We start from the raw sequence: 72089 nt of genomic DNA on the forward strand, positions 1-72089 counted from the left end.
CTAAAAAACAAAAGGTTGTGGCATTATCATCAACAGAAGCAGAGTACAATTCACTTGCTCAAGCTGCTACAAAGTAAGTTTGGATAAAAAAATTGTTTAAAGAACTTGGTATTTCAATAGTTAAGACACTTGTTTTATGGTGTGTAACATGAGTGCAAGGGCTTTAGCTTCTAACCCTGTATTTTTTGCATGAGCAAAACTATATTGAACTTGATGTTCTCTATGTTAGAGAGTAGATTACTGATAAGAGATCATGTGTGCAATATGTTTCCTCTGAATATCAGCTTGTTGATATTTTAACTAAACTATTACCAGGAGCTTGATTTCTAGAGCTTAGAGATAAGCTAAAAGTTACTTCCTTTTTGCTTGGCTTGAGAGAACTTGTTGTAGATAATAGTAAAGTGGATCAAGTTTTATAAGGACATGGAGTCAAGTCAGTTACTGGTAAGCAAATCACTGGAGTTGAAGAGAAAGAAATTGGGCTGAAGAAAATTAATGCTTAGTTTGGGGGGCGATGTTGTGCAAACCACTGTAGAGTTTCTAATCCTTGCTTGTAGGGGTGGAAAAAAAAATCCCGAAAATTCAGTTTTTTTTTTCGGATTTGGTTCAGTTTCGGTTCGGTTATTTGGAAAAAAACCGAATATCCAATTCGGTTTCAGTTTTTTCTCAAATTAATTCTGGTTACCCAAAACTGGTTTGGTAAATTGGATTTTTTTTTAAAAAAAAAAAATATGTTTTACATTTTTGGGTTTTTGACTTTTTTGGCATTTTTGCAATTGTAATCCTTAACTCTCACTCTCACTCTCTCAATTCTCACGCCTTAGCCAGCCTCAAGTACACAAATTTCTTAGACCTTTTGCTCCCAGCTGTCGATCTTTTGCTCACCATTCTTCACCTAGTTGTTGCAGTCGCAGTCGTTGCTCTAGTCTCCATGTCGTCGTCTATTTCCAATTTCCAGTCATCTCTTTGCTCTGTAAGTTTTTTGTGGATTGTGTTTTCTTTCTGAATTTAATCGGTTCTTTCTCCTTTGATCTGTATTGTTTTCTTTGGTTGTGTAATGTGGAGGCCTTCTGGGTGTTTGGTTGTTTGTGGTTCTTTCTCCTTTGATTTGTATTGTTTTCTTTGGTTGTGTAATATGGAGGCTGGAGCCTGGAGGGTGTTTGATTGTTTGTGGTTACTACCTACTGGTTAGTGTTGACAAAGTGGGAAACTTCAAGCCCCGTAATGCTGTAGTTGCCTCATAGTGCCTACTATTTTTTCCTTCTTTGGTTAGAGGAAAAAGTTTCTCTCAACTCTCACCTTCTATTTTACATTATCGTCAACTCACCACGCCAATTGGTTTAATAATAATAATAAATAATGCATGGATTAGGACACAACAACTGAAAACATAACTAATGCATGGATGGAAGTCATCATTTCAGTTGAATCCACTTTTGTTTCTCACCCTTTTTGTGGCAGTTAAACTGAAAATATATGCATTCCTAAATTTAGCCTGGAATGTTCAACTAGTTATGCTTTAATTTTGTTTTTGTTGTTTTTGTGTTTAAAAACAAAATTGAGTAGAACTGCAGAAAGTATCAGTTGGGTTTGAACTCTGAACTATTTTAATTACTGAATAATTTAGCTTTATATCACTCATTTGTTGATTATTTATGTGTTTAATTTTCATGAATTCTAGTTTTCAAAATGAAACGGTGCAATCCTATTGAAGGACTGAAAGAGGCATACGAGAAGTTGTACTTTACTAGGTAATTTAATTACTTATTTTTTTAGTGTAATTGTACTTTATTTTGTTCATTATTTTGATTGAATTTTGTGTATAATTGATTGTTTCAGGAATTCAAGTGAGGAAGTCCCAAGTACTGCTAATTTAAGGAAGGTTAGTGAGTTTTATTACATTGGTAATTTTCTGCACATGTTGAAATGTTAGTTAATGCATATTCCTTTTATATGCCATTGTAGATATCTTCGACTAGTGATGACAACACACCCATTTTTGACACTTCAAATGACACTCATACACCTACACCAAGACCACTAATACCTTTAGCTCCCAAACATACGAAATCTACTATTAGTAGGAAGAATACATCTGAAATGTGGATCACTTCACCAAAAATTAGTGTGAGAATAAGGATGATTTGACTGCAATATGTAAATATTGTGGGAATGTTCTTGCTTGTCCAAGTAAGAGTGGTACAAATTGTCTACCTAATCACTTAAGTAGGTGTAAAAAGTATCCTCTGAATGTGGTGGACAAGAGATAGAAGACATTATTCTTTCAACAAGCATCATGTGGCCTCTCAAGTGATGCTGCCACCTCTATACAATATTCATTTCAACAAGCATCATGTGGCCTCTCAAGTGATGCTGCCACCTCTATACAATATTCATTGTTGTCATGGAAATTTGCTCAAGATTTGATTAGAGAAATTATTGCCCAAATTATCATTATCGATGAGCTACCGTTTAATTTTGTGGAGTGTGAGGGGTTTCACCGTGTGATGACTGTGACACAACCTAGGTTTCAAATGCCCTCCCGTAAGACTATGGCTACAAATTGTTGCAAGATTTATATTGAAGAGAGTGAAAAGCTGAAGAAGTTTTTTAGTAAGTTCAATCACACAGTTTGTTTCACCACTGATACATGGACAAGTTGTCAGAACTTCAATTATATGTGTCTTACGGCTCACTTCATCGATGATGATTGGCAACTACACAAAAGGATTTTAAACTTTTGTCCTATAAATAGTCATAAAGGTTTAATCATTGGGAAGGCAGTGGAGAGGTGCTTGCTTGATTGGGGTATTTCTAAAATATTCATAGTAATGGTCGACAATGCAAGTTCTAATGATGTGGATATAAGATACCTTAGGACTTGGATAGCAAGTTGGCATGGAAATGTCTTGGGTGGTCAATTTCTTCACTTGAGATGTTGTGCAAATATATTAAGTTTGATTGTAAGAGAGGGGTTAAAAGATATGGATCACTCCATATTTATAATTCGTACTGCAGTGAGGTATTTGAGGTCTTCTCCAGCAAGGTTAATGAGATTTAAGGAGTGTGTGGAGAAAGGAAAATTGAAAGAGTCATTTGGTGCTTGATGTAGAAACAAGGTGGAACTCTACTTACTTGATGTTGGATGCCTTAATTAAACTCCAGAAAGTATTTGACTTATTGGAAATAGAAGATAGTAGCACAGAGATGAGCTTTCTAGTGGGGACAAGTCAAGCGGTTTGCCTATGTATAATGATTGGGAATATACCCGGTATTTGTTACCTTTTTTGAAAATTTTCTTGGAAATAGAAGATAGTAAGTACAAAGATGAGCTTTCTAGTGGGGACAAGTCAAGGGGTTTGCCTATGTATAAGGATTGGGAATATACCCGGTATTTGTTACCCTTTTTGAAAATTTTGTATGATGCTATTGTATGTGTGTTCAGCTCTTTTTATGTTACCGGTAATGAGTACATATGAGAGATATATGGCATTGTGATGAAGATTTCAGAATGATCTCATAGTCATGATCTTAGCTTAAGTTCTATGGCAGTAAGGATGAGGGGAAAATTTGAAAAATATTGGTCAAATGTTGATAATATCAACATAATGTTATTCATTGCGATTGTTTTGGATCCTAGGGACAAGTTAGAATATGTTGATTGGGTGATTGGTGAGTCCTATGATGCTTTTACTGCTGATAAGTTAAAGAAAAAAGTGATGGAAACTTTGTTGTCTTTATTTAACCATTACAATTTGTGTAAGGTGGTTGGGGGTCTTACTACGCAATCAAGTCAGCAATCTCTGGGTGTAAGTGCGCTTGATGATTGTGATGTTGATATTGATACTCAAGAATACATGAGGGTTAAGTTTAAAAAGCGAAAGGCTAGAAACCAAGCTAATCAGCCTAAATCAGGGTTGGATAAGTATTTAGCGGACGACCTTGAAGATGACAACGACAAGACATTTGATCTCTTGAAATGGTGGAGGATGAATTCAACAAAATATCAAGTTCTCTCTTTGATGGCACGAGATGTACTGGCTATGTCTATTTCAACTGTTGCATCTGAGTCGGCTTTTAGTATGGGAGGTCGTGTATTGGATCCATTTCGTAGCTCCCTTACTACGAAAATGGTGAAGGCTCTTCTCTGCACACAAGATTGGATTCAAACTATGCGTGCACCATTAGCCATTGAGGAGACCTTGGATGAGTTAACGAAAATTGAGTCAGGTAAAATTTTTGCTTTACTTTCAATTATTTAATTATGTCTTTGTTGGATTTGTTAATTATACTTTCAATTATTTAATTGTGTGTTTGTCCAACTTTTTGTAGAATTTCTATTTTTAAGAATAGAAAGTACTCGTCCTCAAATAAATGATTGAAGGGCAATCCAAATTTCTAATAACGAGGTACATACTATGACTTTATTCAGTTTCATTTGTTAATCTATTTACTAATTTGTAGATTTGATTGGACAAACTTATAAAAAAAAAAAAGAAATTTAAAATGGAAGCTAGCTAACAAGTTGCAGAACTTTTTTTGCTTTGACAGTTGACATTTGACAATGGATTGGAATGTGCTTGGAGTTGGAAGGTTATTGCTTGCTTGGAGGCCTCTTTTGAAATCTTTTTTGTGGATTTATTACATTTGTATTTGTCTTGTGAACTTTGTTTTTGTATCTTCTAAGTTTGCATTTCACTATTTGATTTGGTAATGTGCTTATTATGTACTTATGTTTGTTTTGTAGAAATGTGTTTGTTATGCTAGCTTTGTGGAAATGTGTTTGCTATTTTAATCATGTGTTTGATTTGGATTTTGTGGAAATGTGTTTGCTATTTTAATCATGTGTTTGATTTGCAATTTTATGGTGGAAACTAAATTGGCAGGGGACTATTTTTCAGTTTGCATATGTTTGATTTGTAAATGTCTTTGTGTACTTTATAATTTGAAATCAGAGTCTGCATCATGTCTTTGTTTTTGCAATCTTTGATTTGTAATTTTAAATTATTAATACTTGATGTACATTAAAAATATATGAATTCAAATTATTCAATTACAAAAATTATAACTTCAATTCAAGTTAAAAAATGGGCCAAGGTGGAGGAATGGATGTAATTGGGCTAAAATGGTCCAGGCCCATTTGAATAAACCTGTAAACAAAAAAAATTGGGCCAAAGTGAAGGGTTTGAAGGAATTGGGATGAACTAATCCAGCCCATCTTAGTTAACTGGTTTAAAACTGGTTTAAAATCAAAACCGGACTGATTTCAGTTCAATTTTTTTTTTTTTTTAAAAACCAAAAACCGGTTCAGTTCAAGACATGGGTAAACGATTCGGTTAACTAGTTTTTTTCACCCCTACTTGCTTAGCTTGAGGGGTGTTGTTGTGGAAAGCAGTATATCAGGTCAAGCCTCACAAGGATTTGTACTGGTTTATTTCTGTAAAGTTAGTTTAGTTTCCAAAAGAATGTATTAGTGAAAACGGTGATAGAAAGCTAATGTTGTGACTATTTGAGATGTCTTACTGCCATATCAAGTAAACATTACAGCCCCACCACATATTCATTTTCACATTGAAACAAAAAAATATAAAAAAGATTATATCATATGATATTAAAAAGGTTCAGTTTATGAGATTATCAGTATTCTTCATTATCAGCGGTGAGATGTTCTAAATTACTTATTTAATTGATGTACACGAGCTTACATTCTAATTTTTCATACAACATATATAAATAATGGATACCCTATGTAGAATGAACTCTCATAACATAAAGGTAGTCCCGACCATCTAGCCTTTCATTAAGATGAGTTCAAATAGTACACTTGTTTTATTTTATTCAGATTTTCCAAACACTTGTTTTATTGTAATTTGTGCTAAAAGCTTCACTTTCGAATATTTCACAATGTTAAAATTAATAACAATTATTCGAAACCTATGTGTGAGAGTATGAGTGTAGTGTTGAACAATTAAAAATTGATATAATGATTTTCTTTCACTATTCAATGACTTGTCGGCAACCAAAGTTAGAGTGAGAAATCAAAAGAGGTATTTGTTTTGCATGGATCGATCATGCTTAGTGATATTATATAAATGGAATGGTAATTGAATTTAAGAAAAAGAAAAAAAGGTTTCTGTTGATGCGTAATTTTGACACCAATGAAACGCACGTGTGAGATGCTGAGCTGGCCTAGAAGACACATGTGAAAGCAAAAGAATCGAGAGCAAATGCAGTGAGAAAGGAGTTTTAAAGTGGTTCGGATGCTAAGGAAGCAAATCCTACGTCCACTGATGTTTGTATTAATGATAAGGGTCAGGTCGCTTCAGTCGACTGACTTTACAATGATAATACAAGGTATCAAAGGCTGTATTTTCTAGAGAGAGGGTAGCTAATCTCTCAAATGAGAGGATAGCTCCCAATTTATAGTGGGATGGATTAAGGTTATCATTACTGAATCTGTGAGTTGGTGGGATTATCCGTGCAAATTCGTCTTTATGTCACATTGCCCACCTTCTAGAGTAATTCACGCAATTTGCTGCAAGGATTGGACACGTGGACATCCTCTAGCCTTTCTTCAGTTTGGCACGTACCCACTGTACTGACAGGAGTGTGCTGCTTGCATCATGACGCGACGCAGCTACGCCAGAATGTCAGTGGACTCTTCCTGAGGTTTGACCTTTTGCACATAACTGGGTGCCACGTCAGCCCTATTTTCCCAGGTATAATCCCCTAGTTTTTAAGGTTTGAGGATTGAACCTTGGAAACTATTAATACCTCGATTTGGTGTCCGAAGAGATGCTGGTTGCTACGACCTGTTTGTAAAGAAGATCGGGACACTCTTAAGTAGCTGAGGATCTGCGACCTCATGGCTAGCGACCTGGTCTTGGGTACTCGATGCTAGTGGTGACCCCGACCTGAGGAGATTCTCGACCTGTTCTCCCTTTGGTAACTTTTTAGGATGAATGGCCATGCTGCTTCGCAGCAGGTGTAACATCGCTTCGCGATTGTCGCGACCCTAACAATCAGGTCGCCTCGCGATCGATGAGGTTCGAAGAGTTGCGTCGCCTCACAACTAGTGACGAAAAATGTTGCTGGTAACAACGACTTCTTCAGATATCCGTTGCACTTTTAGCTGTGAGCGCATTAAATGAAATGCTCTTTGTTCTGACAGACGTGTCTTTTGCTCAATAAGTGCCAGCTATGCGCATTAAATGCGAAACATGTTGAAACGACATTCCTTATCAGGGCATTGAATGCAGTAGTGGGCGCATTAAATGCGGAAAAGGGAAATCGTGCCGTCGCTTAAGCGTTTCAACGGGAGGGGGTGACGATCTGGTTTCCTGAGGGATGACGGTCACTCTTCCTTGTTGATTCGTGACATGTGGTCGCGATCAACGGTCAGATGCACTTTTTGCTCAAACGTCATTTGATTTCAGGAAACCAAAACGTCACTTCCTCCATTATAAAAACCCCAAACCTTCTTCACATGAAGCCACAGCATTTTCATTTTCAGAGAACAAGAAACCTTTGCCGGTCTTGATTCCTTACTTTTCAGAGCGGTGTTCGTTTGATATCTGGAACAGAAGAGTCAATCCTTCTCATTTTCAGAGGTAAATATGACTTCCTTTTTATCTTTAATGTCTTTAACTTTTGACAGTCATTGTGCGATGGCTGTCCATCGGTAGCTCATCGGAGACGAAATGTTCTCCGTCGGGTTGGAGCCGTTGAAGGCTCTAAGTATACTTGTTAGGGTTTTTATGGGTTTAAGGAGGAAAACTTTTCACCCATGTCATCGTACAAAAATGTACGTAGACTGAATGGTACCCTTTTGTCACTTCTGCAGATTGCAAAATAGACCCCCCCAACGACCAGAGCCGAGGAAGGGGCTAACTTGCTCGTAGAGGGTGCTTTCGTGGACCCCCCTCGAGAAATTTACTCAGCGCTTACCTCTGACGAGCTGCGAAGGGTATTTAGCTAGTTCGTTGTCAGGGTAGATGTCTTCCACGAGGTGGCATATACTGCCCGGGATCCACCACGTGGGTTCGCTGCGATCTCCGAAGATATCTTTAAGGGTGGGGATTGATTCCTTTCCACCCTTTCACCAGGTCGGTCCTCGATCATTTCGGGATCGCACCGATGCAGCTTACCCTGAACGCGTATATGATCGCCATTGCCATGTACATTGCGTGTCGGGAGAATGGACTGGGCGAGCTAATCGCGGTTGAGCTCGGCTACTCGTATTTCTTGAAAAGGAGCAAAGACAAGGATTCCTGGTACTTGTCCAGACGAAACACAATACAGGCTGGGATACATAGTTATCCGAGAAATGCAGGAGCATATGACACAAAGTTTTTCTTTTTTCGTTATGACAGCATCAGCCGTTTCCAAGATCCGAGTAGGTTCTATTTCCTTCTGAGCTCAGTTCGTTTTTGCTTTTTGCTAACGAGCCGTTTGCTTTCCTTGACAGTTAACAGAACGACCAGCCTAAACCTGCTTGCGGACTCGAATAGGATTGTAGCATTTGGCTTTCTGCCTAAGGAGACATGCGACGCAAGGTTGCTCGTGACAACAGAGAACTTACGGAGGTACAGCTTTTTCAACGAGTCTGTAGCATTAGAGCCCCCACCGAGTAAGTTTTGATTGTCCTTTTGTTACATTTTTTTTTTTTTTTTTTTGTAGCAAACTGTTTTATTAATGTTCACATACAACGACCATGCTTCCCTGAGTGTCCAAGTCACCGCGAGTAGGACAGTTTTCTTTTCCCCAGAGGCGAACCACCGGACCCGCTGGAGCTGATCCTAGCGGTCCCTTAGTCAGAGCACAGGCGGGTGTTCCGGCCCAACCTGCTGAAGTTCCTCCATCCACTACTTGCCCGAAGCAGAAGACGACGGCTTCGAGGCCCAAGAAGAGGTGGAAAATCCGGACCAAGGAGACAGAGTCCGAGGGGGAAAGCATGGGCATTCAGCCCGAGAGGTCGCAGCCTTACCGAGCGTTCGGCTCAGGAGGATCGCCTAGGGGCACGACTGGTATTTCCATCGGTCAGTCGCCACGACCTGCGGCCGCAGTCCCCTGGAGGAGGCCGGGCAAAGAACCCATCGGTCAGGCTCCACTCGCTGAGGGCGTCGGCACTCACGTGCTAGAGTCAATGGCCCATCTCCCAAACCATCTGTAGCCAGTGGTCCTAACACTCTTGGAATGCGGGGTCGCGGACTGGTTCGAGCAGTTTTTGACATCTAGTTCTGTCGAACTCCTTTCTACATCATTCCAACTGTTTCGCCAGGTAAACGAGCTGTCCTGGTCGGGGACCTTTATTCCTTAAAGGGAAATATGCTAACTCTTTATCTTATCGTGTAGACTTTGCTTTCCCTGCACATGTCTCAGCAGAAGGCCTAGTGGGGTTTGTTGAGCAATTGGTAGAGCTGCGCGGGGGGGGGGGGGGGGGGGGGGGGGGGGGGGGGGGGGGGGGGGGAAGCGGCGAATGCTCTGCTCGTGCAAGACCTGGAGGCCGCACGAGTTGATAAAGATTCGTCCATTGCTCAAGCAGACCAATTCATGTTTGAAAGGGACGTTGCTCGCCGCACCATAGACTTCCAGAAGACCGAACTGGACAAGCGTGGCGAGGAGGTGAAAGAGCTCCAGCGAATTCTGGCTAGGCTTTCCAGGGAGGCTGGAGAGAAGGATCAAGCGCTGCAGAATTCCTCTGAACGAGCTATGCGAGCTGAACAGGAAAGGGCCAACCTATGGGAGGCTACTGAAAGGCAGCGAACAGAGCTCGAGGTTGTGCTTCACTTCGCTTAGGGCCATGTTGCCTTACTAACCGCGGAGATGGAAAGACAGCAGGCGGAAACAGAGAACAGGGCTGTGGACTGGATGATCAGGTCCATCTTTGCTCTTCAGACAAGGAACCCTGAGATGGATTTGTCTTATCTTCCCGGCGAGTACCGGGACGAACTGGCTGATTTAGCCCAGGTTGAGGAGACGGCTTAAGGGCCTGATCTGGAAGATCATTCGGAGTATGTCCCCAAGGTGATTTCGCCCGAACAGGAGGAACAGGAAGTCGGCGACCAACCTAGGATCATAGAGGTCGCTCCTCCAGGGCCTGGGAACGAGGATCAGTGATTCGTCCGTGTAGCCCTTATCCTACTTTATGTACCTCCCCCCCTTTTTGTTTATGATGAATAAAAGTCGCTTTGAGTAATTTTTCAGTGTGCATAGGAATTTTGAGTACCCTCTATTACATATGAGATCGCATAGTAGTTGCTTACAATTACATTGGAATAAATCTATGCGAACATAATTATACATTCTATGCGAGTAGAATTGGATATACAAAGCGATTACAAAAAGAATTGAATTACATTCGCTATTTACAAAAGATTGCGAAAAATCAAAGTTTACAAGGAAACTGAGTTCGGAATTACTGATAGTAAGGTTGTAGATGCTCAGCATTCCAAGCTCGCGGTACCACGGAACCATTTAGCCTTTTGAGGTGGTAAGTCCCCGGTCTTATCACTTTGGCAATGCGGTATAGGCCCTCCCAGTTTGATCCCAAAACTCTGGCACTTGGTTCTTTATTACCGAGAAGAACTTCCTTTAATACAAGGTCACTGACCTGGAAGTCCCTTTGTCTGACCTTAGAATCGAAAAACCTTTTCGCGGTTTGTTGATAGGTTGCTATTCTTAGTGAAGCCTTACTACGACGTTCTTCAACAAGGTCCAGACTTGCGCGCATAAGCGCTTCGTTGTCTGCTTCATTATAGAGGTCCCTCCAAAGTGAACCGATTCCTACCTCCACAGGGATCATTGCTTCGCAGCCATATGCTAGCGAAAAGGGAGTTTTCGAGTTAGAGGTTCTCGGGGTTGTTCCGTACGCCTACAAGACTTCGGGAAGGTCGTCGGCCTAGTTTCCCTTGGCTGCACCAAGTTTGGCCTTCAAAGTGTGCTTGATGGTTTTGTTGACGGCTTCAACTTGACCATTTGCTTGCGGTCTCGTTACAAAGGCAAATTTTTTATGGATACCCAACTCGTCGCAAAACTGCTTGAACTCCTCGTTGTCAAACTATTTACTATTATCTGAGATAAGGGTATGAGGAATCCCGTAGCGGCACATGACGCTCTTGAAGACGAAGTCCTTGAGCTTTCTGGTCGTGATCGCGGCTAATGGCTCTGCTTCGACCCATTTGGTGAAGTAATCTATCGCGACCACAACATATTTCACTCCCCCTTTACTAGCAGGCATGGGGCTGATGAGATCGATCCCCCACATAGAGAACGACCAGGGGCTGGTCATAGTCGTCAGTTGGTGAAAGGGAGCTTGCGGTATGTTTGCGAATCGCTGGCACTTATCACACCTTTTGACAAAGTTGTAGGTGTCTTCCTGGATCAGGGGCCAATAGCACCCTTGGCAAACAATTTGTTGGCAAGCGATTGTGCAGCGGTGTGATTACCGCAGATCCCTTCATGTATCTCCCTCATGATATAATCCGCCTCTTCGTTATTTACACATTGGAAGAGATGGGCGCTGAACCCTCGCCTGTACAACTGATCTCCGATGAGCGTGTAACGGGCAGATCTTGTTCGCAGAATCCTTGCCTTGACCTTATCGTCAGGCAAGGTCCCATCTTTGAGATACCAAATAATGGGGGTCATCCATGAATCTGAATCCGTTACATTCAGGCCTGTTTGTTTGGACTAATACTGGGGATCTCAATGAATCGAAAAGGAATGCTCTCCGATGCAGCCGAGTCCAATGATGAGGCTATTCTTGCCAAGGCGTCTGCCACAGAATTGCTATCTTTGGGAATCTGAGTGATCGTGAAGCGCTTGAACGACTCGAGTACGGCCTTAGCTTTCTTCAGATAATTGATCATGTTATCTTCCTTGGCTTAGTACTCTCCCAAAATCTGGTTAACGACCAGCATGGAGTCACTGTGGATGCTGATCGCGATTGCGCCCATTTCCCGGGCCAACTTTAGTCTAGCGAGCAGAGCTTCATACTCGGCCTCATTATTGGTTGCTTTGAAACCGAACGGGAGAATGCCATGAATGCGAGCCCCTTCGGGACTCAACAAGAGAAGACCCGCCTCGGCCCTCTTTCTGTTCGATGATCCATCAACGTAGAGGGTCCAGGTCGAGAGATTTTGAATAGCTTCCTGGATGACTTCGCTTGGCTGTTCCGACTCGTCCATTGGATGATGCGAGAACTCTGATACGAAGTCGGCAACAACTTGCCCTTTAGTAGTTGCTCTCGGTTTGTAATGGAGATCGAACTAACTGAGTTCCATGGCCCATTTGAGCAATTTACCCGATGCCTCTGGTTTTTGGAAGACCTGCCTGAGCGGGTAATTAGTTAATACGTGAACTGTATGGGCATGGAAGTAAGGTCGCAACTTTTGGGAAGTGATCAGCAGGGCATAGGCTAATCGCTCCATTTCTGGATACCGCATCTCGGCATCCAACAGAAGCTTGCTAGTGTAATATACTGGCCATTGCGTTATGTTCTCTTCTTGAACTAAAGCTGCACTGACCGCAAACTACAAAACGGACAATTACAAAAGGAGGATCTCTTGTGGGAGAGGTTTAGACAGAAGTGGTGGCTTCCCGAAGTGTTCCTTTATTCTCTAGAAGGCCTGTTCGCACTCGGGAGTCCATTCGAACTTCTTATTGGCCCTGAGTACATTGAAGAATGGCAAGCAGCGATTTGTTAGCCTCAATATGAAGCGACTTAGTGCTGTTATACGCCCGTTCAGGCTCATGAGCTGTTTTTTATTGGTCGGGCTCTTCATATCGAGGAGAGCTTGGATTTTTTTGGGGTTGATCTCAATTCCCCACTGGTTAACCATGTACCCTAGGAACTTTCCCGAGGATACTCCGAATGAACATTTGAGGGGGTTCAGCTTCATTCGGTACTGCTAGAGGATGTCGAACATCTTAGCGAGATGTGCTACGTGATTTGAAGCAACACACGACTTGACCAGCATGTCGTCTACGTAGATCTCCATCGATCTGCCTATCTGTTCGGAGAACATCTGGTTAACTAGTTACTGGTAAGTTGCACCAGCGTTCTTGAGGCCGAAAGGCATAACTTTATAGCAGTACAGTCCCCGGTCTATAACAGAAGATGTATGCTCTTCGTCCGATACGTACATCAGAATTTGATTGTATCCCGAGTACGCGTCCATGAAACTCAACAGCTCGTGCCCTGAAGTGGCATCCACGAGCTGGTCTGTCCTTGGCAAGGGAGAACTATCTTTCGAATATGCCTTGTTGAGGTTGGTGAAGTCGACGCAGGTCTGCCATTTGCCGTTAGACTTCTTTAATAGAACTAGGTTGGCAACCCAGGTCAGATAGAGTGCTTCTCGGATGGATCTATTTCGGAGGAGGTTATCCACCTCAAGCTTCAAGGCAGCATACCGCTCCGGATCTATCGCTCTCCTCTTTTGGCAAACTGGCTTGGCTTCACTATCGATGTTTAATGCATGGCAAATAACATTCGAGTTGACCCCGACCATATCTGTGTGCGACCATCCGAACACATCGATGCTTTCCCTGAGGAAGTTGGTCAGTTCGGTAGCGAGCTGGGGATTGAGATTTTTACCGATCCTTAACACCCTGCTTGGTTCGTTCTGGTCGACCAGTACTTCAGTCAGGTCCTCAACTGGCCCACTGGAAGGGCAGTCCTAAATGCGAGGATCTATATTATTCTCGGCTGGGCCAGGTTATGGCTAGATCCGGCTAATCGCCATTGCCTTGTTGTGATTGTTGTGCGAGGTGCCTTTGCCTTTGCACGCCATCTGTACTGCTTTCACATATCGCGAGATATGCGTCAAGACCCGTTGACTTCCCCAATCCCCGTCGGGGTGGGGAACTTCATCTTCAGATGGTATATTGAAGTGACTGCCTTGAAGTGTCTAAGCAGAGGTCGCCCTAGGGTTCCATTAAAGGCGGATGGGCAATCCACTACTAAGAACTCAATTTCCTTGGTCACCTCGTCTAAGTCACCCAGCATGAATGGGAGTGAGATCGTTCCCTTGGGGAGCAGGTGGTCCCTTGTGAAGCCATATAAAGGGAACGAAGCAGGCTTCAGATCGGCCTCGTCCAAATTCATTCTTTCGAAAGTTGAAGCGAATAGGATGTTCACAGCACTTCCGTTATCCACTAACATTCTTTGGACATTATGGCGCCCTATGAGGGGCATGATCACAAGGGCATCATCGTGAGGATGATGCAGCCGAGCTGCATCTTTTTTAGAGAAGGAAATTTCCTCCTCCCGGTGAACCTTTTGCAGTCGTTGTGCCATGCTCATCGTTCTGATGGGGTCGTGATGTGCCTCGCGAGCATACCTTTCTTGGGCACCTCGCGAGTTCCCCGCGAAGTGCGGTCCCCCGAAGATTAAATTGAGGGTGCACACTCCTTTCTGATCACGGCGCTTCTTACTTGGCTCCCCCTGATTTTTTTCTTGTGAGGGAGTAGAGTCATCAATATACTCCTTCAAATGTCACTGCTTGATGAGGTTTTCGATCGTCTGCTTTAGAGCTCAGCATTCATCGGTATGGTGCTCATTGTCCCGATGATAGCGATAATATTTTTTACTGTTCCTGGCCGATGGGGGATTATTCATGGGCTCAAGTTCTTCGAGTAGGCTGGCCTCTTCTAATTTGTCAAGAATAGCCAATACAGATGCATTCAAAGGGGTATATTGGTTCCTATCACGATCGCGACAAGAAACTGGGGCATAAGATTTTTTTGGCTCATAGCACGGCTTCTTCCCTTTTCGCTGATCGTCAGGAGCCCATCTGCGATCAACTCTCATTCTTTCTTCCCGACCAAGCGCACTGCCTGAGGTGCCGTGATCGCGACGGTAGAATGCCGCTATAGAACTTTCAATACGGAGATACTTCTTCGTGAGATTGTAAAAATGGGTGAGGGAAACATCATCCTCAGCCTGTAGCTCTTTCCACAGGTGGGTTTGCGGGCAAACTCCTGCAATGTTGAGAGTCTGAACAGACTCCTCGTGAGTGTGAGCCACTTTGTTGAGTTCTTTGTGGAATCTGTCTATATATGATTGGAGGGATTCATCCCTCTCTTGCCTTATGTTGCTGAGGTAGCTCAAAGGCATTGAGAACTTTCTGTTCGCTTGGAAGTGTCTTAGGAACGTCGTGCTCATTTGAGGCCATGAGCTGATCGATCTTGTTGGGAGCGACCTAAGCCACCGTTTGGCATGAGAGGTTAAGGTCACTGCCAAACACCAACATTTTGCCAAATTTGAGACCTGGTGAAGCTCCATCAGGTCGTTGAATTCATATAAGTGATCCTGCGGATCAGAATTTCCATCGAACGCCCACATGTCGGGCATTCTAAACCCCGATGGTAGTGGGGCGGCTAATACCACTGGGGAAAAGGGAGACGCCAATGCGACCTGCCCTTGCTCGTTTTGCTGAGCTTTCAGCTGATCAAGAGCTCGCTACAGCTCTTCGATTTGAGGTAGCGGTGCTACTTGGGGAATACTTTTCGCAACGTGGGTGCGACCCTCACTGTTACGGTTGAGGAATGACCATAGGTCGGATTCCCCCTCGCCTCCACCGGCAGTCCTGGCCAATCTTGACACACGCTGGCTAGAGCCGTGTGATGGCGTTGCATTATTCGGGGAACTTTCACGACCTCCGCGATGGTGCGAACCGACCCGTGGAGTGTGGTAGCTTCCCGCGTGACGATCAGGATCGTTTTGGCAGTAATGAGAATTGCCCTGCCTAGCACTTTTGTGGGGGTTTTCATGCGACGTGGCGTGGGATGGCTCGGGCTGCACCCTTTCACCGAGTCTCAACGCCATAGGTATTCTACTAGGGGCGTGGTCTGCGTTCGCTGGGCCTTTTGAGCTCTTAGGCCCATTCGCCACTTGCTTACCCTTTCTTCGGCGTGCTGCAGTGCTTGCGGCACGGGCTATCGCCCTTTTCCGCGCTCTCGCGTGACCTGCAGGCCTTTTTGGCAGTTGCACAACCTCATTCGACTTGGGCGGTACATCCTGGTCCAAACGGTCTAATCTCCGCTTGACCGTTTGGAGAGTATTATTGAACCTTTCTAGGTAGCTTAGAACGGTAGGGTCAAGTTGTGAACTTGACGGGATGTTCCCTGCAGTAGTCTCCGGGGCACGAGGGTACCTCGGGGGAGGTATCCTCCTGCATTTGAGGGATCCCCGCAGTATTCTGGTTGGTTTTCTCAGGTTCAAATCAGTGAGCCATTTGCTATTGTAGGGCCGACAGGTTAGAGATTCTTCTGATGAAGGACGAATACCAAATCCCCCCTCCTTCTAGCGCCAAACTGCTGATACGTGATTTTGACACCAACAAAACGCACGTGTGAGATGCTGAGCTAGCCCAGAAGACAAACGTGAAAGCAAAAGAATCGAGAGCAAATGCAGTGAGAAAGGAGTTTTAAAGTGGTTCGGATGCTAAGGAAGCAAGTCATACGTCCACTGATGTTTGTATTAATGATAAGGGTCAGGTCGCTTCAACCGACTGACTTTACAATGATAATACAAGGTATCAAATGCTGTATTTTCTAGAGAGAGGGTAGCTAATCCCTCAAATAAGAGGAGAGTTTCCAATTTATAGTGGAATGGATTAAGGTTATCATTACTAAATCTGTGAGTTGGTGGGATTATCCGTGCAAATCCTTCTTTATGTCACATTTCCCACCTTCTAGAGTAATTCACGCGATTTGCTGCAGAGATTGGACACGTGGACATCCTCTAGCCTTTCTTCAATCTGGTGCGCACCTACTGTACTGACAGGAGTGTGCTGCTTGCATCATGATGCGACGTGGCTGCGCTAGAATGTCAGCGGACTCTTCCCGAGGTCTGACCTTTCGCACTTAACTGGGCGCCACATCAGCCCTATTTTCCCAGGCATAACAATTTCTTTCTTAATTGGTTGAAGAATGTATGGTTGAATTTATGTTATTCATAGAAGTCTCTGACAGAGTGAAAGGTCTATTGTACATCTTTCAATTTCTCTTTCTAAATAATAGTCTTATATCATTCCCGTAATTGGTCCAATTTCAGAGACCAACCGAAATTTCCTTGACGACATAATGCACTATTTTGATACGAAAAGCATCATTTATTTGATTGTTGATATAAAAAGCCTTACCAATTCATATATGATCCAAAATCAAGTCCAAACATATTTCTTTCTTTTAGTTTTTTAGTTTTAATCTTTTTTTCTTCTGTATTAAAGAAGTTGAGAAAGTGAGAAATAAATGGATATTGTCAATGTTTATTGTTTCTTTCAAGTGGGAGGGCCACGGAACCACTTATTTATTTAGATTCTTAAAGTTGTAATTAAATTTAGATTTTCAGTCAAATTAAAAATCTAAAAACCTGGCTGCGTTTGTTTTACTATTTTTTCCCATCCTATCAAAAATACATATTTATTTCTTTATTCTGAAAATTCAATCATATTCTATTCAATTATTTTTAAATCTCTTAGATTTGTTAATTTAATTAAACACTCCCACAAAAAAAAATTTATAAATTAACAAAAACAACCCCACCCACCCACATTTATCAGATTCCAACCACCACCATTAGAGATGGTCATAATCTACCGTAATGGCACACTATTGGTTGGATTTAGCCGATAGTGCGTCGACCTAGCATTTTCCGGCCAGATCCATAGTGGATCTAGTTGAAAAATGCCATATGGCCAAAGATCAGTGTTTTAAAACCTAACTTGAGGTGAAACCCGACAAAGTGGCCAAGTCCTGAGTTGACCGGTTTGGTTGGTTTGACCGACGGGTCAAACCGATGTCCAAACGTTTAAAATCTAACAAACATATCCCTAAAAATTATGTAAGTACCTATAGGTTTAAAACCTTGCAAACACACCCCCAAACACCATCGTCGGCTTTGACAAATAGGGTTTGTTTCCAACAACAACACTCAACATCACCATAAAAACACTCCCCTAAGCCTCCTAATCAAAACTCATCTCACCCCTCCCCCATTCGCCTCCCTAATCACTGACAACAGTAAGCTTTTTCTGATGACGTAGTTTTACAATTTCCAGTTAATTCACTCACTAGAAATCATCGACATCGCCACCATTGTACTCACCAACCATTGATCTTTAAAAGCCCTAACATTACAGTTTTCAATTATTCACAGATTGATGTCCTAATTTCTAGGGTTTTTAATAAATAGAAAAATGTGTAATCCAGCCTGGTGAAGGCCCCGAGTCTTGATTCAACCGGCCGGGAAGGGCTAGGTTTTAAAACACTATTATAAATTTAACATAACTTAAGTAGACTACTGATATAAATAATTATAATTGAAGTTTGAGATGCTTTTAATGTTCATCCATCACTTCATACCTTTACCTAAAAATAGATTCATTTTTCTGAACTAGAAATTTGAAAAATGCTACTGAATTTGGCCATTCAAATTGTAACAAATCTGCGATTAAAGTAAATAAATATATTAAGTTCAGAACCATAACCGTAGATACAATAATCTTATTGGTCATACTTCTAATCTGAAACAAAAAGGAAGCAAATTTCATAACTCTGCAAAAGAAGTGCTTCTTACATATTGTACACAAAAGAATAAAAGAAATTAATGCATATAATAAAAAGAAAAACAATATGTATAATCACATTCTCAAAACAATAAAATTATAATGTACAAAACGGGTACTAAAAAGTACAAATGAACATGTAACATTAATTTACGCCGTAACTGAATTTTAAGAATTCATGAATTCTTTAGGCCGTAGACTTGGGTATCTTGTACTGTTTCTTCAGAAATTGAGAGGCCTCTGAATCACTCCTGTGACATAAAATTCTTATTAAAGTGTCGGTATCAGCTCCTAATCTGCCTCTGGCACTACTACCCTGCAAATCCGCACCACTTCCAGATCTACATTCCTCTATCAGCTCCCGTGTCTGTGAACGATTATCAATTAGTAAACATTAAACATAAAGAAAGAGCTACAAGTAGTTATAACAATCCGACCAAGCTGACTTTTGTGATGGTAATAATACTAGCACTAGAAAAAGGTATTATTTCATATACTACTGCAACTAATAACCTCATCGAAGATAGTAACTAAATTTTCCCAAATATAAAGCATCAATGATTAAAACATTTGAACTGAAAGCGCAATAACTGACCTCATAGCCATGCAACTTTACTACACTCCGAGCACGTGCTACTTGATTTTCTACCACTCCTCGAGGAAGCCCATCTCCCCCAGAAATAAAGAATTCCTACCGAAAAGTACCAAAATTTTATTAGCAGAAAATATCTAGTTTCAATCAAGTTAATATAATAAAGTGTTACATAGCATCAAATTGTTGAAATTTCAACAAGAAAGGCATAACTTTTGAACGCATTGAAAGCAACATCGAACAACCGTCTTTTTTGCCATACAAAAATGCTCCTACTGTCTTTATATTTGACAACGAGTTACTGGGCAATACCTTTAAAATTTCTAAATCTTCTTCCAACTGTTTTGCTTCACTAGGGAAGAAAACTCGTGATGGACCTCCATTTAGTAGGACACGTAATAAACCATCCTGGAAAAAGAAATATTATCAACAAAAAAAATATACTTCCAACGATATTTTGAAATTTGTAGACAAAACAACGCACAGACCAGTGATGCCTGAAGTAGACTAGTTACGATGCGATCCCGAAGTGCCTCCACAATAACATCACATAATTGATTTAGTTCCTGCAGCAGTTAAGTCAAACAGCCCCAATCTCAGTATCAATCTATATGCAAGTTTGAATAAATTAATCTTCTAATTAAACTTCTCAGGTGAGTATATGTTTGTTAAGTAGTCTTAAAACTGACAGGCAACCTACAGAATTCATTAAGTGGTTATAGCAGATCCCATTTGCTTAAACCTTTCGAGATTATGATGTTTCATTATGTTAAAAGATCTGATAAGGTCATATGATATGTATAGTATTTTTTATCATTGTCCGTATTTGCGTTTGACAGTACAACACCTGCTCCAGTAAATACGTTAAGAAGACATGCTTAACAAGGAATGAATATACTCCAACTGAGTTGCTACGGGGCTTAATATGTATGGATAATATTCGTGTTTCTTGATTACACTGCTAACTTGTTCAAATCCATAATCAGCTATCGTTGCCCAGGAGACACAAATTAAAATATACAAGCCAAGAATATAACCTAAAGACAATTTGCTAGGGGGCCTAAAATGTGAAGAACAAAAATTAGTTTTTCTTGACTTTTTTTTTTTTTTTTTTTGGCAAGAAAACTTATGCATCAATTTTACTTTTGCCCCTGGTCCCTTGGGGAACTAATCTGACGACATCAAGCAGTTTGATAACTGGAGTAGCTCTGCAGCTTACAAGGCATGGGTAATAATTTAAATTCCCATGCTTTCAGCTTCTTTTTTTCCCTTTCTTATGCTACAGAAAGAAAAATAGTCCAGTAACAAGGCACTAGTCAACACAGATTACGAATGGGACATAACTTACCATATCAAGTGGTTCAATTATTGCTTCCAACCTAGATCTGGAAACACTTGGTTTATACAAGTGGTCAATAAATGGCTCCCTCAAATCCCAAAAAATAATTTTAGTACCTGCAACATGCAAAAGGTATAATAATCAGCAATCATGTATTTTTCCTTAAAGAAATTAGACTTGGAAACAAGAAAAAGAAATACCAGTAAACTCGCAAATGCGGTCGATAGCAGCATTTATCTCTTTTCTACTCCCATCAAATGTATCTTTCTGTGTGACTTTGGATTTCTCATCCACAGATTTCGCTACCAACAAAAAGATTAGTGAAACAAGTCTTCATATGTTAACACTCAAGAGGAAACCACAGAAGCATGTCCTTTCAAAGATAGCATAATTAGGGGGAACCCATCAAGTAAACATATGTAAACTACAGTAAAATTCAAAGGTGGCATCTGAACAGCTGCATAAGGTAAGGGGTTAAACAAAAGCATTCCAATTGATGGTATTAAGTTTCAATCAAAATAATGTAAATGGGAAGATTAAAAGCATAGTTTAAATGTTTAGATACATACGGACAAATTGGTCTCGAGGTTTTTTCCTTGCCCAGTGCTCCAAAATGCTATCTTCCAACTTATTTAGTTGACTAATTGCATACTGTCATTGAAAAAAAAATAACTTGCATCAGCAAATGATTTTTTTATATAACTACATTTATCAAATAAGTATAGCCTAAATTCATAAAAACTGAAGGCCTTCATAAAAGTTCTTAATTGGGATGGGAGATATCTATGACCTGAATCTTATGGCAATCCAGATATCCAAATAAAAACTTAAGATGTTCGATGGAAACAGAATAAAAAGCAATATTGAAAACACGTTAACTACCTCCTTCATTCAGAAACCCAACAAATTCTTCTCTAAATAGGAGTAGCCAAAAAAATTTGAAACCGTACAAATCCAATTGATCTTTAATCAGTTCAGACTTCCACTCATAATACGTTTTACCAAAAACCGAAAAGGTGATCAAACATGACCATATTATCCTCCAAACTGTCCTATCTTCAGTTTCATTTTAACTTGACTGAGCTTGCAAGCTGCTCATGCTTTATTTTACGTGTTTCTCTTTACCTATAAAGGAAACAAGTTCTTCGGCTCTACCAAGTATTAGCAACTAGTGCAAACACTTGAAAGTTTAACTCAAAATTTGTCAACTTTCCAATGGCTGATGCCAACATAAACTTTATCAAATCAAACAATTATATGAACAATCAAAAACTACCTCATCCTCAGGGCAAAAGACAGAAATAGATCCGTTATCTTTACTAACATAGAGAAATTAAGGCTAGAACTCACATGTAGAGTATTTAACTGAACACAAAGAGTTGGCGTCGTCAAGACATTAATTTCACTCGACCTTCTTTCATCAGACATCCTAGGGTCAAATAGTTCCTTCTTCACAAAAGCTTTTATTCCGGCTTCCTTCTTGTATCGTGTGAGGACAGGCTCAGGTGGAACTAAATCCTCTTTGCTACCTAAATCCCAAAATCACAAATTCAAAGTCCACTTAGTAAGATGTTGAAATGTAGGAAACAGATGTTGTAAGTGTAGCAATAGCAAAAAATGACGAGAACAGACTAATGCATTCATGAAGAAAGACTTTTCAAGCACCTACTCCCAAACAAAAAAAAGGAGATTCAAAGCAAAGCAAACAACAAAGAAAATATGACAGAAGTACTGCATTAAAATGCACCAAGAAAATAAGAGAACAAAATTGATAGCATACAAAATAAATGAGCACTCCATTAGCGTAAAGAGAAGATTGGATATGATGATAAAACTCAATGCACCAAAAAAAAATCCTAAGTAGAAGTCCTAATACATTCTCCTATCCAAACTTTAAAACAAACAGGAAAGGTTACAATATAAGAAGAAAATAGCACACTTCAAGAAACTGAAAAGGCACTAAAACAAAATGCTAGTCATACAAAAATAGAACATACACTTGACACTAATTGCTGATTTTAATATAACAAAATATTCACTTCCATACACTTTGTATAGGAAAACAAAGAACAAGCCTTAAAAAGACTCTAAACATAACTCTCGTGTCTAATATGTCTTACATCAGCAACAGAAACCAAAAATCTACTCCTAACAAGAAACTCAAATCCTATTTCAATAAGAAAGTAAATTCAGGAAAACAAAAATACATCAAAAAATCTGAATTATATAAGTAAATTCCTAAATTATCTGTTAACACAAGCAATTTTCTCATATAGTGCAATTACTCTAGAAATGGGTAAACGACTATAATCCATCAACTGATAATGCATATGACAAACATACCCAACTTGTCAATAACATGATTTGAATAGACTTGAAATGTGTTGTCGATGCCACGAAACAGAGCATTCAATTCTGAAGACCTCATTGGAACTTGAAAAGCAAAAAATTGATCAACCGTCTGCAATCAAATCAAATTTTAATTATGATGAAAAGTACTAGTAATGTTCATTATTCCACATCGTGATACATGGTTATGTCGGAAAAGATATCTAAAAATCAAAGCCAATTCTAGTGGATGACATTAAAACTGTAATATTCTGAAACTCCACAAACAAATTTCTACAACTGGCATGAAAGTGTCTAATCAAACTTGGATCTAGACAATGATTAAATCCATTTCCATAAAGACCAAATCCCATGGCAAACATTTTAATGTCACTATTCATAACTTGATTGATAAAACCCCTCATAAAATGTGCATATTATCGATGTTACAAATCTTTCTCATACCATCTGTGTCTTTCAAAGTTGTTAGAATCTGAGTCTCATTTAAAACATTAGTTTTAAAAAATCCACGTTGGTAATTGTTTAAGGTCATTAATATTAAATCCATCATTTGATCAGTATGCATGAACATATGGAGTACGATAGGCAGCAAAAGATATTCGTATAAAGCTTATACACGGGAGAAAAAAAGAACAGTACTTCTGTTTCAACCTAAAACATTTTTTTTAATAAGAAACTGTAAAGATTTTTTAATAATAAGAGCTATACAAAAGTGAACAAGTAGTCAACTAAAGAAGGCAAGCTTCAGAAAACAAGAAAGAGCTGTACTTTGAGTATACCGAATAGCCAAAAATATTGATCATAAAAAATCAACACAAAAACAGCCATAAGCTCCCAATAATCAAAACTCCCTCCCAATTAAAATGAATGAAGAAATAATAATCCCAAAATTCTTTGTTACGCTCATAGTGAAGCTAAAAGTCAAACTCTAACCTACAATGAATGGATATCTTCTTCACCGCGAACATAAAAAATCCTTCTATTCCTCCTAATCTTAATACCCAAATAGTTGTCAAAACAGCACATTTCCACTTTTTAGTGTTGATAAAAATATATCACATGGGTAATGATTCTCTTCATCTTCTATAGTTAGCTTGTAAGGACAAATAGTAGCATCCCATCTTTTCCTCAGCATCATGCCTCACCACAATAAAACCCTGACCGCCACGCTAATGTATTAAGGAACAACAGAACAAAAAGATAATGTGTATGAAATATGAAATATAGTAATCCAGCACCTAATTTACTTCACAGGAAAGCCATAAAAGAACACAACAGACCTGACACAGATACACAAATTCATACCTCCTCTACAATCCTATAAACTTCAACAATTGAACTCCCATGCCTCTGTTGGGGCGAGATCGGGTCCCACCGCTGCAAAAGAATTACCCAGAGGTAAGGTATATTTTAAAAAAAGAGCTAAGCAAGCCAGATTGATTAAGTCGTCTTATGTTCAAATCCCTCAATCGTATAAATTAAATTACAATAAGTGTTTTTTGTACATTGTTATGTTCGTGATTGTTACTCTGTTTGATCCATATACCTTTCATATGAGGAAATGAGTTTATTAGTGCTTGCCAGAAGCTGGAGCTTAAGTCAAACTGTAACTTAACAACTAAAACCCACTCTTAAGTCTAACCAATGACAAATATTGAATAGGAACTGTTAAAGGATATCAAAACAAGCTTGACCATAAATGAAGTAAATTGGATTATTCAACTCCGTAAAACCCACGGGGTCAAAGACTACCCTATGAGTAAACTCCACTAATCTGAACACCATATATACTTAAGCTTATATATATAAAGAGAGAGTAGATCTCTAGTTTGGGTGTCCACAGCTCGAGAATCATCAAGACCTTTAAATCTCGATTGTAGTATCTATTCAACAGCTAAGATTTGTAATAAAACAGTAACCGAATGTAGGTAATCAGGAAAAAATATACTAAATAGCTCTTGTTAAAGTCAGGCATAATGCATATGCACTTTGTACTTCCTTTTCTTTTTATTAAACATTGGAAGAAAGAAACTCCGGCAAAATGTTTGAGAAACACAGAGAGAAATGAAGAGTGAAGAGTTACAGTTAAATATTGTGCATGAGGTGGTAGGAAGCAGGTATACTTTTTTCAGATTCACTACATTTAGGGTGTGTTTGTTTTTCCCACTTAAATCTTAAATCTAATTAGAATTAGAGTTTTGATTGGTTTTTTTTTTTTTTTTTTTCAAATTGTCACTTATTTTTAAAAGTTTTGACAGAATATAAAAAGTAAATTTCTTAACTTAATTCTATAATCCAAATACTTTCCTGCATGTTTGGCTTAATATTTTTATCCATATTCTGGATCCTATTCTTCAAATAATGTTTGGCACAGTATTCCAGAAATATTACCCTATTTTTTTTAATTACATTTAAAATTTACTTCGTAATACTCCCCTATTCAATAACCCAATACTATCTCCAAAATCCTATCAAAAATATTAAACCAAACGCACCCTTCTATATCGACATAAATTTGTTACCTACATGTCCCTATATGATAATAAATTTAAATTTAAATAATACTAAAAAGGAGACTTCTAATTTATTTTATTTAATATATTGTAAACTAATTATCTTATCAATAGTTAATGAAGTTCCCGGTGACCGGAACCCGTTGGTGACTGTTATAGATAATTATGCAAAATCTTACAGATATTGCATGATTAAATGTATAAATCTATAATAGGATATTAGGATTGTAATAAATATATATTAGGAACAAATCTGTAAAATAGGAAGTTAGATTATTCATTTCCTAGATTAGATTATTTGTTTCCTAGATTAGTTCTTTATTTTTCTATATATTGATGTATAATTTATCAATACAATATAAAAAAATTACAATCAGTTCTCTGTTTGTAACATGGTATCAGAGCAATTCTAGGTTGTTTCTCAATTTCCTTTTTTTTTTTTTTTTTTTCTTCTGCCCAAGTGAGCATTGTTTGTGAGTCACCCTGGAGAGTGGCCTTTTTTTTTCTCACCGCCTACCTAGGAAGAAGCCCCTCCTACCGATCGACCATTCCTTGAAGTCTGGTCATTGGAGGAGTAGCGCGTGAGTCTCACGCGCCACCTTTTCATCTATGGCAGTATTCACGAACCGGCACGTGGGGGTGCGTGTGACGGAGGACAGTGCTCTGATCACCCTTTCTAGCTTCGTCTTGATATTTCCAGCAAGTCTGTGTGATCAGTTCCTCAGTATCTCAGCCAGGTCAGATCAGTTTTGTTGATTTCTTTTGGTATCAGATTTCGTTCTTTGAAGAGTTTTGTTGGCTATTTGTGTTGAAGTCAGTTTGTTGATTTTCGTCTATAAGTTGTGTTGGCTATTTGTGTTGAGATTAATTTTTCGTCTTCTTACCATGGCTGATAAGCCTATAACTGATATGGTTCTTGTAATGTCAAAAATTACGGAACATAAGCTTAATGGGTTTGATAACTATTTTGATTGGAGTAAGACAATTCGTCTTTACCTGCGAAGCATTGGTAGAGATGATCATCTCACAAAAGATCCGTCTGAAGATGATTCAAAGCAAACATGGTTGAGAGAGGATGCCCGATTGTTCTTACAGATACGGAACTCCATCAACAGTGAGGTAGGGTTTAATTAATCATTGTGAATATGTGAAAGAGTGAGTGGGCTATCTAGATTTTTTGTATTCTAGGAAAGGGAATGTTTCTCATATTTTTTATGTATGCAAAGCCTTTTATCAAGCTGAGAAACAAGATAGGTCTCTTACGGCCTATTTTATGGATTTTAAAAGGATATATGAAGAACTTAACGTCCTTTTACCGGTGAGTGTTGATGTGAAAGTTCAACAAGCTCAACGAGAGAAAATGGCGGTTATGAGTTTCCTAGCTAGACTCCCTTCTGAGTTTGAATCTGCTAAATCTCAAGTTCTCGCCAGTTCTGAGATCACCTCCCTCCAAGACATATTAACTAGGGTTCTTCGTACAGAAAGCACTCCATCTGTTCAGTCGAGTAGTGCTCTTGTAAGTCAGAATAATGACACCGGGCATTCATATAACAGGAGCAATAATAGAGGAGGGGGTTCAAATAATCGTGATAATCAAAGTTAGGAGCCAGGAGGGATTGTGTGCTACTACTGTCATGAACCCGATCATACAAAACGCACGTGTAGAAAGTTGCAAAATAAGGCCCAGAAAACTCAGTCAGCTCATGTTGCCGCTACTGATACTTCTGAAAAGACGGTTATGATTTCAGCTGATGAGTTTGCCAAGTTTTCTCAGTATCAAGAATCATTAAAATCCTCATCTACTTCCATCATTGCTCTTGCCGAGTCAAGTAAACCAAATACATGTCTTATTTCCTCGTCCTCTAAATGGGTCATTGATTCTGGTGCCACAGATCATATAACAGGTAATCCTAGTCTCTTTTCAACATATCAGTCACATAATTCCTCGTCTAATATTACTTTAGCTGATGGGTCAACTTCTTATATTCTTAGGTCTGGGTCTGTTAACCCTACTCTGTTAATTTCCCTATCCTCTGTATTGAGTCTACCACAGTTCGCTTTTAATTTAATTTCTGTGAGTAAACTTACTCGTGCTCTTAAATGTTGCATCTTATTTTTCCCTGATCATTGCCTGTTTCAGGATCTTGCAACAAGGCAGATTATTGGTAAAGGACATGAATCTGGAGGACTCTACATCCTTGACACACAGGTGCCCAGAACCATTGCATGTTCCAGTATTTTGACCCCTTTTGAGGCGCATTGCCGGTTAGGACATCCTTCTTTACCATTGTTAAAGAAACTATGTCCTCAGTTTAATAATTTATCTTCGTTAGATTGTGAGTTATGTCAATTTGCCAAACACCATCGTCTTCCTTCAAGTCCAAGAGTCAATAAACGGGCTAGTGTCCCTTTTGAATTAGTTCATTCGGATGTTTGGGGTCCGTGTTCTATTATGTCTAAACCTGGATTTAAATATTTTGTTATCTTTGTTAATGACAACTCTCGTGTAACTTGGCTTTATTTAATGAAAAATCGTTCTGAGTTGTTTTCTCATTTTTGTGCCTTTTGTGCTGAAGTTAAAACTCAATTTAATACTTCTGTCCAGACATTAAGAAGCGATAATGCCAAAGAATATTTTTAGAGTTCTTTTCAGTCTTATATGAGTCGACATGACATTCTTCATCAATCCTCTTGTGTTGACACACCGTCCCAAAATGGAGTAGCCGAGAGGAAAAATAGGCACTTTCTTGAAACCGCCCGAGCCCTATTATTTCAAATGCAAGTTCTCAAACAGTTTTGGGCCGATGCAGTTTCCACGGCCTGTTTTCTAATTAACTGCATGCCTTCATCCATTCTGAATGGTTCCACTCCTTACAGTGTTCTCTTCCCGTCTAAGCCTTTGTTTCCTATTGCACTAAAGATATTTGGTAGTACTTGTTTTGTTTGTGATGTTCAACCCCAGGTAACCAAGTTAGATCCCAAATCTCTTAAATGTGTTTTTCTAAGTTACTCTCGCATTCAGAAGGGATATCGATGCTATTGTCCTAATCTTAATAGATATCTGGTGTCACCTGATGTTATTTTCTTAAAAAACACCCCTTTTTTTTCCTACTTCGTCTACCTATACAAGTCAGGGGGTGGACGATGACTTACTAATCTACACTACCACATCCCTACCGGCTACTCCTACACCTAAGGCTTCCCCACCTACTGTTCCTCTTTCGGCACCACCTCCTGTCCGTCCACTACCTCCAATTCGCATTGTCTATTCTCGTCGACAAGAACCTCCTGTACCAGTCCCTTTGTCGTCAGATCCAGTCTCCATTGATCCTGATACCTGTGTTCCTCGTCAAGAAGACCCTCAGAATTCATGTCTTGCCCAAGACTCTTCGTCGTTGGATCCAGCCTTGAGTGATCTTGATCTTCCTATTGCTCTTCGGAAAGGTAAATGTCGGTGTACTTATCCTATCTCTTCATTTGTTTCTTATGATCACCAATCATCTTCTTCTTGTTCTTTTGTGGCATCACTAGACTCTGTCTCCCTTCCAACAACTGTTCATGAAGCCTTATCTCATCCTGCCTGGCGTGATGCTATGATAGAAGAGATGAATGCTTTAGATGTTAATGGTACTTGGACCTTGATTGACTTACCTACTGGAAAAAGACCTATTGGATGCAAATGGGTGTTTGTTGTTAAAGTAAATCTTGATGGGTCAGTGGCTAGGCTTAAAGCTTGTCTTGTAGCTAAAGGCTATGCTTAAACTTATGGAGTGGATTATTCTGACACTTTTTCCCCTATGGCTAAATTGACTTCTATTCGCTTATTTATCTCTATGACAGCTACTCATTCTTGGCCATTACATCAGTTGGACATAAAAAATGTCTTTTTATATGGTGACCTTCAGGAAGAAATTTATATGGAGCAACCACCTGGGTTTGTTGCTCAGGGGGAGTATGAGAAAGTTTGTCATCTTCGCAAATCGTTGTATGGTTTGAAACAGAGTCCACGTGCTTGGTTTGGAAAGTTCAACCAGGTAGTTGAAAAGTTCGGAATGACAAAGAGCAAGTCTGATCACTTAGTCTTTTACAAACAATCGGCAGTTGATATTATTCTTCTTGTCGTATATGTTGACGACATTATCATCAATGGGAGTCACACTACAGGGATTTCATTACTTAAGTTATTTCTTCACACCCAGTTTCATACAAAAGATTTAGGTGTTGAAGTATTTCTTGGAGGTTAAGGTAACAAGGAGCAAGAAAGGCATCTTCCTCTCTCAAAGGAAATATGTACTTGACTTATTAACTGAGATAGGAAAATTGAGTGCTAAGCCATACAGTACGCCAATGTTTCCTAATTCGCCACTTACCAAAGATGGTAAACTGTTTGAAGATTCTGAGAGGTATAGAAGACTGGTTGGAAAGTTGAACTATCTAACAGTCATTCGTCCTGATATTGCGTACTCTGTTAGTATAGTAAGTCAATTCATGTCTTCTCCTACGGTTGACCATTGGGCAACGTTAGAACAGATTCTATGTTATCTGAAAGGAGCTCTAGGACGTGATATTTTGTACGAAAATCATGGACATAATAATATTGAGTGCTTCTCTGATGCAAATTGGGCGAGTTCCAAGATAGATAGAAGATCTACTATGGGCTACTGTGTTTTTATTGGTGGAAATTTGGTTTCATGGAAAAGTAAAAAGCAAACTGTTGTGTCCCAATCTAGTGCAGAATCAGAATACAGGGCTATGGCCCAGTCTGTGTGTGAAGAAATATGGATATATCAATTTTTGACTCAAGTTGGTCTTATGGCCTCTTTGCCAACGAAATTGTGGTGTGATAACCAAGCCGCTCTTTATATTGCTTCTAATCCCGTATTTCATGAACAAACTAAGCACATTGAAATTGACTGTCATTTCATTCGTGAGAAAATATAGCAAGGCTTAATCTCTACAGGATATGTGAAAACTGGAGAACAACTAGGAGATGTTTTCACTAAAGCTTTGAATGGGGTTTGGATTGATTATATTTGTAACAAAATGGGCATGATTAACATCTATGCTCCATCTTGAGGGGGAGTGTTGTAGATAATCATGCAAAATCTTACAGATATTGCATGATTAAGTGTATAAATCTATAATAGGATATTAGGATTATAATCAATATATATTAGGAACAAATCTGTAAAATAGGAAGTTAGATTATTCATTTCCTAGATTAGATTATTTGTTTCCTAGATTAGTTCTTTATTTTCCTATATATTGATGTATAATTTATCAATACAATATATGAAAATTACAATCAGTTCTCTGTTTGTAGCAGTGACTACCAGATTCCGATGGCCATAATTTTTTTTTTGTGAGCTTAGATAACAATATTAGTATCAAAATGATCATCTTTAAACAATCTATCTATATATAATTATTTTTAGTAATAGATGCACCATTTGGCCAAGATCTGACCGAGAAAGTGTGAGCACATCGTTTTCAATTTAAAATTAAATAGATAGATTGTCAAAGGTCATTTTGATGTACATATTGCTATCATTACAGACTGAAGAATTTTCATCACCAGAATCCGACGGCTGGCAACCACGTTTCGGCTACTAGTTCACCAACTTTTTCGTATAACTATGTTGCTATGTTAATTATAGTTATTACCATAATTATTTTTTATATAATAAAACTTTACATAAGGATATATTAGTAATATATAAAAATAGGAATTTTTTTTTTAGACATCTATTAGGTGACACTAATATCCATTTAGAGTTGAGTGAAAAAAACAAACACAACCTTAGTCTTTTCAATTTAATGATGTTCCAGTGAAGGTGAGCCAGATGTTAGCAGAATCAGGAAGTCCAAACGCAAGAACTACTATATATAAAAACTAGAGTGAGCTTCAAGATCCCAATATTACTAAATAAAATATTCAATATTCCAATTTGACAATTCACAATCTATCATACCATTATAGAACCCTCAAACTGAAGCATGCATCTGATGTAAACAGAAAACAAAAGGAAGAAGAAATAACTAAATATGGTATCCTATCCTCAATAATCCAACTCCAAACACTGTTCAACTCCAGAAATATCCTAAGAACAAGTATGAGAAAAGTCTTAATAAAGAGAATACTTAGAGTTCACGAAAACATTGGATATTTTCTTGAAAACAGATTGTGTTGGATAGTCTGTACTATTATATAATATGAGTGTTCAAGTAGCTTCTTAACAACCATAGTATTTGTCGTTACACAATTAATTAATGACCCTTACCGTACCTAGACTACATTTCAGAAACAAAGACCAACTTTATACTTCAGTTTTCAACTCTTAATTCAATAATAAAACTTTCTCATTCATTTTAACTTGACTCTTCTGACTTTTCGTTAAATAAAGATTTTTACCATGCAACTTATATGCTTTGCATCAACTACACTCAAGACCATCTCAAGCTCTTAAATATTAGTTTTCATAAAATATTCTACTTCAGCAAAGACTGGGACTGTAGTATGTTGTACAATGACACATCCCTACAGTCTCAAACGTGTTGAGAAGTATTGACTTTGTTAAGAAACCAAAAATTCTAAAAGGTTAAGCATTTTAGGAAAATGTCCAAATTAGTTTTTAACCTCTAACTGCCCCTTATGCGCAAAGATGAATTTTGAATTAACAGACTAGTCATGTGGAGTGAAACATGTAGATTCAAAAACACATGCACATTCAAACACAAACCACCTTAGTTTATAAATTACCGGAATGAAAGATCAGAATACAAGACATCGTGGTCAACATAATTCTTATACCATGTCCATAAACTAATCCTAAATGGTTAAGCTCCAACAATAACAGTAAAACTGTAACAGACTCCAAGGGAAATTTATATTTTTTCTTCACTTGTTTGGCTGCCAACAGTAAACGCAACTGTACTGAACTCAACATCCTTTTCCAGAGTACTGACACTAATTCTTACATACAAGTTTATTCATGTCAGTCCACTAGTTGCAAATTAAAAAAGTTAGCATTAGCCAGTAGTATCAGCAGCATCCAGATGTTTATATATGATTGCAATATAAAGTACATACACAAAACCCAACAGAGCATCACACAGAATATTAATTCCAGTATAAGCTAAAATTAGTGTAGTCGTTCACATTAAAGTAGTTCCTCTCACTTCCAGACGGACCAACTGATCCACTCTAGGCAACTGATTCTTCTATAACAATAAATTCCAATGTCTGGGGACAGTAATACTATACTCACAAACCCTTTTCACTAACTTTCTCTCACAAATGCGACGTGTTAGCTCGTAATTAGTCAACTCGCAATGGGTCCCGCCTACCCAATAATGGGTCCTGCCTGACCAAATGCGAACTAACCAATTATAAGCTGCCACGTCAATGTTTGTGAGAGAAAGTTGTGAGAAATGTTTGTCAACCTATCTTTATTCCTGGGGTTGTTTAGTTAATGATACATCACTCATATAAAGAAAAAATAGGCATCATAAACCAATCGAAAAGAGAAGCTCAAAAGTGACAAAGAAAGAAGAAAATTTTCTATTTCATGTGAACATAGCAGAATCACAAGGAAAAACTTTAAATACCTGTGAAAAGTTCGCATGTTCAGATCAAAAACCAAAAACAATATATGATGCCAAAATCAAGTAGGTTTATCACGAGCATACAACCAGAAAAGAAAGAAAAAAGTAGGTGATACATTCATATAACTAGAAAAGCAACAACTGATAAAAAAGGCAATAGCCAGCCCATGACCATATCTAAGGGACAAACAGTGGCTAGTCCAAAAAACAAGTTTTGCGATAAGCAGTAAGAAAGAATCTTAAATATTTACCTCTTGTAGAGTAGCTCGCTCCACCCAACCTAAAATTCTTCCAAGCTGCGAATTAAGCCACCGCATTACTAATGTCCCAGATATAGACTCAATCTGGAGAAAAAAAAAAAAAGAGAGAGAGAGAGAAAAAAGATAACAAGCAAATTTATGAATACAAAGGACCAAATTCTAACTAAGAAAATTTGGAAATAACCAAAGTATCATTGGATAAAGCAATCAATCTGATAAAGTAGGTCAAAGAAATTTAACCATATATCACCTAAGGAGGGTCATTGAAACATATGTTAACACTACAACCATAAATGAGAAACTTAGACAGCCCCAAAATAGCCAAATGGTCGTTTATACCATATATTCAGAAGATTTAGAATTCTAATCACTTCCATCACAAGCCTTTGCAAGCCAAAGATGGTTTTGGAAGACTTGTCATGGAAAGGGAAAAGTAGTGGTGTGGAATACTTCACAGGGAAAAATCAATATATACTATTATTCAGAGAAGAAGATGATAGGTATGTTTAATCTTCTTTTTCCTTTTCAATAGAAACAAGAAACTTTGTTAAAAAAGAGTTACATAGGCTCTTGCCCCCTTAGTTTTCTGTTATAAAACAGATTATACATGCTTGTTAAATTTTCCAAGAAATCTTTCAGTAATCTCTGTCTGCATTATTTTTTGTGACTGAAGCTCCTCCCTTTACACTCCCTCACAACAGATAATAGGCAAAAAGAGACGAGCATCAATTGTGGTCACCTAACATAGAATTATGGGGTCTAAATGATTCCCTAACATTGGGTATTCCACTGCACTAAGAATGCTACAATATGTGGAAATCTGAAATCTGGGTATCAGTGTAGAAAGAAGAAAGATTAAAAAAAGATCCATCTTTGACTTTCAATCCACATGCATGGATAAGATACATGTTCCTTAGCCATATTCAGAATTTGGACCTGTCCAAGGAGCAGATTGATCCAATGCAAAACTGTAAACAAAGCATGGCATCTTCTTTAAAGAGAGAAAAGCATGCAATTCAAAAATCATTGAGTACCTTGTTATACCTAACATACAAACAAAGATGCACAAGAATGTTTTTAACTGTCACTCAAGATTGAACGAACTTCATGCTATATTGCTGTTACTTTATAAGTAAGCATAATTCTATTACATAATTCTATTAGAGGTTGTCTTCATTTTAATTAGACAAGATCAAAATTAAACTGAACTATCTCACCTGGTATGGAACTAATTTTCTACAGTAGACAGCTGCAGTCTCTTCTCCACATGCCGATGTGATAAGTGATATTATATATTGCTCAAGGCTATCGGCAGCCGGAAATACAGATGCAACATCCTCAGTTAAATGTTCAGCACCATCGAGAAAAGGTTTCTAAAGAGGACAAATAAGATCTCATAAATCCAAAGTAACAATCCATGCTGTATGAGGGATCCAAATGAGAGTTACAAATCAGCTTACCAACTTGTGCCCATAAAGCTTGTGAAGAAGCGAAGCAGAAACAATGGTTGCCTGTGGATGCCTCTTAGAAAGAATTGGCATGAACATGGTTGAATCTTTCCTCAGAAGTTTTGTAGTCTCTACCGCAAGCAATGCCAAAGGATGTTCATGTCTTGTGTCTGATTTATCAACAGCCTGCAGAACCTGCACAGAAAAGTGAATATTTGAGAATAGAAAGGATATCAAGTCAACATCAGTATTTTAACCTTGAACATCTCTTTTTGACCTGTCAGCTGTTAATTAGGGAGATTTAGAAATAAATGGGTCTAACATTTTTATGTACTGAATACAATATATAGTGACTGACAAAGAAGCATATTCCAGTATGTCATAGAATTAATGAACTATCAGTACACTTATGAAGAAAACAAGATCCCTGTAGCCAAAAAAGGTCCTCAGACGAAGAACCCCTTCCAAGTAGAATTACAACGATTACATGTCAAACATAATTTACAGCAGAGAAAAATATACTGAAGGGGATCAATTAATAGAATGGCTAATCAATATAGCACATTATAAACCCTAAAATTTGCAACAATCGGATGTAAGACTTACCCTTGCAAATGAATTCTTAATGGACGATGATATATACAGTTCTATTTGATCACGATCTGTGACAGATATAGATTGCATTGCCTGCAGAAAATTTAAACAATGTGACATTCGAAATCATACAGAACATAACATAATTAATTCAGCTCATATAAACATCAATTCCCAAAAGAATAAAAAAAACAGTGTATTCAGCAAATATTTGCTTCTCCAGCAAACAACCCATCAACTTAAAAGATAGAAATCCATAAATAAATATTTTAGACACTATTTATATTAGATAATTTGTCCAGAGAAAAAAAATAATAATGGTGGCTATACCGCTTCAGGTTCTTCCAACAAAAGCCTCCGAGAAAGCATTGCAACTGATACTACATTCTCCATCATCAGTAGCCCCTACAATTATACAGAGAAGTTTTATATACTGAGTGGCAAAACTAGGAAATTTGACCAAAAGGCTAAAGAAACAGTATTCAAATTAGAAAATATACAATTTCCCAAGGTGTTAACTTCAAAATCACAAAGCAGACTTACAAAACCTTTCTACAAAATTTAAATCATAGTTTATCATACAAGAGAAATGATAATGATCTAATTCTTGGGCCACCAAATACAAAAGAGGGTTTTATTACATGAAAAACTATCACATGCCCTTTGTTCATATACTAAGACTCAAAAATAGAGTTCAAAAATAGATGTAATAAATTGTAACAGGCAATTAATATTACAATGTAATCAAATTAAGACCCTTGTAATCTTTTATCTATGATCAGATAAAACAAAAGAGTAGCTTCACAATCCAACTAAATTGGTCAAATTGCTAACTTGACTGAGGTTCAGTAAGTTTGAAAACAAAGTTTAAATTCAGGTCAAAGTGGCTCTGCAAGGTTATCAAGCCAAGTCAAGCTTAAAAGCGAACTTAACCAATTGAGGTTCAAATTCAAGCTTGATAATGAACCACAATATTAAGATCAAACTTAATTGTTTGTAAAATTGCTCAAGTTACAACAAGATTTTATCAAGAGGAACTCAGTTAATTTGCTAAAACTCAGTTCAGTTGCATTGCAACTATAAAACAGAACATTCAACTCACAATTCATAAAGTCATAGTTCTATCAAAAGTTTAAGTTATATAAAAAATAAAAATAAAAAAAGAAAGAACAGGAGTTCAAGTACAGGAGAGATAATTAAATTAAAAGGATTGCATGAGTGGTTGAGTACAAGCAAAATTAGTAGCACATAGATCATTGTCATTTATGTTTAATGACACTACAGATCAACTATAGATGACCATCTATTATTGAACCGAATAAATGTTAAGCCTCAGAAGAGATCAAACTTCAACATAGCTAATTTAATGTTAGAAGAAGTGAATCAAACCTCGGCAAAGTGAACATGATAGTCTCCTAGCTGTTTTTCTGCCCATTTTTGAATAGGCAATAAGAAAGACTGTAAGAAAGTCAAATTCCGAGAACCCTCTTGACCTTCAACTTTAGAATGCAAACTTTTCAAGTGTAACCTCTCTTGTGGGCCCCTTTGTTCTTTTAGTGGTATTTTCTTCAATTGGTCAATGGCATGTTGTAACATTCCTTGCTCACTTGTGCTAGCATACTATAATTACACAACCAAATAGTTAATATATACTAATAGTAATTTTAATGATCACAAGTTACTTTGTCATCAAGAAAAAAGCTCCATGACTGTGATACCTGTCGAAATAACACCCATGCGTAGCATGTGTAATGCATTGTCTCTGTGATCCCCAAAACACGCCATGTTGACTTTAAGAGCTCAAGAATTTCTTCCACTTCCTGGAAATAAAACAATTTGTAGTTGGTCCAAGAAAACTTCTAGCATCTACAATGAATAACCCTTATCACTGTATAAAACTAGTAAGAAACCAATTTGGATGTTACAATATCCTAAAAATTTTAAGTTATTGCATAACAGATAACTTATTGCAATAAGTTTCAGAAAGAATAAATTATTAACTCTGGAAAACTTTCACCCAGAATTCAAGCACAAAATATCAGGCAGAAAGATATTCTAAATTGTTTTGAAACTCAAGTCCTTCTTATTTGGTTTCATATTACCGTGATCTTTTACAAAAATGAGCTTACCTCTGTCAGTTTCCCCTCATCTAAAATGTCAAAGACGCTGAGAAGGAGTTTCTCATAAATTCTAACATTTAAATGATAACCATCTGCCCAGTGGCATACTTCACCAGTTAAGTCACCTCGAGCTGGCCTCTCAGCAAATGGAATGGCAATCTCTCTGAGAGATCTCAGGCATTCTGTGCGCTGGAGTTCACCTGTAGAGGATGGCAGAGACTACTACCAAGGAAAAAGAAAAAAGCACACAAAGATGATAAGAGGCAAGAGTAAAACACAAAGAAAACATTCCAACATTAGTTATAGAAGCATTCCAAAATGCAAATTAACATAACTTTGAATGACAATTAACCAAAGTTGCTAAACTATGAGGAAAACCAATAACATCTTAAGAAATCTGGAAGCATCGATTTAATTCATTAGATTTCGATTAACCATTTAAGGAAAGGTTACTTTGTTAACAAAGATTACTGACAAGAAAATGACAAACAATGTAGAGAGGTGATACAACCATTATAGTGACCAATGGTTACTATAAAGCAACTGTGCTTATATTTATACCAAAGTGAAGCACAAAAATTGAGATAGTATGATGATTAAATGTAATAGCAACAAGCTTATGTTGATAAGAGCAAAATTATTAAGCTTGATGCCACGGATAATGCCACATATAAGAGAAAATAGCAAAAGATGTCCTGAAAGAAAGACCACCAGTGGCATTTTGTTGCAACAAATTTAGCCAGTTTACAAACTCACAAGGTAAAATGGTGAAATAAAAATGACAACTGCTTTCCAGAGGACAAAGAAATTAAAAGTACATAATTTTGGACTTAGAATTACAGGAAAAACATAGAATTCATAAAGCATAAACATCAACAACAACATCGACGTAACAGAAGATTAAGCAACATAGATTCAAATAAATATATTGTGAAAAAACTTTTATGCTATAACCTATATCTAGATCAAAAGTACACTGATATCTATGTTCCTAGTTACTTTTATCAACAGCAGAAGGAAAACCTTGTTTCTTATGAAAAAAAATAGCAATAGATGAAAAACATTAACCGGAATGTTAACAGGAAAAGATGGAAAAAAGAGACCCTCATTAAAAGAAGACTCTTCCCTGATTTAGACTTATTGCATCATTTTGGTAATGTACACTTCTTGGTCCTTTTTGTATAAGCACTCAGGCTTTAGGTCGCGAATAAGAAATACATGATCACATAAGGGATGATTATAAGAAGACATAAAGAGAAAACGTTTGCTTTTCTCTTGTCAGTATATATCCTTTATTTTAGGTTCAAAGTTTTCACAGAAAAAAAAAAAAAAAAGAAAAAAAAGGGAAAAATTCATATCAGAGCTACAGCTCCCATCATAGAAGGTTATGAGGTATTGAGGCCTTTGGATTTAAGGAGTCAACCAGCATAATCTTTATTGTCTTGCAAAGCTGCGAAGCCTCTTTGGTACATTATTTCCCTACAATATTCAGGAACTTTTAGACCTTTAGGTTTTTATATTGGTGCTAGCTGCTGTACCAAGTCAGCATATATTGTGTCTACTGTATTAGTCTAATTAGCACTTGAAATTTTTGTTACATATGGAGCTATCATGTTTGGTTTTATTCTGGTATATCAGTCATGCTTGTGGAATCTTATGATTTGCACCCCTTATGCATCTTTGCATACAATTGCTCTTATTATCTCTCTTACAAGTCAAAAAACATTGCAATTCCATTGACAGGGTTCATCCTTTGGCCAAAACCAGCATCTGATTATCTGAATTATTACTAACAATAAGACTCTGTGGCTAACCAACAGAAGAAACATATAACTTTTGGTCCCATTTCCAATTGACCAAAAAAAAAAAAGAAAAAAAAGAAAAAAAAAACGCATATTTTACACCAATTGATTGGCAGTATCAATGCCCATACCTCTGATTCTTCAATCTTTGCCAGAAGAATACTCAACTCACTCGCTTTGCGCCCTGATTCCCCAAAACCAACTGCAGGGTGATTAATAAGCCCTTCCTCCAACATGTTCAACTGCAGTGACACAAATTAACAAATATATAATTATATAAGAGGTACATATCATCATGTAATTTTACTGAAAACAAATAACTTACAGGACCAATGGAGAAAAAGAAAAGGAATAAGGAACAGGACTTACCTGCCTTTTTTGCCACCGTATATATGTTTTTTTGTCAGAAAATTCTGTGCGTGAAATACAGCATAGCAATTCTAGAGGAATCAACAATGTATCCATTCTTTTTCCAACTTTTCCAGCAAGAGCATTAAGTAGCCCTTGTCTAGTCCTTATGTCCATTCCTTCAGAAATCTGCGTCAATAACCATTTCATGGAAAATGAATCACCAAAATACTTGCAAAAACAAAGAAGCATAGCATAGCGTTACAACTTAAGTAACCATCATGAAAGCATGACCAAGAGAATTTATAAATGCATTCATGGTGTCTCTTATCCAGCAAAACAATCAAAAGTAAAATAATCTCCAGACAAAAATGGGTAAGGACTTTGAGCATAATACATGGATTTGAAGAGAGAAGACAAGAGCTCAAATGAGGACTTTGAGAAAAAAGGTTGCACTATAAAAGCACCTTTTAGGCAAGATAGTTTTCCATCAAGGAAACAGAAAACTTAGAACCTCAAAAGTCCATGAGATTTTATTCTCTACCATGGTTGGTATGTCTTTAAAATGCATCGGAGGAATAAAACCTTCCCCGTGCCCCACTTGAAAAAGAAAAATAAAAAACGATTAATACACAATGTTAAAAATATTCTCTAAAATGTGTTATAATCAATTACAGGAAATAATTCTATAGTCCAAAAAGAATTCAGTGGAAAGAAATATGTAAGGCAAAATACAAAATTTTGCAAGAAAAAATGATTCTGATACACCAAGATTTACTTATAAAAGAATAAGTATTTAAACCTCCATTTGGACACGCATGGTCTCCAACAGAGCAACTAATCCAGGTGCACGTTGGGACTGGTTCACAATACTTTCATTTTTACTACGTCCAAGCTTCCTCATCAACCTAGACTTTTTGTCTTTCCTTTTTTCCTTGGATGGTACAATAAGGCCTCTGTTTAATGAAGGAAGAAGAAAATGCATAAGTTGAAAAGGAGAAGGAAACTGTCAATATACTTTACAAAGCAATGGCAAGAGAAAATGTTATAAAACTTTCTACGAGAAAGAGAGAGGAAACAGATCTTTGAGCCAAAGCAAATAATGGCAGCTTACCCTGCAGCCCCAGCACATGCCAAAAGGACTTCATATGCAGTTTCACGGAGGTCATCATCAGTAATACCTGAAAAGAACAATCATATAATTTTAATTTCCAGTATCACTCAAAGTTCCTATGTGCTACAATTCCAATCATCAAATAAACTGAAGCAACTAACCACAAATATAAACATGGCTTTTGAGCCACAAAAGAACCTTAGAATGAGAATGTATCATGACTAAATGCATCTTTGTATCTCCATTCTTATCATCAACAACATTAAATGTAGATGGCAGTAAATTTAAGCAATTCTGTCACAGTTATAACTTTATTCACTAAGACAATAAAAGGAGCCCTCCAAGAGCTTTCAATCCTTAGTTTAATTGGCATGATATCATTGCTTATTAAATAAATAAATAAATACATGATGTAATGGCATCATCCCAATTGGATATTCATTACATTCCAGTGGGAAATAGTCATTTAAAAGAGGTTCTGTTAATCAACAACAGCCTTCTGTTTAAACAGAAATAAAATTATAAATGCTCTATCAAAGTGGTATGAACACTTTTAGTTCTAAGGGGCACAAGGAAATCTCTGATTGTTTTGAATCCATAGCTGAATTGACAAACGTTTTTGCATTGAACTGTTCAATGTATTCCAATGAGAGGCATTTAAAAAAAGTTAAGAATTCATACTAGTGGACTCTAGAATCATTTACCAATTCTTCAAGTCATTTTTAAGACAAAGTCAAGCAAAATTACAGACACTAATATGATTTTTTTTCCACATTAAGTCACACCATATTTACTTCTTATGATCACAAACAGNTTTGCATACAATTGCTCTTATTATCTCTCTTACAAGTCAAAAAACATTGCAATTCCATTGACAGGGTTCATCCTTTGGCCAAAACCAGCATCTGATTATCTGAATTATTACTAACAATAAGACTCTGTGGCTAACCAACAGAAGAAACATATAACTTTTGGTCCCATTTCCAATTGACCAAAAAAAAAAAAGAAAAAAAAGAAAAAAAAAACGCATATTTTACACCAATTGATTGGCAGTATCAATGCCCATACCTCTGATTCTTCAATCTTTGCCAGAAGAATACTCAACTCACTCGCTTTGCGCCCTGATTCCCCAAAACCAACTGCAGGGTGATTAATAAGCCCTTCCTCCAACATGTTCAACTGCAGTGACACAAATTAACAAATATATAATTATATAAGAGGTACATATCATCATGTAATTTTACTGAAAACAAATAACTTACAGGACCAATGGAGAAAAAGAAAAGGAATAAGGAACAGGACTTACCTGCCTTTTTTGCCACCGTATATATGTTTTTTTGTCAGAAAATTCTGTGCGTGAAATACAGCATAGCAATTCTAGAGGAATCAACAATGTATCCATTCTTTTTCCAACTTTTCCAGCAAGAGCATTAAGTAGCCCTTGTCTAGTCCTTATGTCCATTCCTTCAGAAATCTGCGTCAATAACCATTTCATGGAAAATGAATCACCAAAATACTTGCAAAAACAAAGAAGCATAGCATAGCGTTACAACTTAAGTAACCATCATGAAAGCATGACCAAGAGAATTTATAAATGCATTCATGGTGTCTCTTATCCAGCAAAACAATCAAAAGTAAAATAATCTCCAGACAAAAATGGGTAAGGACTTTGAGCATAATACATGGATTTGAAGAGAGAAGACAAGAGCTCAAATGAGGACTTTGAGAAAAAAGGTTGCACTATAAAAGCACCTTTTAGGCAAGATAGTTTTCCATCAAGGAAACAGAAAACTTAGAACCTCAAAAGTCCATGAGATTTTATTCTCTACCATGGTTGGTATGTCTTTAAAATGCATCGGAGGAATAAAACCTTCCCCGTGCCCCACTTGAAAAAGAAAAATAAAAAACGATTAATACACAATGTTAAAAATATTCTCTAAAATGTGTTATAATCAATTACAGGAAATAATTCTATAGTCCAAAAAGAATTCAGTGGAAAGAAATATGTAAGGCAAAATACAAAATTTTGCAAGAAAAAATGATTCTGATACACCAAGATTTACTTATAAAAGAATAAGTATTTAAACCTCCATTTGGACACGCATGGTCTCCAACAGAGCAACTAATCCAGGTGCACGTTGGGACTGGTTCACAATACTTTCATTTTTACTACGTCCAAGCTTCCTCATCAACCTAGACTTTTTGTCTTTCCTTTTTTCCTTGGATGGTACAATAAGGCCTCTGTTTAATGAAGGAAGAAGAAAATGCATAAGTTGAAAAGGAGAAGGAAACTGTCAATATACTTTACAAAGCAATGGCAAGAGAAAATGTTATAAAACTTTCTACGAGAAAGAGAGAGGAAACAGATCTTTGAGCCAAAGCAAATAATGGCAGCTTACCCTGCAGCCCCAGCACATGCCAAAAGGACTTCATATGCAGTTTCACGGAGGTCATCATCAGTAATACCTGAAAAGAACAATCATATAATTTTAATTTCCAGTATCACTCAAAGTTCCTATGTGCTACAATTCCAATCATCAAATAAACTGAAGCAACTAACCACAAATATAAACATGGCTTTTGAGCCACAAAAGAACCTTAGAATGAGAATGTATCATGACTAAATGCATCTTTGTATCTCCACTCTTATCATCAACAACATTAAATGTAGATGGCAGTAAATTTAAGCAATTCTGTCACAGTTATAACTTTATTCACTAAGACAATAAAAGGAGCCCTCCAAGAGCTTTCAATCCATAGTTTAATTGGCATGATATCATTGCTTATTAAATAAATAAATAAATACATGATGTAATGGCATCATCCCAATTGGATATTCATTACATTCCAGTGGGAAATAGTCATTTAAAAGAGGTTCTGTTAATCAACAACAGCCTTCTGTGTAAACAGAAATAAAATTATAAATGCTCTATCAAAGTGGTATGAACACTTTTAGTTCTAAGGGGCACAAGGAAATCTCTGATTGTTTTGAATCCATAGCTGAATTGACAAACGTTTTTGCATTGAACTGTTCAATGTATTCCAATGAGAGGCATTTAAAAAAAGTTAAGAATTCATACTAGTGGACTCTAGAATCATTTACCAATTCTTCAAGTCATTTTTAAGACAAAGTCAAGCAAAATTACAGACACTAATATGATTTTTTTTCCACATTAAGTCACACCATATTTACTTCTTATGATCACAAACAGCAAACTGGCAAGAAAAAACTAAATATTGAACAAAAATATTTAGAACAGAAAGAGTTAAGAAATAGATAGTTATCTACAGGAAGGAAGGGAAGGGGGGAAAGAGTAGATGTAGTTGTAGGAACTTTCAGTAATAATCACTTAGAACTACTGACTTTCACTCGAGCATTTTCTCTGAATTTCAATGTAAGTATATAGGGGTTTTCTAAAATGGTAAGAAAAGTTTCAACTTCAAATAATACATGACCTTTCTCTTAACTAAAAATAGACATAATCTCTTCCAAGCCAAGAATATCATTATATAGTGTTTGGCAATAGTCAGTATATTAAAACATAGTCTTAATCTACATTGGCCCCTATATCTACTTGGCATTTGACCATGAGATTATTTAGATTATAATAATAAGAATAATAGTAAAACAAATGCTACACCTTTTTAATCATAAAATCAACCCAAAAATTTAAAGCATACTTCCAAACTGACAGAGTAAAATATACAGTTTGTGAAAAGCATGAAATTAAAACATAATAATTGAAGAAGCAGTAGCATATTTCCTTTAGCAGTTTGCACAATAAAGTTGTATTTATTACCTTAGGAGATTGGCTCATTTAAGTCACATACTTATGAATGTAGTATCTACCACATGTCAAGCTTCCAGTTCCATTTATCCATACTTTTACAAGAGAAGACAATGCAAACAACTTATGACCACAACACATGCAAACAAATTAAGCCTTGTATATCCTTTTCTTAAGATTCCCAAGGACCGGAAATAAATAATTTTTACACATGTTTGGTTGAAATGTTAATACCTGTAGCAAAAGAGGGTAGTTTCAACACAAGATCAGCAGCATCATTCGGACGTCGTCTTGAAACCCGAAGACTATTAACTTCCTCAATGTCATCATCGTCCTCAAAATCTTCAATGTCATCAACGGTTAGCTCTTTTTCTTGAGTGGAGTTAAACGACTCTGACCTTGATACAGCTGACACATCAGGTGATGATGCAAAAATCGGAGGTGGAGTTGAAATGGGAATAGAAGGTAGTGTAGAAATAGGTACAGGAGGTGGTGCCCTTTTCGGAGGTGAACCTGAAGATTCAGGATTTGTGACCAAAAAGAACTCATCGGCAGATTCGCCATTGTTCTGAAATAGGCAAAACAACCAAGCTAATAAAGATAATTAAAAAAAAAAAAAAAAAAAAAAGATGAACAATAAGCTAGAGAGATTATACCTGTAAGCAAACATATCATGATATACTGAGATTACAAAATAAACTGTCAGGGCAATTCATAGCTTACCATTTGGGGTAATCCAGTGTGGTCATGAAAATCTCTAATAGCCTCAGAGAGTTCAAGCATTCCACCTACATTAACCAAAACAAAGAAATAGAGAAAGAGAAGGTCTCTCAAAAACCGAATCTACACACCCAAAACTATTACTCAAAAGGAATTAAAACAAGATCTATCATTACATTACCCTTTTTAGCACAACCAAGAACATAATCAACACTGACTTGATCCAAATCCACATCATCTAGTGTAACAGCTCCTGGAGGCATTATAACTTTCTTAATTAAGCTACCAGAAAGTATGAAATCCAGAAGTATATGCCTGTCACGACGGAATCTTTGTAGAAGCTCCAATGCATCTTCCCTAAAAATTTAAACACCCTTGTTTAATCTTTTATAGTAAATTATGTTTGCTAGGGCACACTTTTTTACGCCATTCAAAGTGCTTCCAAACACTTAAAAACGATTTTGATTAATTTTTGTGGTGTTGGGTTCAAGTGTTTGTTGAGATCACAAAACTGCTTATCTGAGAAGCACTTAATGAAGATTTAAATTTCAAAATCACTTAAAAGTACTTTTGAAAAAGCAATTCAGAGGGGTGTTTTCATAAGCAATTTGAAGTTCATTTCTAGAAAGTATTTTTGCACAATGACCTCAAAATTTTTCTTTCTAAAATAATAAGAATGAGATTCTGATACTGCAACTCTAAGACAACACATAATTCATCAAATATTACATACTCTTCCATGGTAACTTCAACGATGAATCAGAACCAAATTCCTCAAACTCCTAATGCTATCTCCACGACCTGAAAAAGATTGAAGAAGTTAAATCCGATTAGTGCTATTGTCAATCTAAAAACAGAAGTAACAGATCGCATTACAGTGCTACAAGTTGCAGCAAAGATTAATAATCTCATTTTCAACTTGTCTTCAGTTCAAGTAACTTCATGAAGCAAAGTGATAATTTCACTTCCAATTTAAGTAACAGATAGAACAAATTAAATCCTTTCATTATCATTGCCAATCTAGAAGTCTTAGTAACAGATCACATAATAATGCTATAAGATGCAACAAAGATTAATTAACTAATTATCAATTACCCTTCGGTTCAAGTAACTTTAAAAAGCAACTTAAGATTTTCAATTTCATTTACGTCAAATTTCTCAGGAACCAAACAGAGGACAAAAGCATAAACGAAAATAAAGAATTAAGTAATCTTTAAACTCAAAGTACCAGATCGCATTACAATGATACGATATGCAATTAACGGTAATCATCTAATTTTCAAATACTCTTCGTAACTTTACAAATCAACTTCAAATTTTCACTTTCATTAAAGTCGATTTTCTCGGGAACCAATCAGAAAATAAAAGCTTAAAACAAATCGATTCAAAATAAAGAAAGAATTAAGTAATGTTTGAAATGGATCAAGAAATATTTGAAAAAAATAATAATAAGAAAGAAGAAGTACTGCAGAGAAAAATATCTTACTTGAATGGAGTCGAAGTTGCAAGAGAAGAATCAATGCGAAGCTAGAGATGGTCAAAGTTTTGAAATGAAAGTAAGAAGAACATTTGATAAGATTTCAAGTGAATGGAAACAGTGCGTTTTGTGGACTGTAGTGCTGGCTTCTCGGAGCGAAAGTTCTGGTTAAGGAGAAACAGGATGTAGCTACCAATCTTGAAGAGAGATGACAGATTCCAACAGTGACCTCGGAGTTAATAATTTCCGTCCCCAATATTTGAAAAAAAATTCACTTTGGTCCAGTAAGATCTGAAAGAACTAGTATAATCCCTGTTCAGTGTTTTGTTAGATAGTTATCGTTAGAAAATTATGGAACGTGCTAGTTCTTTGAAATAAAACGTCTATTATAGCCCTATTTTTCTTGTTAGGAAGAATAAATACATAATAAAAAATTAGACTTTATAGAGATTAATATAATAATAAAACTGGCATAAAATAAAAAGTAAAAATAAAAAAAGAATTTATAAACCATTAAAAATATTTTACAACTAAAATTTAAAAGTAATTTTATGTCTGGGCTGGGGGTTTGGGTGCGATGAGCGGTGAAGGGACAGGACGAGGATTTAGAGTGGTGGTATATAACTAGGCAATAAAGCTATGGACATCAGGGTTTTTGCACCGAAAATGTATACCGACTTACGTATTCTCTTGACTCACACAACAATTCAGACGCGTGATTAAACAATAAATACTTTTCTAGTGGTCGTTCACTTACATGGACTCCTGTCTATATTATATGGACGGGAGTCCATTTACTACGGACAGACATCCCCATTTAAAAGACAGTCGTCCATCAGTAAAATAGAATAAAAAATTTTTATAAAAATTAAGGACGGCCGTTCATAGGTTGTGAACGGCCGTTCCTTCATTTTGAGCGGGCACCCGTAAATACAGGACACCCGTCCATTAAGTTTGGACGGGCGTCCATAAGGAATGGACGCTCATCCAAACTTAATTTGGTTTAAAAAATAAAATAAAAAATTTAGACACCCATCCATAAATTATGAATAGCCGTCCCTTAAGTTTGGACGGGCGTCCGTAACCAAATGGACGTCCGTCCATTATGTATGAACGGCAGTCCACACTTAGGACGGCCATCCCCTAACATAAACAGCAAATGGACAAACTTCTTTTAGTGTTATTTTCTCACCCAGACGATATTCGATTGCCTTTAGACTACGCAACTTAATTCTTTACGGAACACGCTCACCTTCCTCCACTTTTCACTTCAACTGAAATCATATAAAACAGTCCATTCTCCCTTAAGATGCCTATCATGGTGATGAGAGTATACTCACTAGAGCCAATTTCAGCAGCAGCGGCGGCGGTGGCTGCTCCAAGCCATTCCCATTCAGAAAATCATGAAACTTTAGTACCATTACAACTATACCATCTGTCAAAATCTACGTACAAATTTATCTGCCACGTTGGGTAGATAGATATCCTGTTTTTACAGGCGAGACATGTAGGAATTAACGGGGAAGTAAGAAACTACAATGGGAGCCCCAGATGATTTTTTTGATGATTTGCGTTTGGGTTTGGAAGAAGAATCCTTAGAAGCTTTCACAACATCATTATCAGCTACTCGAGATGATGACGATGGCATGAAACAACTGGAGATGGCAGAAAACAAAGCCACTACGCTTAATCAATTTCTTCAACCAAAAACAAAATCAGAGCTTGATCTAACAATTGGAGATGCAGGTTATATAAATATATATTGTGATGGATGGAGCAATTAATGGTTGAATGGCGTGTTTGAATCTAATAAAACAGGAGAACTTTGCTATGTGCAGTCAGTAAAGATGCTGAGGAAGCATTCAGCCTTTTTGATATATATATATATATATATATATATAATCTAAACCAGTTTTGTGCCGCTGTGGTAGAGTATTTCAGAATCTTGTATTCCTGCAGTAATGCCGATTATAAAAAGCGAGTAATATGTTCCAACAAATGTTATATCTCATACTAGTGTATGTCATATAGTCTGTACTAATGGTTTGTTACTAGTGCTTTTATGTCTTTTTTCAAGGAGGACTCACTCAGTATCCAGTCATCTAGTAAGTATACTTCAAGAATGGGAGTTGCTAATTCAATATATTTCCTCTTTTTATTTAAGTCTCCACATTTATCTCTGTGGAGATGAGCCATTAATCAAAGCTCATGAGTTTCTGAAATTGATAATAGGTGTGCAAGAGAACCCCGCTCTTGCCTAATCAATTTTGATGGAATTGTACGTGTATTTGACAGATGGACCGGTATAGTTGTAATGGTACTAAGTTTCATGATTTTCTGAATGGGAATGGCTTGGAGCAGCAGCCGCCGCCGCTGTTGAAATTGGCTCTGATGAGTATACTCTCATCACCATGATAGGTATCTTAAGGAGACTGTTTTATATGATTTCAGTTGAGTGAAAAGTGGAGGAATGAGCGCGTTCCCTAAAGAATTAAGTTGCATAGTCTGAAGGCAATCGAATATTGTCTGGGTGAGAAAATAACACTAAAAGAAGTTTGTCGATTTGCTGTTTACGTAGGGGACGTCCGTCCCTTAAGTATGGACTGTCGTCCATACATAATGGACGGGCGTCTATTTGGTTAGACGTCCTCCAAACTTAAGGACGCTCGTCCACAATTTATGGATGGTATTCAAATTTTTTATTTTATTTTTTAAACCAATAAGTTTGGACAGGCGTCCCGTATTTGCAGGCGCCCGTCCAAAATGAAAGAACGGCCATTCACAACCTAGAACACCGTCCTTATTTTTATTAGAATTTTTTATTCTATTTTACTGATGGACGACCGTCCTTTAATGGGACGTCCATCCGTAGTAAATGGACTCCCGTCCATATATATGGACGGGGTCCATGTAAGTGAACGACCGTCCATATTGATGGACGCCGTTCATAAAAAATATTTATTGTTTAATCACGCGTCTGAATTACTGTGTAGTCAAGAGAACACGTAGGCTGGTACACATTTTCGGTGCAAAAACCCCGGTGTCCGTAGCTTTATTGATAACTAGGACACTAGGTCTTTTTCTTTTTTCTTTTTAATTAAATTAATTTTATAATGTTATAATTAAAATGTTTCTTTTTTTATTTTTTTTTATTGTTCTTGAAAGAATGAAATAACAACCATTCCCTTAAAGCATCTCCAATAGTATTCTTTATTTAAAGAGCATCTTCATATAATAAAGAGCCTCTTTATTGGTTTTTAAATATAAAGAATAAAACTTTTATTCAAATCCATAAGAATCTTTAAATTTTGGAGAGAGAATATTTTTTTTTTAGAAAAAAACTTATAGGAGGGATAAATCATAAATAAAATGCATAAAAACTTGTAATTTATTATTAAAATTAGGATTAGAGTGAAATTTGACTATCTAATATAAGAGTCAAACTTACTCTTTAATTTATATTTAATAATAAATAGTATATTAACTCTTATTTATATGAATAAACTCTTTATAATAATAGTTTAGGTCTATAAATATCTTTTGAAGATATTCTTTACCTTGTTTAATTTTTCCAATTGTAAGTTGTCTGACATGGATTATAAACGCTTTTCCAAATTTTATTGGACTAAAGATACTTTCTTCAAACTTCAGGGACGAAAATGTCATTAACTCGTGACCTTGTCCGCTTTTTAAGAAAAACTTATAACTTCTTGTTTACTATTCTATACTCTTTAGATAAGTATTTTAAAAACAGTAAATTGAATTAAATTGAGTTATTTTTATAGAAAAATATTGTTAATGTTTTAAGTTGAATAAATTATAATTATATTTTAGATATGAAACAAATGTTTTGGATTTTAGATAGATATTGGAATCTGATAGTGAGAATATTGAAACAAATGGATCTCAGTTTCATTTTATTTGCGAAAGTTTAATTATAAAGGAATTATTTTTAAATTAATACTACTATATAAATTTTGAATACAAATTAAGTGATACAAATTGACGTATGAATTAATATAAAAAAATTAATTTATAAATACATTTTATATAGAATAATGATATAAAATACATAATAATAACACGTCATTTTGTATACAAGATCATGCATATCATTTAAAATTGATTAATTTTATTATAGGATTTTAGCTCCAACGTAGAATATTAAAATTATTAAAATTATCAAAAATCTTGTTAAAATTATAAAAAAAAAAAAAAAACTTCCCTACAACTAAAAAAAGAGAATCCCAATTTTTTTTTTTTTTTAAAATAATTAGAAATTTGTGGAACTTGAGACTCATAATCTTTAAGGTAGAATACTAATATTGACTCATTTCAGATTATTAGAAATATCGTAATCCTAAAAAAGGAATTAAAAAGTAATCAACCTAACACCTCTCAAGATTAGATAATTTAGATTATTTTAAATGAAAAATTATGAATTTGTGCTCCTAGTCAAAGATTTAATTAATTATAATCCACTATCATTTAGTTTAAGGATAATAATGATGATGTCGTTGTTGTTGTGCTAATTGTTTTCTTAATGCTTGTGTCGTGACAAAAATCTAATGGATTAATATCATGTCTATTTTTAACTAGTTTTTAAAATTTCACAGTTGAACACTTCATGTGAAAATGAACATATAATATTATAATTCTATGAAGAGTGAGTTGGCAAATGTTTCTGGCTCCATTTATATTTAGAGAGTTGCTTGCTTCAGTTGATTGTTTTGAGAAATTGAATTTTGTTGTTACAAAATTCGCAACAACTATAGATATCCTATCGACCTAGAATATGATTGGGTGGATGTATGCGTTATTAAGATTAATCGCTAGAATAAGGTGTGTGCTAAACAACGAAAGACAAAGCAGATTTTTAAAGTTGCGGCTGGTTGAAACCAAGCTTAAGTTCACATTATCTTATTTCAGGACTTGGGTTATATTAATGGGATACAAGAAGAGAACCAATAGCGAGCTTTTTTTACCGGCTTCGCTGGACAGGTTTCCAGGGTTTACACATAGTTGTGTATATGTATGTGCTTCTCCCTTTTACTTGGGCAACGCCTTCTTTTATATGTGTTTTTGACAGTGGTTGAGAGTTGGTAGGTTACGGTTGAATTACACACATAATCCTTCGTAATCGGATCTAAGTTAGTTTTGTCCATACTTAAGTCATAATAATGATGTTTGGGACTGATAAATTATTGGCTAAGTCATCCTCTTTGAAAGTGACACGTGGGATGATCTTGTCCACCCGATCTTGGCATAGCTTTCGGATAGTTGGCGCAAATCGACCGTGGAGGAAATTACCATAAACATTAAACACCTCAGTTTTCGAGATCGTATCTGGAATCAAAAACTTCCCTAATGATTTGCGTGGCAAATGAAGCGTGAGTTACGCAACCTGCTCAGTGAGCGAAATGCGAGCTATGGCCTAGGCTTTTGACCTAGCTCTACTTGTCTTGTCAAATCTGACGTGTCTTATTGACGGGTTGCGTCTAACGCCTTTTCGTCTATGGGGCACTCGTTTGTCGCTCAAGTGTACGGGTGCATTGGAAATGAAAGAAGTTGGAGAAATGAGAGAGCCTCGTACTTTTCTGCAGGTGATAATCCGTGGATTATACACTTTTCAATAGACTTTTTGTCGGATTTCAGGTACTTTCTAGTGCATTTTGACCTAATTGTTGCTTAATTCTTTACTTTTCGTGTTTAGGTTAAAATTAACTTTTGACATTAAGGACAAAATTGGATATTTTTGACTCAGAAATAGCGATCTCAGAAATGGGAGAGTTCCGAAGCAGGATAAGCACGATGAACTGTTCCCAAGGGAGAGCACCGAGAATCGAAGAATCAAACGAAGAAGCAAGCAGAGTGCAGTTCTGTAATTTCAAACTTTTCAAGAACTTCGCCCCGGCGAAGGAATTGTCTTCGTTGCGGCGAAGTAACAGGAGCGAGCGTGTCTGCTTCACTCTTCGCCCGCAAAGAATTCTCTTCCCCACGGTGACAGTCTTATTTTCAGTTTTGTTAAACGCACAGTTTCGCTTTGTGCGTGTTTTGGCTGGTAATTTGGACGAGGTATAAAAGAAAAACTTAGCCTTTTGCCCAGGGGTCTTCGTCTGTTTAGGGTATGCTACTTTACATTTTTCTTGGATGAACTTTGAGCGTTTGGATTGAAAAGGGAGAAGATTCGATTCTAACTAACAGGATTCATCTTTTAGGGAGATTTCTTATCTTTTATCTCAGTTTCATTATGTTGAACTTGATAATTTTCGTTTTTTTCGTTTTTGTATTATTGACTTAGCTATGAACTAATCTATTTGGGTTAGGTTTTGATTGTAGTTTGGATTTTTAATGGGTTAGTGTTTGATTGTTTATTTTCATATGAATATGCTTTGGTTTGTGTTTTACTCGAGTTTTATGCTGTATGTGATGAACATGATGAGATTGAAATGAATCATGTTAGGCTTCTTGGGTAATCACCATTATAGTATTGGATGCTAGGATAGATTCAAGAATTAATGAAATCATTGTAGGATTCTTTTGCTTAATGAGTTTGGAATTGTTAATCTTCATTTGTTTGGTGCGGAAGGTTAATAAGGATGAATAGGAAAACATACCCGAGGTATGTTTAACACCTTGTGATTTCGATTTACAACCATTGCGTATGAAGGTAAATGTATTGTAATTTTTAGGTTTAACCCATAAAATCCAAATGAAGTCAAAACCCTACCTGCTTTACTTGAATTGATTATCCTGTTTTCATTTTGCTTTCTTATTAAGTTTTTAGTTCAAAATTCATGTTAGTTTTAATTAAATTAGCTCCCATCAATTCAAAGAAATCGATTGCTTCAACTTGATAACATTAGGAAACTCAGTGCTTTGCTAACATCCTCGTGGGAACAATCTACTCATCATTTTATCACTTTGTGCGACTAGTATACTTGCTACTTTTGCATGTTGTAAGAAACCGCACAGCAGGCTTAATGAAACAACCGTAGTGATGACAGTTCAGGAATGGTGAACTTGTTGGCATCCTTTTTGCCTATAAATATGGCCATTTCGGTTTGGGCTGTCACCTTCCATTGTTTTCATTTGTTGTGCTTTTAGAGAAGCTCTTGTAACCATATTTGGCCTTCCATCTTTAAAAGGTTCCTCATGAGTTTTTGTGTAAGGTATGTTTTCTTCCCTCATTTGGTTTTGTTTCCTACGCTTTGCAGTCTTGACAACGTCCTTTTTATTCTGTAGATGTCATTGTCTAACAACTTCCACTCATGTTAGTGTAGGATGATATGGTTGAAACCCCCTTTGAGTTGCCTTCAGTGCCTCATTTCTAGTGGGCACGGGTTGTGACATACCACCCACTATCGGACATGGCGACGAGGCTATCTCTCGGTTGGTCTGCCCTGACCAAGCTGGTACTTCAATCGTTGTCTTCTCTAGCGAGCAATCCCACTCGTCAAGGGGTTGGTACCTCGCAAGTGCTAACATTGGGGAAGGCCCTGATGATCAGTTCCCCAAGCAGGAGGGTGAGATGATATGAGCCCCCAGGCTACTAGTGGAGGGTCAAGCCTGAGGGTGGCCCTTCGGCTTCTGAAGGCAAGGTGAAGACTACTCTACAGAGAATATGAGAGTTCTTGGATCATCTCTATGCTCCGTTGAGCGCCCTTCTTGATTGCATCTGTGGGTCAACTTGAGAGGAGTATACGTAACAAGATCTAGTTGTTTTGCTGGCAAGAGAGGCCATTGACTAGAGTAAAGTATTTTTTTTTTTTTTTTTTTTTGAGTTCACTATAACATTTATTTAGGCATTCATGACGTTGATGAACATTGTTGTTTCCTCTTGCAACTCTTCTCCTTGATGACTTTCCTCTTTTCACGAGGCATTTGCTGCCTTCCAAGGCCAAATGCGATCTTTGAGTGACTCTGGAAGTTGGAGGAAGAACTGGTGAGGTTAAGGGATTTTGTAGCTTCAGCCCATGCCAACCATAACGAGGAGATGGACGCGCTGTGTCGTGCCCTGCACATAAGGGATGAGCATACTGCCCTTATCACGGAGGAGCTAGGCAGTCTAAACGCGGAGAGGGTGAGGCTTGCTCATTAACTCGCAGCTCACCAAGATGCAAAGTCCTAGGATTTTGTGTCTTTTGATGAGGATTAGTGTCCACCCAAATATGCAGTCCAACTGTTTTCCCTCCTACGACGAGGGTTAGTATTTGCCCAGACATGGGGGTGGTATCTTTACAAGAATATTGGTATCTATCAAATGTGAGCTTGCATGCGCCTGAGGAGGATTGTGCTCGCATTTGAATGGGCATATCTTTCTTGAGTAGGGATGTTGCCCTTGTGATGCGGGAACATCACTCTTGCCAAGGGATAGAGGCCTTCGCATACGAGAGACTGCCTGTGCAAGATGTGGATCGTGCTTGCGCTTGTGCGAAGGTTTTTTTCCTTGAACAGGCATGTCTGTTCAACTAACACGGAGATGTTCCTCATCAAACTAGACAAAAGCTGAGCTGCTTTTCTATGATCTCTTTACTTGGGTTTTGTCTTTCTCCCCTTCAATTCTCTTTCGGGTGTCACCCCATCTTATTTGAGTGGGAAGCTCTTTTGATCGAGCTTGATACGGGAGACGAGCCTTCTTCTCTGTTTATTATTTGGAGATAATTTGGGTTGTGGAACCTCGTGAAGTTTGTAACTCGTCTTGAACTTTAGAATGCTTGGAATGGGCTTCGATCTTTGGGAGATTTGTAGCACATTTTTGAACAGATGCAATAAAAGAAAGTTTTATTTTCTTGCTTATATTCCTTGCATTGTCTTGAATTTCCTTATATGAATTGCTTATGAATAGTTCATATTCGCAAGCACACAGTTTTTCGTACTTGCATGGCTGAGTTTTTCTTTTGCATGGGATGTTTACTCATTCTCGCTCATAATGTTAACACCCTCCTCCCCCCGGTTTTCGAAGGTTATTCTGAGCTTCATAAGATCGTGAGCTTGAGAAGTACGAGGCTTGAGGGTTTGCAAGCCTTGAAAGCTGCAAGATGTTTGTCAATTTCTTCCTTTCTCGCCCAACGATGTTTTGAAGACTAAAGCTTATTTTGGCTAAGTTAAGTAAGGGTAGAAGAGTATTTTTTGAAGGCTTATTTTGCTTCCTCAAGCCAGACGTTCTTGTTCAACCCTTTTAAATTTTGAGTTGTTACGACACTCGTTAAGCCTCTAGTTTTTGGGGATCATGTCGAGCTTCAGAAACTTCAAGCATCACAAGTTGTCGTGGGACTATTTTTAGATGAGCTGACTTGACAAGTTCTTAAGAGTTCAAAATTCAAAGGTTTTGACTGACCTTTGACCTTCGTTGACAAAAGCGTAGTCATTGGGAAAGCCTGTCATGCATTTAATGTGGCTAGGCTACACATTTAATCCAGCAATAGACACATGCACATGCTAATTGAGGCGACGTGATGTGACATTTCTCTTTTTGAAACAACGGTTATAGTCCTTCTTCGGATTGCTGCCACGTCATGATCTCTATACAAATGGACGGTCGCGATTAGTTCTTGCTCGAGGTGACTTGCTATAAAAGCAACATTCGATCGAAAAACCTAAATACAACTATTCACAATCTCTTTTTTTTTCCAGAAAAGTTCGCTCTTGATTCTAGCCGTTTTTCTTGATTTTTCGGTGATTGTTCTGACCGTTGTCTTCCTCTTTTCGATGCAAGTAAGTTTCTGTTCTCTTTAACCCTTTCTTTGCTTACCTTTGTTTTGCATCGTTGTGGGTGTTACGAGAGTTATCATTCAATGACTCTTGGTTTAGGAGAGATGTGTAGGATGGCTAGAGTGTGTCTTCGGTGTTTGGGTTGGATGAAGTGACTTGCTGTCAAGCGTCCATTCTGGTGCACCCCCTAATGTTTGGGACTTAAAGCAAGTGTAGTTAGGCTAGTGGTCTTGGCTTAGGTTAGCTTGTGACACTTGTCTTTTCATGTTTCTAGTATTTTTAGGCGAGCGCAACATCATGGACTCCAATAGTAGAAACAAGGGGAAAACTATAGAGGGGGCTTCCTTGGTGGGCTATGCTGAGCCTGATGAGAGAACACCAAATGATGTTCTCGTTGACGAACTATTGGGTAGGAATCAACATGATGGTTTTGAAGTAGATTCGTTGGGCGTTAACGATGAGTCTGGCGAGGAAGTTAAGCTTGATGCGAGGAGTGCTCTTACGGTTAGAGCAAAGAGAAACCCTACTTCTGCGATCTCTTAGGGGGATTTGGATCACATCAAGGATGATCATGTGATCGTTCATCCCTTACGCCTCACAGAAGGATGGTCGTCCAAGACTTTTCCCTTGGGTTGGGTGGCGATCTCTGAGATGCTCCTTATATGTGGAGTGTTTGTGCCACCCCATCCCTTCATTGCTAGTGTTTTAGAGAGTTTCAACATCGTTCCACTATAGTTGATGACGAACTCGTATGTGTATGTCATCGACATGCACATAGCTTACATGAAGGGTGGTTTGGGCAAATTGATGGTAGACGAGCTTGTCTACTTGTACAGTCTGAAGGTGTCTTAGAGGAGAGACTTACTATCTTTCCAAGGCCAAGAAAGGCGATCTTAGGGGCTCTAGTGGAATCCCAAACAAAGCCGAGAGCTGGGATTCCAACTTTTTCATTTATGCGAGTGCGATGAATGGCTCCTTTAAGGATGCTAGTAGGTGTCAGCTCCGTTGTACCTTAGGTTGCTTCATTCATTTGCATATCTGACAACCTCGTTTTCTTGTCAAACTACACTCCCCATTGAATTGCGGTTAACGATCCTTCTACGAATCCTATTGGTGAGGTCACTTCTGCTACTGTTCAGCTCCCTCTTCATTCCTCTTGCGTCTTAGACTGGCTTAGCCTTTTTGCCTTTTTTTTTTTTTTTTTGCTATGTATTTGAACTTTTTAGTTAGCAAAAGAAAAGTTTCACTATGTTGACTTTGCTTACTTTTCATGTCTGTCATTCTGTTGTTATTTGTGTATGCCATTGCGAGCTTGGGATGTTACATTGTCTCAAGTCTTGTTTGGCTTGTCTTTGTGGCCATGCGACATTAGCGATCCGAAGTCTTTCTCTAACTTGTTTATAATGTACAAGCTGGTTATGTGAGCACTTGGAGTTCGATCTTCGAGTTATAACGATGATCGTTTTCTCGAAGGCTTTCTTCAGGTGGGTGTCAGGATTCCATCTGGAGATGAGGTCGAGTTTTAGCTATGAGCTAGTCTCAAGTCTTTGGCATCGAGGGATTCTTGAATCCTCCTCGATGGGTGACCTCAATTTTCGTTATATTAATGGGAAGATAAATTACCTTAAAGATTATTGGGAATGTTATATTAAATATGTTTAGTTAGATTGGAATAAATTGGTGGATATATTATGTTAATATATTTGGTTGGGAGGAATAAATTGGTGAGTATGTTATATAAATTACTAAATTACCCTTCCTTTTTAATATTATTATTATTGTTGTTGTTGTTGTTGTTGTTGTCATTATTATTATTATTACTATTATTATTATTATTTCTTTTAACCCCCAACATTTGAGATTTTGTTAAAACACCATAGCCACAATAAAAGCTTAAAAATTAGCCAAAATATCCCCAACCACCCAAGACAATTACCGACTGTCGACCATCGCTGCTGGCTACGGTCGATAGTCGTTGGAATGGGGCACGACTGGTCGGATGTAATTACTCGAGTCGAGTTTGAGCTTCCCAATACTCAACTCGAGCTCGACAAAGGATATATGCAAGTTTTGCAACTATTAAGGGGTATAGTAATTAATCAGTTTGCCTTCTAAATTATGTCAAAGTGACATTTACATCCCATTTCAATTCGAATATCAAACCCTAAATTCTAATTCTCTATATGACCACGACTCTATTGCTTACTTCATCCCTTCGCTACCGCGACTTCGGCTTGCTTGACACTGTTAGGCATTACTAGTAGAATTTCTGTTGCAAAGCACCTATTTGTTTGATTTTCCAGTTGTCTGTTTTGGTTCCTTTTACTTCAGTAGTTGCAACTGCAATTTTGACTAGTTTGACCTGATTTCAGTAAGCCAATTGTTTAGTTTGTCAACAAATGTTTTACATGATATAATCTGACTCTTATCGTGGAATTGAGACTCATAGATCTTTAAGGTAGAATACTAATTGACTCATTTCAAGATTATTAGAAATATCGTATCCTAAAAAGAATTAAAAAAGTAATCAACCTAACCACCTCTCAAGATTAGATATTTAGATTATTTTAAATGAAAATTATGAATTTGTGCTCCTAGTCAAAGATTTAATTAATTATAATCTCCTTCATTTAGTTTAATGATAAAATGATGATGTCGTTGTGTTGTGTGCTAATTGTTTTCTTAATGCTTGTGTCGTGACAAAAATCTAATGGATTATATCATGTCTAATTTTTAACTAGTTTTTAAAATTTCACAGTTGAACACTTCATGTGAAAATGACATATATATTATAATTCTATGAAGAGTGAGTTGGCTGTTTCTGGGCTCCATTTATATTTAAGAGAGTTGCTTGCTTCAGTTGATTTGTTTTTGAGAATTGAATTTGTTGTTACAAATTCGCAACAACTATAGATATCCTATCGACCTAGATATGATTGGGTAGATTGATGCGGATTAAGATTAATCACTAGGAATAAGGTGTGTGCTAAACAACGAAGACAAGCAGATTTTTAAGTGGTGCGGCTGGTTGAAACCAAGCTTAAGTTCACCATTATCTTATTATCAGGACTTGGTTATATATAAATGGGATACAAGAAGAAACCAAGATAGCGAGCTTTTTTACCGAGCTTCGCTGGACAGGTTTCCAGGGTTTACACATAGTTGTGTATATGTATGTGCTTCTCCCTTTTACTTGAGGCAACGCCTTCTTTTATATGTGTGTTTTGACAGTGGTTGAGAGTTGGTAGGTTACAGGTTGAATTACACACATAATCCTTCGTAATCCGATCTAAGTTAGTTTTGTCCATACTTAAGTCATAATAATGATGTTTGGGACTGATAAAATTATTGGCTAAGTCATCCTCTTTGAAAGTGACACGTGGGATGATCTTGTCCACCCGATCTTGGCATAGCTTTCGGATAGTTGGCGCAAATCGCCGTGGAGGAAATTACACATAACATTAAACACCTCAGTTCGAAGATCGTGATCTGGAATCAAAAACTTTCCCTAATGATTTGCGTGGCAATGAAGCGTGAGTTACAGCAACCTGCTCAGTGAGCGAAAGCGAGCTATGGCCTAGGGCTATTGAGGCTGACTCTACTTCTTGTCAATCTGACGTGTCTTTATGACGGGTTGCGTCTAACGCCTTTTTCTATGGGGCACTCGTTTGTCGTCTCAAGTGTAGGTGCATTGGAAATGAAAGAAGTTGGAGAATGAGGAGATGCTCGTACTTTCTGCAGGTGATAATCCGTGGATTATACACTTTTCAATAGACATTTTTGTCGGATTTCAGGTACTTTCTAGTGCATTTTGACCTGAATTGTTGCTTAATTCTTTACTTTTCGTGTTTCAGGTTAAAATTAACTTTTGAGCAATTAAGGACAAAATTGGATATTTTTGACTCAGAAATTAGCGGATCTCAGAAGATGGAGAGTTCCGAAGCAGGTAAGCACGATGAAGCTTGTTCCCAAGGGAGAGCACCGAGAATCAAGAATCAAACGAAGAAGCAAGCAGAGTGGCAGTTCTGTAATTTCAGAACTTTTCAAGAAGCTTCGCCCCGGCGAGGAATTGTCTTCGTTGCGGCGAGTAAGCCAGGAGCGAGCGTGTCTGCTTCACTCTTCGCCGCGGCAAAGAATTCTTCTCCGCCACGTGACAGTCATTATTTTCAGTTTTGTTAAACGCACATTTCGCTTTGTGCGTGTTTTGGCTGGGTAATTTGGACGAGGTATAAAAAAAAACTTAGCCTTTTGCCCAGGGGTCTTCGTCTGTTTAGGGTTAGCTACTTTTAACTTTTTCTTGGATGAACTTTGGCGTTTGATTGAAAAAGGGAGAAATTCGATTCTAACTAAAGGATTCATCTTTAGGGAGATTTCTTATCTTTTATCTCAGTTTTCTATGTTGAACTTGATAATTTTCGTTTTTCGTTTTTGTATTATTGACTTAGCTATGAACTAATCTATTTGGGTTAGGGTTTTGATTGTAGTTTGGATTTTTAATGGGTTAAGTGTTTGATTGTTTATTTTCATATGAATATGCTTTGGTTGTGTGTTTACTCTAGTTTTAATGCTGTATGTGATGAACATGATGAGATTGAGAAATGAATCATGTTAGGCTTCTTGGGTATCACCATTATAGTATTGGATGCTAGAGTAGATTCAAGAATTAATGAAATCATGTAGGATTCTTTTGCTTAATGAGTTTGGAATTGTTAATCTTCATTTTGTTGGTGCGGAAGGTTAATGGAGGAATAGGAAAACATAGCCCGAGAGGTAGGTTTAACACCTAGTGAGTTCGATTTACAACCATTGCGTATGAATGTAAATGTAGTGTAATTTTTAGGTTTAACCCATAAAATCCAATGAAGTCAAACCCTACCTGCTTTACTTGAATTGATTATCCGTGTTTTCATTTTGCTTTCTTAATATTGTTTAGTTCAAAATTCATTGTTAGTTTTAATTAAAATTAGCTCCCATCAATTCAAGAAATCGATTGCTTCAACTTGATAACATAGGAAACTCAGTGCTTTGCTAACAATCCTCGTGGGAACGATAATCTACCTCCATTTTATCACTTTGTGCGACTAGTATACTTGCTACATTTTGCAGGTTGTAAGAACACGCATCAGCAGGCTTAATGAAACACCGTAGTGATGACAGTTCAGGAATGGTGAACGTTTGGCATCCTTTTTGCCTATAAATATGGCCATTTCGGTTTGGGCTGCACCTTCCATTGTTTCATTTGTTGTGCTTTTAGAGAAGCTCTTGTAACCATATTTGCCTTCCATCTTTAGAAAGGTTCCTCATGAGTTTTTGTGTAAGGTATGTTTTCTTCCCTCATTTGGTTTTGTTCCTACGCTTATTGCAGTCTTGACAACGTCCTTTTATTCTTGTAGATGTCATTGTCTAACACTTCCACTCATGTGAATGAGGTAGGAGTGATAGTGGTGAACCCCCTTTGGTTGCCTTCAGTGCCTCATTTCAGTGAGCACGGGTTTGTGACTACCACCCACTATCGGGACATGGCGACGAGGCTATCTCTCTTTTGGTCTGCCCTGACCAAGCTGGTACTTCAATCGTTGTCTTCTCTAGCGAGCAGATCCCACTCGTCAAGGGGTTGGTACCTCGCAAGTGCTAACGTTGGGAAGGCCCTGTGATCAGTTCCTCCAAAGGCAGAGGTGAGGATGAGGATGGCCCCCAGGCTACTATTGAGAGGTCAACCTGAGGGTGGCCCTTCGTCTTCTGAAGCAGGTAAGACTACCTACAGAGAATATGGAGTTCTTGGATCATCTCTTGCTCCGTTGAGCGCCCTCTTCTTGATGCATCTGTGGGTCAACTTAGAGGAGTATACGAAACAAATCTAGTTGTTTTGCTGGCAAGAGAGGCCATTGACTAGAGTAAAGTATTTTTTTTTTTTTTTTTTTTTTTTGAGTTCACTATAACTTTTATTTAGGCATTCATGACGTTGATAACATTGTTGTTCCTCTTGCAACCTTCTCCTTGATGACTTTCCCTCTTTCACGAGGCATTTGCTGCCTTCCAAGGCCAAATGCATCTTGAGTGACTCTGGAGTTGGAGAGAACTGGTAGGTTAAGGGATTTTGTAGCTTCAGCCCATGCCAACCATAACGAGGAAGGACGCGCTGTGTCGTGCCTGCACATAGGATAGCATACTGCCCTTATCACGAAGGAGCTAGCATCTAAACGCGGAGAGGGTAGGCTTGCTCATCAACTCGCAGCTCACCAAGATGCAAAGTCCTAGATTTTGTGTCTTGATGAGGATTAGTGTCCACCCAAATATGCAGTCCAACTGTTTTCCTCTACACGAGGGTTAGTATTTGCCCAACATGGGGGTGGTATCTTTACAAGAATATTGGTATCTATCAATGTGAGCTTCATGCCCTGAGGAGGATTGTCTCGCATTTGAATGGGCATATCTTTCTTGAGATGGAATGTTGCCCTTGTGATGCGGGAACATCACTCTTGCCAAGGATAGGGCCTTCGCATACGAGAGACTCCTGTGCAAGATGTGGATCGTGCTCGTGCTTGCGCGAAGGTTTCTTTCCTCGAACAGGCATGTCTGTTCAACTAACACGGAGATGTTCCTCATCAAACTAGACAAAAGCTGAGCTGCTTTTCTATGTCTCTTACTTGGGTTTTGTCTTTCTCCCCTTCAATTCTCTTTCGGGGTCACCCATCTTATTTGAGTGGGAAGCTCTTCTGATCGAGCTTGATATGGGAGACGAGCCTTCTTCTCTTTTATTATTTGGAGATAATTTGGGTTGTGGAACCTCGTGAAGTTTGTAACTCGTCTTGAACTTTAGAATGCTTGGAATGGCTTCGCGATCTTTGGGAGATTTGTAGCACATTTTTGAACAGATGCAATAAAGAAAGTTTTATTTTCTTGCTTATATTCCTTGCATTGTCTTGAATTTCCTTATATGAATTGCTTATGAATAGTTCATATTCGCAAGCACACAGTTTTTCGTACTTGCATGGCTGAGTTTTTCTTTTGCATGGGATGTTTACTCATTCTCGCTCATAATGTTAACACCCTCCTCCCCCCGGTTTTCGAAGGTTATTCTGAGCTTCATAAGATCGTGAGCTTGAGAAGTACGAGGCTTGAGGGTTTGCAAGCCTTGAAAGCTGCGATGTTTGTCAATTTCTTCCTTTCTCGCCCAACGACGTTTTGAAGACTAAAGCTTATTTTGGCTAAGTTAAGTAGGGTAAAGAGTATTTTTTGAAGGCTTATTTTGCTTCCTCAAGCCAGACGTTCTTGTTCAACCCTTTTAAATTTTGAGTTGTTACGACACTGTTAAGCCTCTATGTTTTGGGATCATGTCAGCTTCAGAAACTTCAAGCATCGCAAGTTGTCGTGGGACTATTTTTAGATGAGCTGACTTGACAAGTTCTTGAGAGTTCAAATTCAAAGGTTTTGAATGACCTTTGCCCTTCTTGACAAAAGCGTAGTCATTGGGAAAGCATGTCATGCATTTAATGGTCTAGGCTGCACATTTAATGTAGCAATAGGCAGGTGATGGTGACATTTCTCTTTTGAAACACGGTTATAGTCCTTCTTTGGATTGTTGCCACGTCATGATCTCTATACAAATGGACGGTCGCGATTAGTTCTTGCTCGAGGTGACTTGCTATAAAAGCAACATTCGATCGAAAAACCTAAATACACTATTCACAATCTCTTTTTTTTCCAGAAAAGTTCGCTCTTGATTCTAGTCCGTATAAAACCAGTTTTGTGCCGCTGTGGTAGAGTATTTCAGAATCTTGTATTCCTGCAGTAATGACGATTATAAAAGAAAGCGAGTAATATGTTATCAACAAATGTTATATCTCATACTAGTGTATGTCATATAGTCTGTACTAAATGGTTTGTTACTAGTGCTTTTTATGTCTTTTTTCAAGGAGGAACTCACTCATAGTCCAGTCATCTAGTAAGTGAATTACTTCAAGAATGGGAGTTGCTAATTCAATTATATTTCCTCTTTTATGTTAAGTCTCCACATTTATCTCTGTGGAGATGAGCCATTAATCAAAGCTCATGAGTTTCTGAAATTGATAATAGGTGATGCAAGGAGAACCAAGCTCTTGCCTAATCAATTTTGATGGAATTGTACGTAGATTTTGACAGATGGACCGGTATAGTTGTAATGGTACTAAAGTTTCATGATTTTCTGAATGGGAATGGCTTGGAGCAGCAGCCGCCGCCGCTGTTGAAATTGGCTCTGATGAGTATACTCTCATCACCATGATAGGTATCTTAAGGGAGAATGGACTGTTTTATATGATTTCAGTTGAAGTGAAAAGTGGAGGAAGATGAGCGCGTTCCCTAAAGAATTAAGTTGCATAGTCTGAAGGCAATCGAATATTGTCTGGGTGAGAAAATAACACTAAAAGAAGTTTGTCGATTTGCTGTTTACGTAGGGGACGTCCGTCCCTTAAGTATGGACTGTCGTCCATACATAATGGACGGGCGTCTATTTGGTTACGGACGTCCGTCCAAACTTAAGGACGCTCGTCCACAATTTATGGATGGGTATTCAAATTTTTTATTTTATTTTTTAAACCAAATTAAGTTTGGACAGGCGTCCCGTATTTGCAGGCGCCCGTCCAAAATGAAAGAACGGCCATTCACAACCTATGAACAGCCGTCCTTAATTTTTATTAGAATTTTTTATTCTATTTTACTGATGGACGACCGTCCTTTAAATGGGGACGTCCATCCGTAGTAAATGGACTCCCGTCCATATAATATGGACGGGGGTCCATGTAAGTGAACGACCGTCCATATTTGATGGACGGCCGTTCACTAGAAAAATATTTATTGTTTAATCACGCGTCTGAATTACTGTGTGAGTCAAGAGAACACGTAGGCTGGTACACATTTTCGGTGCAAAAACCCCGGTGTCCGTAGCTTTATTGATAACTAGGACACTAGGTCTTTTTCTTTTTTCTTTTTAATTAAATTAAATTTTATAATGTTATAAATTAAAATGTTTCTTTTTTTAATTTTTTTTTATTGTTCTTGAAAGAATGAAATAACAACCATTCCCTTAAAGCATCTCCAATAGTATTCTTTATTTTAAAGAGCATCTTTCATATAAATAAAGAGCCTCTTTATTGGTTTTTAAATATAAAGAATAAAACTTTTATTCAAATCCAATAGAATCTTTAAATTTTAGGAGAGAGAATATGTTTTTTTTAAAGAAAAAAACTTAATAGGAGGGATAAATCATAAATAAAATGCATAAAAACTTGTAATTTATTATTTAAAATTAGGATATAGAGTGAAATTTGACTATCTAAATATAGAGAGTCAAACTTACTCTTTAATTTATATTTAAATAATAAATAGTATATTAAACTCTTATTTATATGAATAAACTCTTTATAATAAATAGTTTAGGTCATATAAATAGTCATTTGAAGATATTCTTTACCTTGTTTAATTTTTCCTAATTGTAAGTTGTCTGACATGGATTATAACGGCTTTTCCAAATTTTATTGGACTAAAGATACTTTCTTCAAACTTCAGGGACGAAAATGTCATTAACTCGTGACCTTGTCCGCTTTTTAAGAAAAACTTATAACTTCTTTTGTTTACTATTCTGATACTCTTTAAGATAAGTATTTTAAAAACAGTAAAATTGAATTAAATTGAGTTATTTTTATAAGAAAAATAATTGTTAATGTTTTAAGTTGAATAAATTATAATTATATTTTAAGAATATTGAAACAAATGGATTTTGAGTTTTTAAGATAGAATAGTGGAATCTGATAGTGAGAAAATATTGAAACAAATGGAGTCTCAAGTTTCATTTTATTTGCGAAAGTTTAATTATAAAGGAATTATTTTTAAATTAATACTACGTATATAAAATTTTGAATACAAAATTAAGTGATACAAATTGACGTATGAATTAATATAAAAAAATTAATTTAATAAATACATTTTATATAAGAATAAATGATATTAAAATACAAGAATAATAACACGTCATTTTGTATACAAGATCATGCATATCAATTAAAATTGATTAATTTTATTAGAGGATTATTAAGCCTCCAACGTAGAATAATTAAAATTATTAAAATTATCAAAAATCTTGTTAAAAATATATAAAAAGAAAAATAAAAAACTTCCCTACAACTATAAGAAAAAGAATCCCAATTTTTTTTTTTTTTTTAAATAATCTTAGAAATGATTGTGGAACTTTAGACTCATAGATCTTTAAGGTAGAATAATAATATTGACTCATTTCAAGATTATTAGAAATATCGTAATCCTAAAAAAGGAATTAAAAAAGTAATCAACCTAACACCTCTCAAGATTAGATCATTTAGATTATTTTAAATGAAAAATTATGAATTTGTGCTCCTAGTCAAAAGATTTAATTAATTATAATCTCACTATCTTTTAGTTTAATGATGATAATGATGATGTCGTTGTTGTTGTGCTAATTGTTTTCTTAATGCTTATGTCGTGACAAAAATCTAATGGATTAATATCATGTCTAATTTTTAACTAGTTTTTAAAATTTCACAGTTGAACACTTCATGTGAAAATGAACCTATAAATATTATAATTCTATGAAGAGTGAGTTGGCAAATGTTTCTGGACTCCAATTTATATTTAGAGAGTTGGTATGTTCTATCTTGCTTCAGTTGATTTGTTTTTTAGAAATTGAATTTGTTGTTACAAAAATTCGTAACAAGTAGAGATATCCTAATGACCTAGACAGGATTGGGTAGGATGTGTGCGTGATTAAGATTAATCAGCTAGGAATAAGGTGTGTGCTAAACAACGAAAGACAAAGCAGATTTTTAAAGTGGTTCGGCTGGTTGAAACCAAACTTAAGTTCACCGTTATCTTATTATCAGGACTTGGGTTATGTATAAATGGGATACAAGAAGAGAACCAAATAGCGAGCTTTTTTTACCAAGCTTCGCTGGACAGGTTTCCAGAGTTTACACATAGTTGTGTATATGTATGTGCTTGTCCCTTTTACTTGGAGGCAACACTCTCTTTTTATATGTGCGTTTTGACAGTGGTTGAGAGTTGGTAGGTTACAGGTTGAATTACACACATAATCTTTCGTAATCAGGATCTAAGTTAGTTTTGTCCATACTTAAGTCATAATAATGATGTTTGGGACTGATAAAATTATTGGCTAAGTCATCCTCTTTGAAAGTGACACGTGGGATGATCTTGTCCACCCGATCTTGGCATAGCTTTCGAATAGTTGGCGCAAATCGGACCATGGAGGAAATTACACACAACATTAAACACCTCAGTTTTCGGAGATCGTGATCTGGAATAAAAAACTTTCCCTAACGATTTGTGTGGCAAATGAAGCGCGAGTTGCGGCAACCTGCTCGGTGAGCGAAATACGAGCTATGGCCTAGGGCTATTGAGACTAGCTCTACTTGTCTTGTCAAATCTGACGTGTCTTTATGACGGGTTGCGTCTAACGCCTTTTCGTCTATGGGGCACTCGTTTGTCGTCTCAAGTGTACGGGTGCATTGGAAATGAAAGAAGTTGGAGAAAATGAGGAGATGCTCGTACTTTTCTGCAGGTGATAATCCGTGGATTATACACTTTTCAATAGACATTTTTGTCGGATTTCAGGTACTTTCTAGTGCATTTTGACCTGAATTGTTGCTTAATTCTTTACTTTTCGTGTTTCAGGTTAAAATTAACATTTTGAGCAATTAAGGACAAAATTGGATATTTTTGACTCAGAAATTAGCGGATCTCAGAAGATGGGAGAGTTCCGAAGCAGGATAAAGCACGATGAAGCTTGTTCCCAAGGGAGAGCACCGAGAATCGAAGAACAAAATCGGTCAAACAAGAAGAAGCAGAGTGGCAGTCTGTAATTCAGAACTTTTCAAGAAGCTTCGCCCCGGCGAAGGAATGTCTTCGTTGCGGCGAAGTAAGCCAGGAGCGAGCGGTCTGCTTCACTCTTCGCCGCGGCAAAGAATTCTTCTTCGCCACACGGTGACAGTCATTATTTTCAGTTGTTTAACGCACAGTTTCGCTTTGTGCGTGTTTGGCTGGGTAATTTGGACGAGGTATAAAAGAAAACTTAGCCTTTTGCCCAGGGGTCTTCGTCGTTTAGGGTTAGTACTTTTACATTTTTCTTGGATGAACTTTGAGCGATTTGGATTGAAAAAGGAGAAGATCGATTCAACTAAAGGATTATCTTTTAGGAGATTTCTTATCTTTTATCTCAGTTCATTATGTTGAACTGATAATTTTCTTGTTTTTTCGTTTTGTATTATTGACTAGCTATGAACTAATCTATTTTGGGTTAGGGTTTGATTGTAGTTTGATTTTTTTAATGGGTTAAGTGTTGATTGTTATTTCATATGAATATGCTTGGTTTGTGGTTACTCTGAGTTTTAATGCTGTATGTGATGAACATGATGAGATTGAGAAATGAATCATGTTAGGCTTCTTGGGTAATCACCATTATAGTATTGGAGCTAGAGATAGATTCAAGAATTAATGAAATCATTGTAGGATTCTTTTGCTTAATGAGTTTGGAATGTTAATTATTCTTGTTGTGCGGAAGGTTAATAAGGATGAATAGGAAAACTATGCCCGAGAGGGTATGTTAACACCTAGTGAGTTCGATTTACAACCATTGCGTATGAATGTAAATGTAGTGTAATTTTAGGTTTAACCCATAAAATCCAAATGAAGTCAAAACCCTACCTGCTTTACTTGAATGATTATCCGTGTTTTCATTTTGCTTTCTTAAAGTTTTTAGTCAAAATTCATTGTTAGTTTAATTAAATTAGCTCCCATCAATTCAAAGAAATCGATTGCTTCAACTGATAACATTAGGAAACTCAGTGCTTTGGTAACATCCTGTGGGAACGATAATCTACTCATCATTTTATCACTTTGTGCGACTAGTATACTGCTACATTTTGCATGTTGTAAGAAAACACGCATCAGAGGCTTAATGAAAAAACAGTGATGACAGTTGAAATGGTGAACGTTTGGCATCCTTTTTTGCCTATAAATATGGCCATTTCGGTTTGGGCTGTCACCTTCCATTGTTTTCATTTGTTGCTTTAGAGAAGCTCTTGTAAACATATTGGCCATCCATCTTTAGAAAGGTTCTCATGAGTTTTTGTGAAGGTATGTTTCTTCCCCATTTGGTTTTGTTCCTAAGCTTATCAGTCGACAACGTCCTTTTTATTCTTGTAGATGTCATTGTCAACAACTTCCACTCATGTGAATGAGGTAGGAGTGATAGTGGTGAAACCCCTTTGAGTTGCCTTCAGTGCCTCATTTTGTGAGGCAGGGTTGTGACATACCACCCACTATCGGGACATGGCGACGAGGCTATCTCTCGGTTGGTCTGCCCTGACCAAGCTGGTACTTCAATGTTGTCTCTCTAGCGAGCAGATCCCACTCGTCAAGGGTTGGTACCTCGACAGTGCAACGTTGGGGAAGGCCCTGATGATCAGTTCCTCCAAAGGAGGAGGGTGAGGAGTAGGATGAGCCCCCCAGGCTACTATTGAGAGGGTCAGCCTGAGGGTGGCCCTTGCTTCGAAGGCAAGGTGAAGACTACTTTACAGAGAAAATGAGAGTCTTGGATCATCTTATGCTCCGTTGAGCGCCCTTCTTGATTGCATCTGTGGGTCAACTTAGAGGAGTATACGTAACAAGATCTAGTTGTTTGCTGGCAAGAGAGGCCATTGACCAGAGTAAAGTATTTTTTTTTTTTTTTTTTTGAGTTCACTATAACATTTATTAGGCATTCATGACGTTGATGAACTTGTGTTCCTTTGCAATTCTCCTTGATGACTTTCTCTTTCACGAGGCATATTGGCTTCCAAGGCAAATGCGATCTTTGAGTGACTCTGGAAGTTGGAGGGAACTGGTGAGGTTAAGGGATTTGTAGCTTCAGCCCCAACCAAACGAGGAGATGGACGCGTGTGTCGTGCCCTGCACATAAGGGATGAGCATAGCCCTTATCACGGAGGAGCTAGGCAGTCTAAACGCGGAGAGGGTGAGGCTTGCTCATCAACCCTCGCAGCCACCAGATGCAAAGTCCTAGGATTTGTGTCTTTGATGAGGATTAGTGTCACAAATATGCAGTCCAACTGTTTTCCCCCTACGACGAGGGTTAGTATTTGCCCCAGACAGGGGGTGGGGTATCTCTTTAAGAATATGGTATCTATCAAATGTGAGCTTGCATGCGCCTGAGGGGATTGTGCTCGCATTTGAAGGGATATCTTTCTTGAGTAGGGATGTTGCCCGTGATGCGGGAACATCACTTGCCAAGGATAGAGGGCCTTCGCATACGAGAGACTGCCGTGCAAGATGTGGATGTGCTGTGCTTGCGAAGGTTTTTTCCTGAACAGGCATGTCTGTTCAACTAACACGAGATGTCTCATCAAAATAGACAAAAAGCTGAGCTGCTTTCATGATCTCTTTACTTGGGTTTTGTTCTTTCTCCCTTCAATTCTCTTTCGGGTGTCACCCATCTTATTTGAGTGGGAAGCTCTTCTGATCGAGCTTGATATGGAGACGAGTCTCTTCTTGTTTATATTTGGAGATAATTTGGGTTGTGGAACCTCGTGAAGTTTGTAACTCGTCTTGAACTTTAGAATGCTTGGAATGGGCTTCGATTTGGGAGATTTGTAGCACTTTTGAACAGATGCAATAAAAGAAAGTTTTATTTTCTTGCTTATATTCCTTGCATTGTCTTGATTTCCTATATGAATTGCTTATGAATAGTTCATATCGCAAGCACACAGTTTTTCGTACTTGCATGGCTGAGTTTTCTTTGCATGGATGTTTACTCATCTCGCTCATAATGTTAACACCCTCCTCCCCCCGGTTTTCGAAGGTTATTCTGAGCTTCATAAGATCGTGAGCTTGAGAAGTACGAGGCTTGGAGGGTTTGCAAGCCTTGAAAGCTGCAAGATGTTTGTCAATTTCTCCTTTCGCCCAACGACGTTTGAAGACAAAGCTTATTGGCTAAGTTAAGTAGGGTGAGAAGAGTATTTTTGAAGGCTATTTTGCCTCGAAGCCAGACGTTTTGTTCAACCTTTTAAATTTGAGTTGTTACGACACTAGTTAAGCCTCTAGTTTTTGGGGATCATGTCAGCTTCAGAAACTTCAAGCATCCAAGTGTGCGTGGGACTATTTTTAGATGAGCTGATGACAAGTTCTTAGAGTTCAAAATCAAAGGTTTTGAATGACCTTGACCTTCGTTGACAAAAGCGTAGTCATTGGGAAAGGATGCATGCATTTAATGTGGCTAGGCTGCACATTTAACATAGCAATAGGAGGTGATGTGACATTTCTCTTTTGAAACACGGTTATAGTCCTTCTTGGATTGTTGCCACGTCATGATCTCTATACAAATGGGACGGTCGCGATTAGTTTGCTCGAGGTGACTTGCTATAAAAGCAACATTCGACGAAAAACCTAAATACAATATTCACAATCTTTTTTTTTCCAAAAAGTTGCTCTTGATTACCTTTTCTTGATTTTTTGGTGATTGTTCGACCTTGTTTCTCTCTTTCGACGAAGTAAGTTTCGTTCTCTTTAACCTTTCTTTGCTACCTTTGTTGCATCTTGTGGGTGTTACAGAGTTCATTAGACTCTGGTTTAGGAGAGATGTGTAGGATGGCTAGGTGTGTCGTCGGGTTTGGGTTGGATGAAGTGACTTGCGTCAGCGTCCATTCTGGTGCACC

General features: G+C 37.4%; 1 protein-coding gene across 2 annotated transcripts; it reads right to left on the reverse strand.

Annotated features, from left to right (window-relative positions):
- Positions 1-18601: 18601 nt before the first annotated feature.
- On the reverse strand, positions 18602-46839 carry LOC116144103 (protein unc-13 homolog). Of its 2 annotated transcripts, none has more exons than XM_031429557.1 (27): positions 46651-46839; positions 45898-45965; positions 45346-45521; positions 45168-45232; positions 44679-45012; positions 43056-43122; positions 42744-42897; positions 41963-42130; positions 41725-41835; positions 37402-37611; positions 36991-37092; positions 36662-36892; positions 35603-35677; positions 35285-35365; positions 34691-34873; positions 34448-34603; positions 33222-33314; positions 24158-24229; positions 22847-22964; positions 21854-22032; positions 21073-21154; positions 20704-20805; positions 20513-20619; positions 19653-19730; positions 19477-19572; positions 19168-19263; positions 18602-18939 (listed from the first exon to the last, which is right to left on the reverse strand). In XM_031429557.1, the coding sequence occupies exons 2-27, from the start codon at positions 45903-45905 to the stop codon at positions 18760-18762; spliced, it is 3324 nt and encodes a 1107-aa protein (XP_031285417.1). In that variant the 5' UTR covers positions 45906-45965; positions 46651-46839; the 3' UTR covers positions 18602-18759. The 2 variants fall into 2 exon arrangements, with proteins under 2 accessions (XP_031285417.1, XP_031285418.1); XM_031429558.1 differs by having other exon boundaries at positions 45346-45417; positions 46651-46838.
- Between the last annotated feature and the right edge of the window lie 25250 nt (positions 46840-72089).

This window comes from Pistacia vera, unplaced genomic scaffold (assembly GCF_008641045.1).
Source record: "Pistacia vera cultivar Batoury unplaced genomic scaffold, PisVer_v2 Contig438, whole genome shotgun sequence".
Classification (NCBI taxonomy): domain Eukaryota; kingdom Viridiplantae; phylum Streptophyta; class Magnoliopsida; order Sapindales; family Anacardiaceae; genus Pistacia; species Pistacia vera.

Bases quoted from the DNA above. Each gene is read 5' to 3' on its own strand.
- LOC116144103 (XM_031429557.1), bottom strand. The intron at 35,366-35,602 runs GTATAGCCACCA...AATTTTCTGCAG, and splicing joins TGTTGGAAGAACCTGAAGCG to GCAATGCAATCTATATCTGT. The intron at 19,731-20,512 runs GTAAGTTATGTC...TAACTGCTGCAG, and splicing joins TAATTGAACCACTTGATATG to GAACTAAATCAATTATGTGA.